This window comes from Coregonus lavaretus (assembly GCF_964263955.1).
Source record: "Coregonus lavaretus genome assembly, contig: HAP1_SCAFFOLD_47, whole genome shotgun sequence".
In the NCBI taxonomy this organism is placed as follows: Eukaryota; Metazoa; Chordata; class Actinopteri; order Salmoniformes; family Salmonidae; genus Coregonus; species Coregonus lavaretus.
This window is the reverse complement of record NW_028161510.1, coordinates 4,162,279-4,234,367: the sequence shown is the minus strand read 5'-3', so window position 1 is coordinate 4,234,367 and position 72,089 is coordinate 4,162,279. Positions and strand designations below refer to the sequence as shown.

General features: G+C 43.6%; 1 protein-coding gene across 1 annotated transcript; it reads left to right on the top strand.

Annotated features, from left to right (window-relative positions):
- The first annotated feature begins 60,894 nt into the window (after positions 1-60,894).
- Positions 60,895-71,581, top strand: LOC311120486 (uncharacterized protein). The gene is made up of 4 exons (XM_084195073.1): positions 60,895-61,490; positions 63,144-63,241; positions 68,419-68,602; positions 70,232-71,581. Exons 1-4 carry the CDS (start codon positions 61,133-61,135, stop codon positions 70,915-70,917), a joined length of 1,326 nt encoding a protein of 441 aa, XP_084051199.1. The 5' UTR covers positions 60,895-61,132; the 3' UTR covers positions 70,918-71,581.
- Positions 71,582-72,089: the final 508 nt, after the last annotated feature.

The following is a 72,089-nucleotide window of genomic DNA, read 5'->3' as shown; positions in this document are numbered from 1 at the left end:
AATCCAATGCAAAACAGTTGCTAATTACCGTAATAACACTTCCTCATGCCAATAAAATGCATTTCCAATCGCGGAAAGCAAACAATTTACAATGCACTACCAACGACTTAACGGTACCAAGCTGTCTTCCCACTAGAGTGCCATACTACGATGCATATGATAACAGAAAATTACTATTCCATAGCTACGAGTTGTTTATTTGAAAAAATATTTTAGTCATTTAGTAGATGCTCTTATCCAGAGCGACTTACAGTTAGTGAGTGCATACATTTTTCATAGTGTCCCCCGTGGGAATCGAACCCACATCACTGGCGTTGCAAGCTCCATGCCCTACCAATTGAGCTACACGGGGCAACACTATAGCTACATCGTTACTCAACCATTGATCAAATGCCAGTTGAATCAGCTGCGCGTTCCTCCTGTGCAACTGAGCTCCTTGGTCTTCATTGTGCCGCTTGCTTGGTGGTGCTCCTTGCTTAGTGGTGTTGCAGACTCTGGGGCCTTTCAGAACAGGTGTATATATACTGAGATCATGTGACACTTAGATTGCACACAGGTGGACTTTATTTAACTAATTATGTGACTTCTGAAGGTAATTGGGTGCACCAGATCTTATTTAGGGATTTCATAGCAAAGGGGGTCTCATCACAGTAGACTTTGCTGTTAGAGGCCCGGAGTATCTCTCCAAAATGCTCTGTGTCTCCAGATCGGGCGATTTCAGTCTGTAGAAACTGGCGTGAGACAGTAAACTCAGCTTCCACAAAATCTCCTGAGATTAAGTCCACCAGTGGTTTCACTTTTTCCACATCCATAAATGTTTCATTCTCTGGGTGCAAGGCACACAGGGCCTCAACGAGTTGGCTGTTTCGTTCATTAAATCTTGCTGACATTTCTCCCAGTACAGCATCCAGAGTGCTGAAAAACAGTCTGTTACACTCCCTCTCATTGTCCTCTTCTAGCTGGCCCATTGTTGTTTCCCCCACATATTCTTTCAGATTACTACTCACTACTCTTTGCCGTTTGCTTGGAGCGGGGGTGTCCAAGTGTGCTTGAATTTCTCCCATAACTCATCAAACTATATCTGCCTTGCAGGAATATTCCAGTCACCCTCTGCCTTTGAACCACGCGCCCGTTTTCTCCCACAGTATAGGCGGGTTGGGTATTTCCCCAGACAAACCTGCGCTGGCTCCTCATCTCCGAGGTCGCCAGGCACTAACGGAGGCGTCGGTGCTTGTAATATACTGTCGGTGCTGCTGCTAGGTTCGGTCTTGGCAGCTGCAGGCCCCTCCTCGGGTTGGTTACCTCCTATGTCACCAGGCTGCAAGACGGTTGCTCAGGTGCCTTTGCTTCTGGGCTCGGCGGCCTTGGCCTCGGTGATTAGCGTCGGCCCAGCGGCTTTGCCTTTGGCCTCTGTGGCAGGCTTCTCCCTGCCGCTTTGATCCGATGCTGCCGTTGTGCCCCGGCGAAGCCACTTTCTAATATCCATCATACTATCAGCTACCTACCTAATTGTTATCATTAGCTAAATTCCATCCAGCTGCGCGGTGATTTTATTTTTTTCTTCGTAGTATCCTAAGAACACAGCCAAGACAACGCAGGAGTGGCATAGGGACAAGTCTCTGAATGTTCTTGAGTGGCCCAGCCAGAGGCCGGTCTTGAACCTGATCTAATATCTCTGGAGAAACCTGACAATAGCTGTGCAGCAACACACCCCATCCAACCTGACAGAGCTTGAGAAACTCCCCAAATACAGGTGTGCCAAGCTTGTAGCGTCATACCCAAGAATACTCTAGGCTGTAATCGCTCTCAAAGGTACTTCAACAAAGTACTGAGTAAAGGGTCTGAATAATTATGTAAATGTGCATTTTTCAGTTTAATGTTTTATTTTTTTTATACATTTGCAAACAGTTCTAAAAACCTGTTTTCACTTTGTCATTATGGGGTATTTGTGTGTAGATATGTATATATTTTTTTTACATCCATTTTAGAATAAGGCTGTAACATAACAATGGGGAAAAAAGTCAAGGGATCTGCATACTGTGAGTGCACTGTATGTCCAATGCATTCTCTCCAATAACATACAGAACAATGGAAGCTTTCAATTAGTCATCATCTCCCCCTGCTCTACTGGCTGCTGGTAGACATGGAATCTCTGCTTGAAACGTTTCCAATTGTCGGTTAGATTGCCTTTTAACTGCATAGGAGTAGGAGGACTAAGCCTATCCATGACAGGAAACACTCGGGGAACAGGTACAGTTTCTATTTCTCTTACTTCGGTAGGTTGCTCGGCAACAGATTCCAATGCATCTTGTTCTCTCTGCTGTCACGTTTTTGCTAGCTAGCGTCTTCGAGTACTCACGTCTATTGACTTGTAGAATGTTTGCGTACATTTTCAGAGTTAGTGCTTTCTTTTCTCTGTCTCGTCATAGCAACTACCAATCTGACACCATGTTATGTTTGTTCCTTGTTTAATGACAACCCGGTTGAACTTTTTTTAATAATCAGATACTACAGCTACCAATATCCTTGTGTAGCCACGGAAGGCATTCTTCAACTCCCCCACCCTCGCATTGCCTGCTGGGTAACGTAGTCTTAATGTTACTAACACACAACACACTCTGGTTTCATTATGGATTCGTTATATTCATGACTGACAAAAATGGTTTTATAGCAAATAGCTCAAGTTGTTGATACCAGACATTTGCTTAATATCTATCGGTTCTTTTGGTACTTGTTGCGTAGGCCTACTGTAGCATATTATAATTAGTCTCTGACATCCCTGACCTAGGGAAACAGCACATGGCCTGGGTAAAGTGGGGGGTTAAGGCCAATCCAGAGATCACTCTGTTTTTTGTTTTTTTTGGTGTGGGCATGTGCTTGGGCGGACTCTGATCTTTTGGAGCAATATGCACCTGTTGGTAACATGATACCCTCACCGTTCCATGTGTGCCTAGACCCCCGAATAGCAATATTCACAATGGGGATAGCAGTGACTCTCCATTTGGGATAAAAGCAAAAAATAATCCTGTTGAAAACATAACCACTGTTAGCTCATTTAAAAGAAATTGCATATTTGAATAATAGCTCCATGTAATAAAAGTTTAGGTTTGTATTACGTTTACATCATTTTGTGACAGTTGGCTGTAGGCTACTCCACTAGCAACTTGCCAGTTGGCTGTAGGCTACTCCACTAGCAGCTTACCAGTTGGCTGTAGGCTACTCTACTAGCAGCTTACCAGTTGGCTGTAGGCTACTCCACTAGCAGCTTACCAGTTGGCTGTAGGCTACTCCACTAGTAGCTTACCAGTTGGCTGTAGGCTACTCTACTAGCAGCTTACCAGTTGGCTGTAGGCTACTCCACTAGCAGCTTACCAGTTGGCTGTAGGCTACTCCACTAGTAGCTTACCAGTTGGCTGTAGGCTACTCTACTAGCAGCTTACCAGTTGGCTGTAGGTTACTCCACTGGCATCTTGCCAGTTGGCTGTAGGCTACTCCACTAGCAGCTTACCAGTTGGCTGTAGGCTACTCCACTAGCAGCTTATCAGTTGGCTGTAGGCTACTCCACTAGCAGCTTGCCAGTTGGCTGTAGGCTACTCCACTAGCAGCTTATCAGTTGGCTGTAGGCTACTCCACTAGCAGCTTACCAGTTGGCTGTAGGCTACTCTACTAGCAGTTTACCAGTTGGCTGTAGGCTACTCTACTAGCAACTTACCAGTTGGCTGTAGGCTACTCCACTAGCAGCTTACCAGTTGGCTGTAGGCTACTCCACTAGCATCTTGCCAGTTGGCTGTAGGCCACTCCACTAGCAGCTTACCAGTTGGCTGTAGGCTAATCCACTAGCAGCTTACCAGTTGGCTGTAGGCTACTCCACTAGCAGCTTGCCAGTTGGCTGTAGGCCACTCCACTAGCAGCTTGCCAGTTGGCTGTAGGCTACTCGACTAGCAGCTTGCCAGTTGGCTGTAGGCTACTCTACTAGCAGCTTACCAGTTGGCTGTAGGCTACTCTACTAGCAGCTTACCAGTTGGCTGTAGGCCACTCCACTAGCAGCTTACCAGTTGGCTGTAGGCCACTCCACTAGCAGCTTACCAGTTGGCTGTAGGCTACTCCACTAGCAGCTTACCAGTTGGCTGTAGGCTACTCCACTAGTAGCTTACCAGTTGGCTGTAGGCTACTCTACTAGCAGCTTACCAGTTGGCTGTAGGCTACTCCACTGGCATCTTGCCAGTTGGCTGTAGGCTACTCCACTAGCAGCTTGCCAGTTGGCTGTAGGCCACTCCACTAGCAGCTTACCAGTTGGCTGTAGGCTACTCCACTAGCAGCTTATCAGTTGGCTGTAGGCTACTCCACTAGCAGCTTGCCAGTTGGCTGTAGGCTACTCCACTTGCAGCTTACCAGTTGGCTGTAGGCTACTCCACTAGCAGCTTGCCAGTTGGCTGTAGGCCACTCCACTAGCAGCTTGCCAGTTGGCTGTAGGCTACTCCACTAGCAGCTTGCCAGTTGGCTGTAGGCTACTCTACTAGCAGCTTACCAGTTGGCTGTAGGCTACTCTACAAGCAGCTTACCAGTTGGCTGTAGGCCACTCCACTAGCAGCTTACCAGTTGGCTGTAGGCCACTCCACTAGCAGCTTACCAGTTGGCTGTAGGCTACTCCACTAGCAGCTTACCAGTTGGCTGTAGGCTACTCCACTAGCAGCTTGCCAGTTGGCTGTAGGCTAATGTAGTGTATTGACATTATGATGGTGTTAAATGTTTTTTAAGTGGAACTGAAAGAATGTTCATTTTGGTATCAAGAGGGAATGTTTTAGCGTAACGCCACATACAACAGACAGGAAGTGTGGTGTAGACACGGGGATTGGACAGTAGAGGGAGACACCCACATCTTGGGAGGTTATATATACTGGGGGAATAACGACGGAGGTCCAGAAAGCATTGAGATTCATTTGGGACTGCTTCTCCGGATCTCCGCGGGTCTGTTAACTTATGCTGTAACCTCGTGGTATGAATAAAAGCCTCTAAAACACGATACAGCTTAAGTGGATTCTTTGATCGACAGCAATACCCACCAGCATCCGACGCGATACCACAAATGGAGGTCCTACCGAGATTCTGATTGCATCGTTCTGGTTCCTTCCTGAGGCGCGAGGTGACTACTGCCCAAGCCGGCTTTAAAGGTGAGATTACTCACAAGATTCGGGGATTAGTGATTCCGCTGATTGGGGAGAGGGCATTGAAGGTGTACAGATAAAAAATACTTGGATCGTTGTTGATGTGGGGTGTTGCGGTCGATTACGGGTCTTTAAAAATATTCTAAAATATATTCCATTGGTAACGGCAGGTAATTGGAAATTTAGAGCATTAAACGGTAGGATTTAAGTATTGAAGGTGTACAATTAGAACAGATATGCACATTCATTAGGGCACTGTACCGATTTAAGACCCAGATGTGGGCCATTTTAGATGATGGGCCGGCAAATCCGTTTGCACAATAGAATGTGCAGTCGGTGAGTTTGAAAGAACTCGGTTTTATGGGATTTATCTGATTGTGATTATGATTCGACTTTCGTCCGACGGGATGTCTGATTGGGTCTAATTTCTCGGTGTAATAGTCATTAAGCCACGGTAGCAAAAATGGTAGGATAAATAGGTTCAAAATAAACAGGGCAGTGCAGGGCATGTATTTGTGTAGTAGGCCGCAGTTAGCTAGAGGCTAAGGCTAAGTCTAAATGCTTGATTGTTTCAGGCCACGTGGTACATCGTGGCTAAGGCTAATGCTAATTGTGTTGCGTGCTACATGCTAATGTATCCTTAGGGGTCCATTGCGATGGGTTAAAGCCTCTTAAACTTGTTTGCATTTGGGTGGAATTCAGAGTTCTACGCAAATGTAAGGTCTGTTATGTGTAATTGTCTGATTGTAAGTGTAAAATAGAGAAACTGAGGTAGAATGCTGGCGTTCTATGGTATGGTAAAGAAGCATGGGGTTAAATTGGATGTGCACATGCGCATCATTTTACGGCGCTAAAACTACCACATGCGGTTATGTGCTAAGACTACAAAACACGGCATTTTGGGTAAGGGTCATAGGTCTCTGGGGTTACCCGGCAGGGGAGAAATAGTCACAGATAAGGGGAAGGAACACAAATATTCTAAATCGTTAAAGTAACTGTTATTCGAACGTGAAACTATTTGTTGAGATGTAGTAAATTTATAAATTAAATATGTTGACGGAGTATAATGAATTAAATTAAATGACGGATTAAAATAAAATAAAAAATGTTTTGAGCGATCTATTTAGTCCTGGGTTCAGTCTTGTAGCAAATATGAATGGGGGAATGTTGAATGTGGATGACTTGGTTAAGTGTATAAACTTTGAATGCTTGTCTGTACTGTTTTCTTCCCTTGTCATATGGGAGGCGATAGGAAGAGGGCAACGGAGAGAGAGAGGAAGGGCTGATGTGTGGGTGACGTGGCAAGGTGTGACGCAGGCAGAGGATCATTCAAAATCAGGCCTGTGCTTTTTTGTCTACAAGTCTCCCCCTACAGGTTATTTGATGCTATGACAATTGCGCAGACGCTTGGCAACGGACTGATCATTTGAATACATTTGCATTTTTGGTGTCTCTGTGCATTACTGGGCTTGATTGAGGGTTCGGTTGGAAAGCAGGTACTGACATTATTCTGTGATATTAAAATACTTGGGTGCATATTAAACAATGGAATGTATTGGTGTGGTAGTGTTGTAGATTGTCAGTCCTTGTTTTTGTGATTGCTGTGAAGTTGACTACTGGTATTCACTTTCCGGAGGGGTTAAGGTAAGTGAGCCACGAATTGATAAATTGGTAAAATAGGTGTAGAAATAAAAAAGATTGGTGTTAATTATTCATAATTTTTAATTGATTTTTAAAGATATTTTTGGTTTTTAATTAAAGATAATTTCTTAATAAAAAAATTTAATTGAATTTTTTTTGGTTTTTATTTTTTATTAAATTGTAATAAAAAAAAAAAAAAAAAAATTTAAATAATTTTTTATTTTTTTATTTTTTGATTACATTTTTAATATTCATATTTTTGTTGATTTGAGAAAAAAAAAAATTCTCTCGGGTTGCTTAGGTTATATTAATAATTAAAGGGGGGTAAGCCATAGGCTATATAGGCTAAAATAAAATAGTTCACAATAAAGGAATATAAAAGAGTAGTTACAATGGGGAGAAAGGATAGCAAGGCTATGAAAGTTATTACACCGGTTAATATAGTGGAACATAGTAATCCTTTAGTTAAGGGTATTGCGAGATTATCCGGCAAATGGAACAAACGTTGGCCTGACATTGAACAACCATGGCCAGTGGAAGGGACTCTTAACCCTGACGTCATCAACATCATGAAAGTGCTTCTGTCAATTTACAAGGCAGATCAGAAGAAGGGAAAACAAAAGGAACGACGTAAAGAGAAGAGACAAAGGGAGCTGGGTGTTCTTAAATTGTTTGAAGATGAAGGACAGAAACTGATGAAAGATACCAACAACAAGGGAAGCAAAGGTATGGAGAAAAGGCTAAAGGAAGAGAAGTCGACAGAGAAACTAATGGCAGAAGTCGGTACACCTTTCTCACATACGGATTCGGCGAAAAGACCCCCACCTTATGAGAAGGAAGTACAGCTTAGGGATGCTTATCCTCAGCTTCCAGTGATCCTCCAGCAAGGGGATTATTACATCAGAGATGAAGATGAACAAATAATAGAGAGAGGACAAGCAGAAACGACCATAAAAATGCATCCAAGCTCCAAAGGTAAAAAGAAAACGAGAAGTCTGAAAACTAAGGGTGGTATGAGGTTAAGTAGAATGGAACTGGATGAGGACGATGATGATCAGAGTGATTTAGAGGGGATCATGGGTGGATATGATCCTGTCATCAAACGGAGGTTGGCCAGAACGGAGAGTAGGGGTAAGGAAGGTTTGAAGAAGAAGGATACAAGATATTACAGTGCTGAGGAAAGTTCGAAGAAGAAGGATACAATATATTCAAGTGCTGAGGAAATCAAAGATGAAGACAGCGATAAAGAGGAGACTGAAGGTGCTGTGTATTCGAAAGGAGTTTATCCTGCAAAGACTGGCACAGAAGAAATAGAAGGAGATATAGACCGATGCTTATCAGAACTGAAGAGTGCAAGGACTGCAGGAGAGGTAAGAGAGTTAGAGGAAGAACTCCAGACGCTAACCATACAGAAGGAGAAACAGCTGAAAAGAGAATACAAAAAAGGTGAGACAAAATATGCATTAAGGTCAAGGAAAGATACCACGAGCAAAATGCTACCAGTTATCATTCGAGGTCAAAACTTTGAATATAAGCCATTGCAAAATACCGATATGTCAAATATACTTGAGAAGTTGCCTATTCTTCAGAATGGGGCTTATCCTTGGATTTCGAAATTGGAAGAAATTACGGTGGGAACACAGTCCGCTATAGGAGACGTTAAGAGACTGTTGGCTAATCTCATTGGGATTCCAGATATGGAAGAAGTCTTTCAGAGAGCTGGTGTCTATACAGATCACATAGCTCATCAAGTGGATCTGTACAGGAAAAAGGAACTCAACCAGAAAGAGCAGGACAAAGAAACTCTCCGAAAACTCAATCAATTACAACTGGGGGAGAATAAAAAGGATAAGAAACAAGCTTTGGTTATGCAGAGTCAGTATGCACCAAACCAACAATCACTGCCACAGCTTCAACCAGAACAGTTCCAACCGCAAGTGTATCAACCACCAAGGGCGGGACCAGTTGATTCATATCCACAGCCAATTTCTGGACAGACCCAGAATTGGAGAGGAATTGGAGAGGAAGAGGACGAGAAGGCACACAAGGAAGAGGAAGGTTTCAGCCACACTTCCAGCAATCTCAAGATGTGTGTTATAATTGTGGACAGGGTGGTCACTATGTCAGGGACTGCAATTGGTCAGGAGGAAACATCAGAGGGAATTTCAGAGGAAGATACAGGGGCCAGTCAAAATCATCTGGAGGACTGGTGAACCCCTACAGGGGTCCGGAGCAAGGATTCTAGAGGTGCCTAGATGATCCGAAAGGGGGGTGTCAGCTGGTAGCATCAGGACCGGAAAAAGATCCAACAATTGAGGTGAAAATAAACAACCGACTATTGGAAGTGATGGCGGATAGCGGAGCTGCGTTCACCTGTATTCGACCTGAAGATGCTACACATCTCCCTATGTCCAATCAACTTGTTAGGACAATCGGATTTGAGGGAGTAAAACAGCTGATTCCTCTTACGGAACCAATTGAGTTATGCTATAAAGATCAGAAAATTACAATACCCATACTGGTATCAGAACATACACCTGTTGCATTATTGGGAAGAGATGCATTGTGTAAGTTGAACTGTACAATAAGATGTACACCAGACGGCTGTCTGATAGAAATGCCAAAGGAAAAGGTTTACCAATTGTCGAAGATGACGGAGATGGATTCGTCTTCCGTATTCTGGATTGGAAATCTCAGTGAAGATTTTATGAAGCAGGCTAAGATATGGGAAAGATTTATTGTTGCAAATATGTCAGATGCGAAGCTTCCGGAATATCCATTCCATTGTACGCTTAAGCATTTCAAGAAGGCTGCTCAACCACACTCAGAGGAATGGTTGAGTCATCAACCGAAGAATGTTCAACTTAGCTCAAGTTGCATTATTTTAGGACCACAAGGAGCAGCTATGAAGATAAACACAGACGATTATCTGAATAGAGAATTTGATATGGAGAAGAGTGTGCCACATGTTACCTTGTTGGTTTCGGAAGGCTATGAGCAAAAGCAAATAGGAGAGATGATGACAGAAGCAGAGAAAATAGATTCAGACCCTATGAAAGAGGAGATGTTGCAACAAGTTCCAGAAGGGTTGTGGTCTCAACATAGTACCGATATTGGACTTGTGAAATCAGCCCAACCGGTGAAGGTTGAACTTCGACCAGGAGCCAGACCTCCATGGAAAAATCAGTATCCATTGAAAGAGGAAGCAATCAAAGGGATTGAACCACAAATTGAAGGACTTTCGACAGCAGGTGTTTTAAGGACAACAAAAAACCCTCGGAGTAATACGCCTTTGTGGCCTGTAAAAAAACCAGATGGAACTTATCGTGTAGCTCATGATTTGAGAGCAGTAAATGAGGTAGTGATTGACTTTCCAGCAGAAGTGCCAGACCCCCATACCTTGTTAGCTCAAGTTCCTCCGGATGCGACACATTTTACAGTACTAGACTTATGTGAAGCATTTTTCAGTGTTCCACTTAGTGTAGGGAGTCAGGATTTATTTGGGTTCACATATAAGGGACAGTTCTATGAGTACAATAGAATGCCACAGGGGTACCGGCATTCGCCGCATATCTTCAATAAAGTACTGAAGGAAGATTTGGTAGGGATAGATCAGATATTGCAGAGCACTGTCATTCAGTACGTGGATGATATAATGGTTTGCTCACAAAATAAGGAAACATGTCATAGGGACTCAATTAAATTACTACAGGTATTGGCAGAAAAGGGGCATAAGGTGTCACAGAAAAAGCTGCAATATTGTCAGGAGAAAGTTGTATATTTAGGTCAAAACATAACTCATGGCCACAGAAACATTTCGGACAAGCAGGTGGAAACTATTCGTAAGGCTCCAAAACCTAGAACAGTCAGAGAAATGATGACATTTCTGGGTATTGCTGGTTATTCCTCAGCTTGGGTAGAGGATTATACTAATTTGATGGCACCGTTGAGGGCTATGGTGAGGGGTACTGAGAGTGGTCAACTCCATAGCAATCTTTCCTGGACACAGGAAGGCCATGTGGCATTTGAAACGATCAAACAGAGGTTGCAGGAGGCACCTGCACTGGCACTACCAGATTACTCGAATAACTTTTTGCTATATGTGTCTACTTCTACTGGAGGTAGATATGCGTGTGCGGTTCTTTGTCAACCGACAGGCACGGGGACGAATCCTCAGCCTATTTCCTACTACTCTACTGCTTATTCAGAGGTAGAACTAGGGTTACCACTGTGCTACAGAGCAATGGTGGGGGTATATTCAATGTATGACAAAGCATCATCGGTCACGATGGGCTACCCAGTAACAATTCTTACCCATCATAGTCTCAGAAATCTTCTGAACTATGGGAAATATACATTGACTATGCCTAGGCTCAGAGACTATCACAGGCTCTTAGAGCAGGAGGATGTCACCCTAGTGAGATGTGATACAGTAAATCCAGCCGAGAGTTTACCAACTTCAGAGGATGGTGAGCCACATGATTGTGTCCAAGAAGCAGAGAGATATTCGAGGCTTCGATCAGATTTACAAGCCTTTCCATTACGTGAGGCAGACCTGGAGTATTGGACGGATGGGTCTTGCTATCGGGTGGGAGATAAATTATGTGCTGCTTATGCAGTAGTTAGAGGCAAAGGGACGGGATTTGTTGTGGAAAAGGCTGAAGTAATACCACAGCCTGCATCTGCACAACTTGCTGAACTTGTGGGGCTAACAGAAGCATGTTTGTTAGCAGAAGGAAAGCGAGTAACCATATACACTGATTCAGCATATGCACATAGTGTATGTCATTTGTTTGGGGCGGTATGGAAGGGTCGAGGGTTTAAGAAAACGGATGGTTCTCCGATACAACATCATGCACAAATAATGAAACTGTTGCATGCTATGATGAAGCCTACAGAGATAGCGATAGCTAAGTGTGCAGCTCACAAGACAGATATGTCAAGAGTGACACAAGGGAACAAAGCTGCTGATGAAGTTGCAAAAGCCGTCGCAGGAGCGGATAAATTGGGAAAAGTTTTTCTGGTCACTCATGTAGTGGACTTGGAAGACAAAATTACGCTTCGGGATGTAATTTTGATGCAAGAAGCCGCTTCTATGATCGACAAACAGCTATGGCTAGACCGAGGAGCGGTCAAAGATGCTACTGGTCTGTGGAGAAACCATGAGGGGTTGATAGTAGCGCCTCTAGACCTCTTAGGTCTGATGATTCAAGAAGCACATGGCTTAGCTCATGTTGCGAGGGGGGAGGTTAACAGAAAGATCACAAAGGAATATGGTTTTTGGGCTCATATTTGTTTGAACAAATTGATTATTTGATAGGAAGGTGCACTATCTGTCTTAAAAATAATGTTCGAAGAGGGATACCTGTTCATCCAGGTTACATTCCTACACCAAGGGGTCCTGTGCGTGAGTTGGTCATTGACTTTGTTGATATGATACAACCAGTTGATGGGAAAAGATACATGTTGGTGGTTGTAGATAGATTTTCACGATGGACGGAAGCTTGTCCAACCAAGCGTAAGGATGCTCAGTCGGTTGCCAAGTTCTTGTGTAAAGAAGTCATAAGCAGGTGGGGATTACCCGATCGAATATCCTCAGACAATGGAAGGGAATTTGTGGATAAATCAGTTAAATTTATGTTGCAAAAATTGGGAATTAAGCAACGTCTTGGAGCAGTTTATCACCCACAAAGTCAAGGGATGTGTGAAAGAATGAACGGTGTCTTGAAAAATCGCATTGTGAAGATTTGTCAACATACAGGTCTAAACTGGATAGCGGCGCTTCCTTTAGCACTAATGGTGTGTCGCTCAAGTGAGTTACGTGATCTACGTATGACACCCCATGAGTTGGTAACAGGAAGAAGGATGCCAACGCCTTGTTTGCGAACAAGCGGAAAGGGTCCAAGCTTGGCACTGTTGGAAGATGAAATGAGAGCGTACGTTACATATATGGCCAATTTTCATAAAAAGTTGTCCACATATGTTTCTGACAGGCAAAGACAAGAAGAGGTGCAGAAGGCGCCTGAGGAGGATAAGAGGAATACAGTACAACCGGGAGATAAAGTATTCATAAAGGTATTCAGAAGGAAGTGGTACAACGAACGTCGTGAAGGACCATTTGAAGTAGTTCGTAGTACTGGAACAGCTGTTCAGGTTAAGGGGTCCCCTACGTGGTATCATTTGTCACATTGTGTTAAAGCACCTACAGAAGAGGTGTCACGCGCAGAGAGAGAGGATGGAGATAGGGAAGAACAGGAAGAGGGAGAGATTGTCAATGTTGGGGTTAACGTTGATAATGGTGACACATCTGATGATACCAGAAATGACTATGCAGGGGATGGAAAGGAAAGGGGATTTGGGGAAATTGATTTCCAATACGTCCCAGAAGCAACAGGGAATATTTCAGTGGGATGTGAAGCAGCAGAGACCACCAAGGGCAACTCTGTTACAGGAGAAGCTAGTGATTCAGTTAGACAAAGTAGGCCTAGACCAGTTAGGAGAAAAGTCAGACCAAAACGTTACGAAAACTAGGGATGAAGTGACAGAGATAACACCAACACTTCAGTCTGTTATAACAACAGTGGGAAGCAAGTTAACTCTTTCAACATTGACAGTTGTTAAAGCCATAAATATATCGCATTCGATTACAAGGGAACCAATAGTGCCAGCACCAATTTTAGAACAAAAGACATCAACTAAATCAACTACTTTAATGGTAACTTTGGAAGGATTTAATGGCACGACGGCAGTAACAAATGTAGGAGGTATGATGCCGACACCGACAACAACTTTTCTAAAAGTAAACAATGTCACAGAAATGACTCAGCAAATAGTGGTAGAGAACAATATAGGTTCATCTGAAATAGTACAGGATAATATAATGGAAGTAAAGGATGAGTTCTTTGGGGTCAACCTAACATCAGAAGATACATCTGATCAATACCGCTCGTTAGGGAAAAGAGACGCTAAATGGAAAGCATTTGGATTTGATTAATCTGTTTTGAAGATTAAAGATCAATGGGCAGGGAGAAATCTTTGGTTCCAGCAGTTAACTCATGCTGTAAGATCAGTGAGGAATCTTGACGGTCCATGTCTGTTGAGAATTCCAGCACCAGAGACATGGGGTTCGATTTTAGAGACAGTCGCTCAACCGTTATCACTTACGTGTCAGGCTTATGCGTTGAGATGGCTGTTGTATCATCAACGAGCATTGACAGAAAAAGAAATGTCGTTGTCACAACATTTGTTTAAGCCTAGGTATAAGTGTTCTTGGTTGAATGAATTTCCCTATGTGAATATGTTGGATGGTAAAGAAAGTCAGGTAACAGCAATTCCTCAAGCATTTGAGGTGAAAGCTATGAGGGCTAAACGTTGTTTTTGTTCTAATAAAACAGATGATGTAGAGGGTATGTTCATGGGAATATCAGATTGTGATGATTATATGATGACTTTGGATAAGCACGAACATAAGGTTAGAGTGGACAAATATAATGTAACTTTTTATGTACCAGGTAGTAGGAAGAGCAGGACTTGGATGGTGAGAGATCAGCTTTTGACTGTCAATGTAACTATTGGGAATTTTAGAGATATTTGGTGGGTTTGTGATGATAAAGTATATTCTTACCCTATGGATGGATAGGATGTTGTTACATGTCAACGTTTAAGCTTCCATATGAGGTTTTTACCATTAAAAGAGGAGTAGCACTAATGTCACGGTTTCGGCCGAGGCTGCTCCTCTTCCTTGTTCGGGCAGGCTTCGGCGGTCGTCGTCTCCGGAGTACTAGCTGCCACCGTTCTATGTTTCATGTTCTTTTGGTTTTGTCTGTTTCATAACACCTGTCCCTTATTTGTGTCTTAATTGTTTCCCTTATTTAGTTCGTGTGTTTGGGTCAGGTGTTATGCGTGATTGTTCATTGTCAGCCTGCCTCTGTGAAGTTTGTATTATTCTCTCGTTGTGTTTTCCCGAGAGCTCGCACTGCGTGCGCTTTTCTTGTTTTGACGCACTGTGTGTTTTTGTGCGTAATTGTGTGCGCCACCCGGTTGGGTTGGCGACTCCTTGTTCTTGTTGCTTTGGGAACCTTACTAAAGACGGTTGAAGTCATCCTGGGTCCTGCGCTTGATTCCTTCCACTCACCTACACACACCACTCTGACAGAATCACGCATCCTACCATGGAATCAGCAGGAGCGACCGCGCCGACGGCCGAGATGGCTGAACGTCTTCGTGGTCAGGAGGACCGCATCAACCAGGTCTGTCATGCCCTGGAGGGGGTGATGAATACTCTGCACCGATGGGAGACCAGCGGGGTTCCCACACCTCCAGGAACCGAACCAGCCCCATCGGCCAGCCCCCCCGTCTCATCTCCGGAACCTAGTGGGATTCGGCTCTCGCTCCCGAGGGCGTACGACGGCTCCACTGCCGGGTGTCAAGGATTCCTGCTGCAGGTGGAGCTCTACCTCGCCACCGTCCACCCGGCGCCCTCGGGACACGAGAGCGTCTCAGCCCTCATCTCCTGTCTCACCGGCAAGGCGTTGGAGTGGGCCAACGCCGAGTGGAGGAGAATGGACGCCGCTACTACGAACTATGCGGAGTTCTCCCGCCGCTTCCGTGCTGTGTTCGACCATCCACCGGAAGGGAAGGCGGCGGGGGAACGTCTGTTCTACCTCCGACAGGGGATGAGGAGCGCCCAGGACTTTGCCTTAGAGTTCCGGACCCTAGCGGCTGATGCAGGGTGGAATGAGCGGGCCCTTATCGACCATTTCCGCTGCAGCCTCCGGGAGGACGTCCAGCGAGAGTTGGCGTGCAGGGACACGTCGTTGACGTTCGACCAGCTGGTCGACATGGCCATCCGGCTGGATACCCTGCTCGCCACCCGTGGGCGTCCCGGAGGGGGGGGTTCGCCCATTCCACTCTCCAGCACCTCCGAGCCGAGCCCTATGGAGCTCGGAGGTGCTGGCGCTAGGGAACGGAGGAGGAGGAGCCCGAGGGGACCCGGCCCTTGCACCAACTGTGGTCGTGGAGGACACACCGCGGCTAGGTGTTGGGGCGGGTCCTCCAGTGAGGGAGATGGCAGGTCACGCATTGGGGGGTCCCCCCAGGTGAGTAGGCGCCCTGCTTACCCAGAGCTTTCTGTCGTGCACCTAACCTTGCCTGTTTGTTTCCCACAGGTTGCACCTCGTTCCCAGCATAAGGCGCTGGTAGATTCAGGCGCAGCTGGGAATTTTGTAGATCGCCAGTTCTGTATAGAGTTAGGGATTCCCCTCCTTCCAGTGGATAAACCTTTCCCCGTCCATGCCCTAGATAGCCGTCCGTTAGGGTCTGGGTTGATTAGGGAAGTCACAGCACCCATTCAGATGACGGCGCAGGAGGGTCATGAGGAGAGAATTCAGCTCTATCTGATTGACTCTCCTGCGTATCCGGTAGTGCTGGGTCTTCCCTGGTTGATGACTCATGACCCTATTATTAGGTGGCGAGAGAAAGCTCTTAAAGGGTGGTCTGCTCAATGTGAGGGGCGGTGTCTGGGTGTTTCCATAGGGGCGACCTCGGTGGAGAGTCCGAATCTAATGCCAGCACTGCAGATTCCCCCCGAGTATGAGGATTTGGCACTGGCGTTCAGTAAGACTCGGGCGGCGCAGCTGCCGCCTCATAGACGGGGGGATTGTGCGATAGATCTCCAGTCAGGAGCAGCTCTCCCGCGGAGCCATGTGTATCCCTTGTCTCAAGAGGAGAGAAAGGCTATGGAGACATACATCTCTGAGTCTCTGAGACAGGGATACATACGGCCCTCCGTTTCACCCGCTTCCTCAAGTTTCTTTTTTGTAAAGAAAAAGGATGGAGGTCTGCGCCCGTGTATTGATTACCGCGGTCTCAATCAGATCACAGTGAAGTACAGCTATCCACTTCCTCTGATTGCGACTATGACGGAGTCACTGCACGGTGCGCAGTTCTTTACAAAATTGGATCTTAGGAGCGCATATAACTTGGTACGCATTCGAGCGGGCGATGAATGGAAGACAGCGTTTAGCACGACTTCCGGACACTACGAGTATCTAGTCATGCCATATGGGTTGATGAATGCTCCCTCAGTCTTCCAATCCTTCGTCGATGAGATTTTCAGGGACATGCAGGGACAGGGAGTAGTTGTGTACATCGACGACATTCTGGTGTATAGTCCTACCCGTGCTGAGCATGTAGCCCTGGTGCGCCGAGTATTGAGGTCAAGGCAGAGAAATGTCTGTTTTTCCAGAAGTCGGTCTCCTTTCTGGGTTACCAGTTGTCTGCGTCAGGGGTGAAGATGGAGGTAGACCGGGCGTCAGCTGTGCGTAATTGGCAGACCCCAACCACTGTGAAGGAGGTGCAACGGTTCTTGGGTTTTGCGAATTATTACCGGAGGTTTATCCGGGGTTTTGGACAGGTGGCAGCTCCCATAACGTCTCTGTTAAAGGGGGGTCCGGTGCGCTTGCGGTGGTCAGCTGAGGCGGACAGGGCATTTGGGAGACTAAAGGACCTGTTTACCTCGGCGCCGGTGTTGGCGCATCCGGATCCTTCTTTACCGTTCCAAGTAGAGGTGGACGCGTCAGAGGCCGGGATAGGGGCCGTTCTTTCCCAGCGTTCTGGCACTCCACCTAAACTCCGTCCCTGTGCGTTCTACTCTAAGAAGCTCAGTCCGGCGGAGCGGAATTATGACGTAGGAGACAGGGAGCTGTTAGCCGTGGTACAGGCCCTAAAGGTGTGGCGGCATTGGCTCGAGGGGGCTCAACACCCTTTCCTCATTCTAACTGACCATCGTAACCTGGAGTACATCCGGGCAGCTAGGAGACTGAATCCTCGCCAGGCTCGTTGGACTATGTTCCTAGCCCGGTTTGTGTTTAAGATCACATACATCCCTGGGTCCCAGAACGGGAAGGCAGATGCTCTGTCTCGGCGGTATGACGCAGAGGAGAGGTCAGTTGAGTCCACGCCCATACTACCGGAGTCTTGTCTGGTTGCTCCGGTGGTGTGGGAGGTTGATGGTGAGATCGAGCGGGCGTTACGCACCGACCCGAGTCCTCCACAGTGTCCTGTGGGTCGGACGTACGTTCCGCTCGAGGTACGCGATCGCCTCATTTGTTGGGCTCATACGTCCCCCTCCTCTGGCCATCCGGGTATCGGCCGGACAGTGCACTGCCTTAGCACGAAGTACTGGTGGCCAACGTTAGCTAGGGATGTGAGGATTTATGTCTCCTCCTGTTCGGTGTGTGCCCAGTGTAAGGCGCCCAGACATTTGCCCAGGGGTAAGTTACAACCCCTGCCTATTCCACAACGACCCTGGTCCCACCTCTCGGTGGATTTTGTTACCGACCTCCCCCCCTCACAGGGGAATACTACCATCCTGGTCGTTGTGGATCGGTTCTCTAAGGCCTGTCGTCTCCTTCCCATGCCGGGTCTACCCACTGCCCTACAGACCGCTGAGGCTCTGTTCACCCATGTCTTCCGGCATTACGGGGTACCCGAGGATATAGTGTCTGACCGAGGCCCCCAGTTCACCTCTAGGGTGTGGAGAGCATTTATGGAACGGTTGGGGGTTTCGGTAAGCCTTACCTCGGGGTACCACCCGGAGAGTAATGGGCAGGTTGAACGTGTCAACCAGGATGTGGGTAGGTTTCTGAGGTCATACTGTCAGGGCCGGCCGGAGGAGTGGGCGAGATATGTGCCCTGGGCCGAGATGGCACAGAACTCTCTTCGCCACTCCTCCACCCAACTAACCCCTTTTCAGTGTGTATTAGGGTACCAGCCGGTTCTGGCACCATGGCATGAGAGCCAGATCGAGGCCCCCGCTGTGGATGAGTGGGTGCGGCGCTCGGAGGAGACGTGGGACGCTGCACACGTCCATCTGCAGCGTGCCATACGTCGACAGAAGACGAGCGCCGACCTACACCGCAGTGAGGGGCCAGTGTACGCACCTGGAGATCGAGTCTGGCTCTCAACCAGAAACCTGCCCCTCCGCCTGCCCTGCCGGAAGCTGGGTCGGCGGTTTGTGGGGCCATTTAAAGTCCTGAGGAGATTGAACGAGGTGAGTTATAGGTTAGAACTACCTGTTGATTACAAAAATATTAACCCCTCGTTCCATGTGTCTCTCCTCAGGCCGGTGGTAGCTGGTCCACTCCAGGACTTTGAGATTGAGGAGACTCCTCCGCCCCCGTTGGACATCGAGGGGGCTCCGGCGTACACCGTGAGGTCCATCCTGGATTCTAGACGCCGGATGGGGGGTCTTCAATATCTCGTGGAGTGGGAGGGGTACGGCCCGGAGGAGCGGTGCTGGGTGCCAAGGAGGGACGTCTTAGACCAGTCCCTACTGACCGATTTCCATCGGGGTCATCCTGCGCGCCCTGCTCCGCGTCGTCCGGGTCGTCCCCGAGCTCCGGGTCGGCGCACGGCTGGAGCCGCGCGTCAAGGGGGGGGTACTGTCACGGTTTCGGCCGAGGCTGCTCCTCTTCCTTGTTCGGGCAGGCTTCGGCGGTCGTCGTCTCCGGAGTACTAGCTGCCACCGTTCTATGTTTCATGTTCTTTTGGTTTTGTCTGTTTCATAACACCTGTCCCTTATTTGTGTCTTAATTGTTTCCCTTATTTAGTTCGTGTGTTTGGGTCAGGTGTTATGCGTGATTGTTCATTGTCAGCCTGCCTCTGTGAAGTTTGTATTATTCTCTCGTTGTGTTTTCCCGAGAGCTCGCACTGCGTGCGCTTTTCTTGTTTTGACGCACTGTGTGTTTTTGTGCGTAATTGTGTGCGCCACCCGGTTGGGTTGGCGACTCCTTGTTCTTGTTGCTTTGGGAACCTTACTAAAGACGGTTGAAGTCATCCTGGGTCCTGCGCTTGATTCCTTCCACTCACCTACACACACCACTCTGACAACTAAACACAGATCAATCTGAAAATATAGTTCAAAATAGGGTTAAAAGAGACAGGGACATGTCATAGGTTTCAAGCCTATCATTGAAGTATAAGTCTAAGGGAGAAGGGGGGACTTTTTCCATGGTATGGTGTAACATTTTTAGCAGATCATATTGATAATATTGCATATACGTTGCAGGGGTTTGCGAATGAAACAATAAGAGGGTTTCACCTTTTGTCAAATACTCAAAGAAGTCACAGACTGACGCTGTTGAAACATGACATGGCTCTTGATTATATTTTGGCAAAACAAGGTGGCTTATGTTTGGCTATGAATCTGACGGGGGATGATTGTTATACTTTGATCGATAATATCACGAGTGTTATAGATGCGTTGAAGAATATAAGGGATGCATTTGGGAGATCTGAGAAAGCTGGATGGTCAGCGAAGTCTTGGTTGCAAGATCAGTTAGGCCCAATAGGAGCAGTGATGGTTCAGATTTTAGTTGCAGCTCTGATAGCGTTGTGTGTCATGTTTTGCTTTTGTACTTTGTTACTGACCTTTGCAAAAGCTATGATATTAAGATGGGTTGGTGTTGTGATGCCTGGAGACAACACCCAGATGCCGTTGTTGATTGTTCCTGATCTGGACGAAGATGGACGAGGGGGTCTAGATGGACTACTGATGGATAAATATCCTTTTTGATTATTTGATCATTTTTCTATGTTTTCAATATTAGTGTGATTCTTAGTATGATTTTATGAATCAAGGGGGGAAGACGTTAATGTGATTCATATATCATTTTTATATTCTTAGTTGATATCATTTATATATCATTTTTATATTCTTAGTGGATATTGATGTTTAATTCGAAAATGTTGTTTTGCAAAAGATACTGTTGGGTTTTTTCTTTTCTTCCAGAAGCATTTGGGGGAATATGGGAAGGGACAATATGACTGGAGGAGATGAAACAAGGAGGGTGTGGCCGATTCCATCAACAAATCCATTGGAAGTCGAGACTACGGGAAGATGAAGTGTAGTGGACTACATTCCAGTGATTGCAATGAAATATAGAAGTGTGTAATACATAATTGTGTCATATTCTTAGGTATTAATTTTTGTAGAATGATGTTTGATGTTATTGAATACATGTGAGGATCTTAGATGTTTTTGTTTATTTCGGTGGTGTTTAGGGACAGGAGTTTAGGCAGGGAGAGGTTCACTGTAGGGTCCAATGGGTTGACCAGCCTTACAAGTGGATGTTTTTGGATAGGATTTTGTTTGCAGGGGCTTACATGTGTATTTAATTGCATCATAGTTTCAAATGCATTTACATGGTTTATGAGGTTATCTGGAGTACCGAAGGTGGTTGCCTGGGGCAGAGGGACCGTGAGAGAATTTTACTGTCTTGATTGATGGATGGATATCTGAAAAGATGGCTGCCGGACAGTTTTTCGCTCTTACACTCCATAAAGATTTGTTCATATTTCATAGAAAGATATTTACACTCTAGAGGAGAATGTTTTTGGTTTAATGTTAAAGATACTCAATAAGATAAATTGTTACTTCTCATAATCCTATTCTGTTTGGTTTCGAGACTTTTAGTTTGTCTCGAAAGGGGGGAATGTAGTGTATTGACATTATGATGGTGTTAAATGTTTTTTAAGTGGAACTGAAAGAATGTTCATTTTGGTATCAAGAGGGAATGTTTTAGCGTAACGCCACATACAACAGACAGGAAGTGTGGTGTAGACACGGGGATTGGACAGTAGAGGGAGACACCCACATCTTGGGAGGTTATATATACTGGGGGAATAACGACAGAGGTCCAGAAAGCATTGAGATTCATTTGGGACTGCTTCTCCGGATCTCCGCGGGTCTGTTAACTTATGCTGTAACCTCGTGGTATGAATAAAAGCCTCTAAAACACGATACAGCTTAAGTGGATTCTTTGATCGACAGCAATACCCACCATTATCCGACGCGATACCACACTACTCCACTAGCAGCTTGCCAGTTGGCTGTAGGCTACTCCACTAGCAGCTTGCCAGTTGGTTGTAGGCTACTCCACTAGTAGCTTGCCAGTTGGCTGTAGGCTACTCTACTAGCAGCTTGCCAGTTGGCTGTAGGCTACTCCACTAGCAGCTTGCTAAAAACTGTAAGCAAGCTAGCCTTTTAGCTTCCCACAGATTTAGATGTGGCTTAGTGTTGTAGATTACGGTCTTGCTGAAAGGTGAATTCCTCTCCCAGTGTCTGGTGTAAAGCAGACTGAAGCAGTCTTTCCTCTAGGAAATCCTGTTTCTTTTCATCCTGTAAAACTCCCCAGTCTTTGAAGATGTGGTCCTCTGTAGCTCAGCTGGTAGAGCACGGCGCTTGTAATGCCAAGGTAGTGGGTTCGATCCCCGGGACCACCCATACACAAAAAATTTATGCACGCATGACTGTAAGTCGCTTTGGATAAAAGCGTCTGCTAAATGGCATATTATTATTATTATATTAAGATGTCAAGCATTTCCTTACCATGATGCAGCCATCACCATGCTTGAAAATAAGGAGGCAGTTACTCAGTGATATTATGTTGGATTTGACCCAAATTTAAGGCTTTGCATTTAGGCCCAAAAAGTGTATTCATTTGCCCTGTTAATTTTTTTGCAGTATTACTTTAATACCTTGTTGCAAACAAGATCTGGAATATTTATATTCTCCTTTCACTCTGTCATTATTGTGGATTATTGTGAATAGTCACATGTACAGGGTTGCAGGTGGTCACTGTGGTCTAAGGCACTGCATCGCACTGCACAGCGTCGTCATGGGTAGGGGAGGGAATGGCCGGCAGGGATGTAGCTCAGTTGGTAGAGCATGGCGTTTGCAATGGCAGGGTTGTGGGTTCGATTCCCATGGGGGGCAAGTATGAAAAACTAGTCACATGTACAGGGTTGCAGGTCATTATTGTGAATAGTCACGTGTACAGGGTTGCAGGTGGTCATTATTGGGGATTATTGTGGATAGTCAAATGTACAGGTGTCACGGTTTCGGCCGAGGCTGCTCCTCCTCCTGGTTCGGGCAGGCTGCGGCGTTCGTCGTCCCCGGAATACTAGCTGCCACCGTTGTATGTTTCGTGTATTGATTGCTTTAGTCTGTCTGGTACACCTGTGTCTGTTTGTGTCCTAATTACGTGTCCTATAAGTTCCCTGTTTTGTGTTAGTTAGATTGTGTGTTGTTGTTCGCCTGTCGTTGTGCTGCGTGTTTTGTTTCTTGTTTACTGTTTTAGTGTTTTACGCATGGTGCGTAAATACTCGCCTCTGATTGTTTCGAGGTAGTTTGTTTACCGTTTCCTTGTTGGATTTTTTGAGTAAACTCTGTTGGACTGAGCCTCGGTGTCCTGCGCCTGACTTCCACACCACATACACCTCACCACATGACAACAGGGTTAAAGGTGGTCATTAATGGGGATTATTGTGAACATCTTTGATGTGTCTGGGTGGCTTAATACACCATACACAAAATCATGTTAACCGCTATTAGTTTACAGTCCATATCACTTATTATGTGATTTCTTAACACCAACTTTACTGACTATTTTAGTTATTGTTTTGTATTTGTTTGTACACATTTGTAGAATTTTGTTTTCACTTTCACATTATTTTGTGTAGATGAATTACGAAAAATTATAATCAAACCTATTTCAATCCCACTTTTTAAAGCAACGAAATGTGAAAAACTTTATAGTGGGTGTAGACTTTCCATAGGAACTGTATAGCCTAATAATATTTAGGAAGTTAATTTCCTTGGGAAGATAACTGGCCGTGCTTCTCCATCCATTCATATATAGACTACTCTATTTAATTGAGACCAAACGCTCACCTGATCTGGCATGCCCAACTAGGAGAGGAGAGGCTGCTGAACTAGGACAGGAGAGGAGAGGTATGGCTGCTGAACTAGGACAGGAGAGGTATGGCTGCTGAACTAGGAGAGGAGAGGTATGGCTGCTGAACTAGGAGAGGAGAGGTATGGCTGCTGAACTAGGAGAGGAGAGGTATGGCTGCTGAACTAGGAGAGGAGAGGTATGGCTGCTGAGCTAGGACAGGAGAGGTATGGCTGCTTAACTAGGAGAGGAGAGGAGCGGTATGGCTGCTGAACTTGGAGAGGAGAGGTATGGCTGCTGAACTAGGAGAGGAGAGGTATGGCTGCTGAACTAGGAGAGGAGAGGTATGGCTGCTGAACTAGGACAGGAGAGGAGAGGTATGGCTGCTGAACTAGGAGAGGAGAGGTATGGCTGCTGAACTAGGAGAGGAGAGGTATGGCTGCTGAACTAGGAGAGGAGATGTATGGCTGCTGAACTAGGACAGGAGAGGAGAGGTATGGCTGCTGAACTAGGACAGGAGAGGAGAGGTATGGCTGATGAACTAGGAGAGGAGAGGTAGGGCTGCTGAACTAGGAGAGGAGAGGAGAGGTATGGCTGCTGAACTTGGAGAGGAGAGGTATGGCTGCTGAACTAGGAGAGGAGAGGTATGGCTGCTGAACTAGGAGAGGAGAGGTATGGCTGCTGAACTAGGAGAGGAGAGGAGAGGTATGGCTGCTGAACTAGGACAGGAGAGGAGAGGTATGGCTGCTGAACTAGGACAGGAGAGGAGAGATATGGCTGCTGAACTAGGAGAGGAGAGGTATGGCTGCTGAACTAGGAGAGGAGAGGTATGGCTGCTGAACTTGAAACAGCAAAAAAGATGAGCGGTCCGTTGCACTTTCTCTTGACCTACGCTTTGCACGTAGGATATAGCCTGTCTTTTAGGAGCGGGAATATTTTCAGTCAGACAAATAAATGGATAATTAATATATATTGAGAAGGAGAAGACAACGCTCGATCCCCATGTTGCGCCTTTTGCTTTATATTGATAATCACATTTTGGGATTTCACCTCGACTCACGTTGGTTGAGCGTCCCCAACTTCTTTCTATTAACAGACACTGTAGTAAACTATAGCCTAATTATATTTAAGTGAATTTGCTTGGAAAGATAACTGCCACATGATTTATTCGCCCATTCATAGGTAGCCATGTAGGCTAGTGTTTGAATAATTTGACAGAGGTGCTTTTAGTACAATAGCTAGGCTAACGCATACACAGCAGAAAGACACCGTTTCCAAATAATCTGCGGAACAAGTATATTTATCACAATGTTTTCTGTCTGACCGCCCTCAACATGAAAAATACGGACCGCGCTGCAATGATCTCTGTCAGAGCCCGCAGCTCTCTACCTCCAAACATCTTTGTTGTACCATTTGAAAGTGGAAATAAATATAATACAGTACCAGTCAAAAGTTTGGACACACCTACTCATTCAAGGGTTTTTCTTTATTTTTACGTTGTAGAATAATAGTGAAGACATCAAAACTATGAAATAACACATATGGAATGATGTAGTAACCAAGAAAGTGTTAAACAGATCAAAATATGTGATGTTTGAGATTCTTCAAATAGCCACCCTTTGCCTTGATGACAGCTTTGCACACTCTTGGCATTCTCTCAACCAGCTTCATGAGGTAGTCACCTGGAATATATTCTGAATTGTTTAACACTTTGTTGGTTACAACATGATTCCATATGTGTTATTTCATAGTTTGGATGTTATTACATTTTAGTACATTTGTCAGCCAAAACATGACACCCACCCTTTTTTTCATGTGTTCTATCGCAAACTGTCATCAGAATGAAGCTTTCCAACTTAACATCAACTATCCAATCAAAGCCACATTGACAATTTAAATTAGCACATCAATTACAAAAAATTACAATTTAATATATTTCAATCCCACTTTGTAACGTAACAAAATGTGAAAAGGGTTCAAGGGAGTGTAGACATTCTAAATGCAATGTATTATATTAGGTTAACATTTCAAAATAGTCTGATGCATATCCTGTAGATCAGATCAAATAGCCTGTAGATCAGATCAAATAGCCTGTAGATCAGATCAAATAGCCTGTAGATCAGATCAAGGAACGCTGTCTATACTTCCATCCCTTTTGTTATTGGCTGATTCCATCGCCAGCAATGCCCAAAAATATTCTTGGAATTCTCACATAGAAACATAATTGGGGTCTAAAATAAAAATAAGCTAAATCAATTTGCCCTTTTTCCCGATAGGGAATGTCCTATTGGTCTGAAGTGTAAGATATTGGTTTCTCCCGTGGGAGCCCCGGGTTCATATCGTGCGTGTTACATACAGTTACAATATTTGAGCGCTGCAAATCTGTGTAGCAAGCAAACAGACAATTATTTTTAACATGCTGTGAAAGTAGTACTCACTTTTAGGAATGGGTAATCGTTTACAAGTTGCAAGCTATATCATAAACCCATCGTTGAAAACCACATTTTTCATCTTCTGTGGTTTGGTAACTTCCTGTTGTTCAACGGACCGGAATGAAGAAGCAGAGTTTGGAAAAAATGTATTTGGTGTCCATTAAGTCTTAAACAGCAAGGGGGCATTGTTTCCACTCCGTTGTGGCCGTCTCCATTTAAATGCAAGACCTCATCATACCATTGTTGTGTTGTTTTACCCTCAGTGTACTAACTTGAACTCCACTACCCTCTTTTTGGTATTTACAGGAAACACCTATTCCACCCCCCTCCTCCCTCTCCCTCCAACCCTCCTCCCCCTCTTGGGGTCCCCAGGTCGTGCCTCTCCTGGTAACTTACTGCTGGGTCTGAAGAGGGTGTCTGTGCTGCTGGTCGACTGCAGGAAAACACCGGGACGGAGTGGGTTTATGCTCTTACATACATTTATTTTGGGACACTCCCTAGATGTCCTTAATTACCATTAAATACAATCACTAACCTTCTTAAAATGTAGAATCATTAGAAGCACTCCTACCCCATTGGTTACATTGATGATTTTAACCCATCCAAAATGCTCAAATCTGATCACAAGAGTTTGGAAAGCTGGGCCTTGAACTAACTTCGATATGAAGAAGAAACCCTAACTGTCTGTCTTTGTTTCACAGGGGACAGCCCTAACCGTCGCTCTCTCAGTAGAAGGGGCATATCATCTGGGGAGGCTAACCAACATCATGATGCTGACGAGGCAGAGAAGAGTCTCTCCAGATCAGAACACCTCAAGAAACACCAGCAGAGACTTACAGGGAAGAAACCTCACCGCTGCTTTGACTGTGGAAAGAGTTTCACCTCTTCAGCAAATCTTAAAACACACCAGAGAATTCATACTGGAGAGGACTCTGACTGTGGGAAGAGTCTTGCTCAATTAGGGACCCTGAAAAAACACCAGCTGAGACACACAGGAGAGAAACTTTTTAGCTGTGAACAATGTGGGAGGAGATTCACTGTGTCAGGAGCCCTGACAGTTCACCAACGAATACACACAGGAGCAAAACCTTTTCACTGCACTGACTGTGGGATGAGTTTTGCCCACTCAAGTAGTCTGAAAACACACCAGCAGAATCACAAAGGAGAGAAGCCTTACCACTGCTCCCTGTGTGGAGCGAGTTTTACCCAGTTAGGGAAGCTGAAAATGCATGAGAGAATACACACAGGAGAGAAGCCTCATCACTGCTCCCTGTGCGGAACGAGTTTTACCCAGTTATGGAACCTGAAAATGCATGAGAGAAAACACACAGGAGAAAAGCCTTACTACTGCTCCCAGTGCGGAAAGAGTTTTACCAGCTTATGGAACCTGAAAATGCATGCGAGAATACACACAGGAGAAAAGCCTTACCACTGCTTCCTGTGTGAGAAGAGTTTTACCCAGTTAGGGAACCTGAAAATGCATGCGAGAATGCACACAGGAGAGAAGCCTCATCACTACTCTTAAAGCGTAGAATAGTGCTCCCACTTTTTGACTGTGAAATTGTGATTTTGTTCATATCACATGAAATCGAATTGTATAAAGCAGACTCAAAAAAGACATCACCTGAATATGAAGCAGGCTATGTCAGTTTGAATGTATCCGAGTAAAGAACATCATGCTGCTTACTTAGCGATCACTACTTTCTCTCAATTAGACACATACAGTACCAGTCAAATGTTTTACTATTTTCTACATTGTAGAATAATAGTGAAGACATCAAAACTATGAAATAACACATATGGAATTATTTAGTGACCCCAAAAAAATTTAAGCACAGTTCCCGCTCAGCCCAGTCAAAACTGTTCGCTGCCCAATGGTGGAACAAGCTCCCTCACGACGCCAGGAGAGCGGAGTCACTCACCACCTACCGGAGACATTTGAAACCCCACCTCTTTAAGGAATACCTGGGATAGGATAAAGTAATCCTTCTACCCCCCCCCCCAAAAAAAAAAAAATAAATATAACATTGTAAAGTGGTTATCCCACTGGCTATAAGGTGAATGCACCAATTTGTAAGTCGCTCTGGATAAGAGCGTCTGCTAAATGACGTAAATGTTTTGCAAATTTGTGATACTGAATGTTATCAGATCTTCAACCAAAACCTAATATTAGATAAAGGGAACATAAGTGAACAAATAACACAACTATTTCATAAACAAAGTTATGCAACACCCAATTCCCCTGTGTGAAAAAGTAATTGCCCCCTTACACTCAATAACTGGTTGTGCCACCTTTAGCTGCAATGACTCCAACCAAATGCTTCCTGTAGTTGTTGATCAGTCTCTCACGTCGCTGTGGAGGAATTTTGGCCCACTCTTCCATGCGGAACTGCTTTATCTCAGTGACATTTGGGTTTTCAAGCATGAACTGCTCGTTTCAAGTCCTGCCACAACATCTCAATTGGGATTAGGTCTGGACTTTGACTAGGCCATTCCAAAACTTCCAATTTGTTGCTTTTTAGCTATTTTCATGTAGACTTGATTGTGTGTTTTGGATCATTGTCTTGCTGCATGACCCAGCTGCACTTCAGCTTCAGCTCACAGACAGATGGTCTGACATTCTCCTGTAGAATTCTCTGATACAGAGCAGAATTCATGGTTCCTTCTATTAAGGCAAGTCGTCCAGGTCCTGAGGCAGCAAAGCATCCCCAAACCATCACACCACCACCACCATGCTTGACCACGGTATGTAGTCTACCTTACTAGTTATAGATGGTCTCTATGGTAACAAGGGCCCTTATACACCACCATGCTTGACCTTTGGTATGATGTTCTCACTGTGGAATGCAGTGTTTGGTTTTCTCCAGGCATAATGGGACCCATCTCGTCCGAAAAGTTGACTCAGGTTTGCCAAAAAGCACCTGGATGATCATCAAGACTCTTGGAAGAACGTTCTATGGACAGATTCAAAAGTATAACTTTTTGGACGACATGGTTCCAGTAATGCCTGGCGAAAACCAAACTCTGCATTCAAACTCCATTCAACACCACCCATCTATCTCTTAACACCATCCATATAGGATTTCTATTTGCCATATATTTTTCAACTGTACTGTGATGTTTTACAAATGTTCTGAACCTTTCTATTCTCATTGTTTCTACAGATTGTAAATTGAAAATAAACATTTTTGCTAAAAGTATTATTATATTATTGATCGATTGACTATGACTTTTCAGATCACCCAGTAATGCTACAGTGGGGGAAAAAAAGTATTTAGTCAGCCACCAATTGTGCAAGTTCTCCCACTTAAAAAGATGAGAGAGGCCTGTAATTTTCATCATAGGTACACGTCAACTATGACAGACAAATTTAGATTTTTTTTCTCCAGAAAATCACATTGTAGGATTTTTTATGAATTTATTTGCAAATTATGGTGGAAAATAAGTATTTGGTCAGCTACAAACAAGCAAGATTTCTGGCTCTCACAGACCTGTAACTTCTTCTTTAAGAGGCTCCTCTCGTTACCTGTATTAATGGCACCTGTTTGAACTTGTTATCAGTATAAAAGACACCTGTCCACAACCTCAAACAGTCACACTCCAAACTCCACTATGGCCAAGACCAAAGAGCTGTCAAAGGACACCAGAAACAAAATTGTAGACCTGCACCAGGCTGGGAAGACTGAATCTGCAATAGGTAAGCAGCTTGGTTTGAAGAAATCAACTGTGGGAGCAATTATTAGGAAATGGAAGACATACAAGACCACTGATAATCTCCCTCGATCTGGGGCTCCACGCAAGATCTCACCCCGTGGGGTCAAAATGATCACAAGAACGGTGAGCAAAAATCCCAGAACCACACGGGGGGACCTAGTGAATGACCTGCAGAGAGCTGGGACCAAAGTAACAAAGCCTACCATCAGTAACACACTACGCCGCCAGGAGTGCCAGACGTGTCCCCCTGCTTAAGCCAGTACATGTCCAGGCCCGTCTGAAGTTTGCTAGAGTGCATTTGGATGATCCAGAAGAGGATTGGGAGAATGCCATATGGTCAGATGAAACCAAAATATAACTTTTTGGTAAAAACTAAACTCGTCGTGTTTGGAGGACAAAGAATGCTGAGTTGCATCCAAAGAACACCATACCTACTGTGAAGCGTGGGGGTGGAAACATCATGCTTTGGGGCTGTTTTTCTGCAGAGGGACCAGGACGACTGATCCGTGTAAAGGAAAGAATGAATGGGGCCATGTATCGTCAGATTTTGAGTGAAAACCTCCTTCCATCAGCAAGGGCATTGAAGATGAAACGTGGCTGGGTCTTTCAGCATGACAATGATCCCAAACACACCGCCCGGGCAACGAAGGAGTGGCTTCGTAAGAAGCCTAGCCAGTCTCCAGATCTCAACCCCATAGAAAATCTTTGGAGGGAGTTGAAAGTCCGTGTTGCCCAGCGACAGCCCCAAAACATCACACCTCTTTAAGGAATACCTGGGATAGGATAAAGCAATCCTTCTACCCCCCCCCCCCCCCCCCCCCCCCACACACACACAGCGGAGTCGCTCACCACCTTCCGGAGACATTTGAAACCCCACCTCTTTAAGGAATACCTGGGATAGGATAAAGTAATCCTTCTACCCCCCCCCAAAAAAAATTGTAAAGTGGTTATCCCACTGGCTATAGGGTGAATGCATCAATTTGTGAGTCACTCTGGACTAGAGCGTCTGCTAAATGACGTAAATGTGCCCTTGAGCAAGGCACTTAACCCTAATTGCTCCTGTAAGTCGCTCTGGATAAGAGCGTCTGCTAAATGACTAAAATGTAAATGTAATGTAAATGAGATCTGCATGGAGGAATGGGCCAAAATACCAGCAACAGTGTGTGAAAACCTTGTGAAGACTTACAGAAAACGTTTGACCTGTGTCATTGCCAACAAAGGGTATATAACAAAGTATTGAGAAACTTTTGTTATTGACCAAATACTTTTTTTCCACCATAATTTGCAAATAAATTCATTAAAAATCCTACAATGTGATTTTCTGGATTATTTTTTCTCATTTTGTCTGTCATAGTTGACGTGTACCTATGATGAAAATTACAGGCCTCTCTCATCTTTTTAAGTGGGAGAACTTGCACAATTGGTGGCTGACTAAATACTTTTTTCCCCCACTGTATCTGCAAGGTTAGCTCCGGGTAAATATTGCAATCCTTTAGCCATTCCTGAATCCGGTGTCGTTTTGCGTATCACTTCATAAACACTCTGCCATGGGATCGGTACGTCAAAAATCTCTTCCCAACTATTTTGCAATCTATATGTGATGGCTGTCAATCCTTTGGTCCTTAAATGAAACTGGAATACTTTTTTTTTTTTTTTATCACAGTTTTCTTTAACCAATTATGTTCTTTAATGAAAGGCCGACAGACAAGTTCCTTACTTTCTCCCCCTTCCACTTTCCTCTTCCATTTTTTTTGCGTTAAGGCTGCAATTATTTGGTTGTAATTTTGGGTAGAGCAGACATTTCCATATGTTTTTTGTTAGCAACTCCACCAGTCCTACCGATGATATCATTTACGAAGATTATACCTTTTTAAAACATTTTGTCAAAAAAAATTGGTTTATTATCCATACTTGGTTCATTATAACAGGTAACAGTGGAACTATTCATGTGAAAAAAGAACAAACAGAGGATTCCTTTTATTAATAATGTACAGTTGAAGTCGGAAGTTTACATACACCTCAGCCAAATATATTTAAACTCAGTTTTTCACAATTCCTGACATTTAATCCTAGTAAAAATTCCCTGTTTTAGGTCAGTTAGGATCACCACTTTTATTTTAAGAATGTGAAATGTCAGAATAATAGTAGAGAGAATGATTTATTTCAGCTTTTATTTATTTAATCACATTCCCAGTGGGTCAGAAGTTTACATACACTCAATTTAGTATTTGGTAGCATTGCCTTTAAATTGTTTTAACTTGGGTCAAACGTTTCGGGTAGCCTTCCACAAGCTTCCTACAATAAGTTGGGTGAATTTTGGCCCATTCCTCTTGACAGAGTTGGTGTAACTGAGTCAGGTTAGTAGGCCTCCTTGCTCGCACACACTTTTTCAGCTCTGCCCACACATTTTCTATAGGATTGAGGTCAGGGCTTTGTGATGGCCACTCCAATACCTTGACTTTGTTGTCCTTAAGCAAAATCTTGAGATGTTGCTTCATATATCCAAACAATTTTCCGTCCTCATGATGCCATCTATTTTGTGAAGTGCACCAGTCCCTCCTGCAGCAAAGCACCCCCACAGCATGATGCTGCCACCCCCGTGCTTCACGGTTGGGATGGTGTTCTTCGGCTTGCAAGGACCCCCTTTTTCCTCCAAACATAACGATGGTCATTATGGCAAAATAGTTTTTTTTTGTTTCATCAGACCAGAGGACATTTCTCCAAAAAGTAAGATCTTTGTCCCCATATGCAGTTGCAAACCGTAGTCTGGCTTTTTTATGGCTGTTTTGGAGCAGTGGATTCTTCCTTGCTGAGCGGCCTTTCAGGTTATGTCGATATAGGACTTGTTTTACTGTGGGTATAGATACTTTTGTACCTGTTTCCTCCAGCATCTTCACAAGGTCCTTTGCTGTTGTTCTGGGATTGATTTGCACTTTTCGCACCAAAGTACGTTCATCTCTAGGAGACAGAACGCGTCTCCTTCCTGAGCGGTATGACGGCTGCCTGGTCCCATGGTGTTTATACTTGCATACTATTGTTTGTACAGATGAATGTGGTACCTTCAGGCGTTTGGAAATTGCTCCCAAGGATGAACCAGACATGTGGAGGTCTACAAAAAAAAATTCTGAGGTCTTTGCTGATTTCTTTTGATTTTCCCATGATGTCAAGTAAAGAGGCACTGAGTTTGAAGGTAAGCCTTGAAATACATCCACAGGTACACCTCCAATTGACTCATTAACATTTACATTTTAATCACTTAGCAGATGCTTTTATCCAGAGCGACTTACAGTTAGTGAGTGCATACATTTTTCATACTGGCCCCCCGTGGGAAACGAACCCACAACCCTGGCATTGCAAGCGCCATGCTCTACCAACTGAGCTACAGGGGACTATGCTAATGACTCAAATTATGTCAATTAGCCTATCAGAAGCTTCTAAAGCCATGACATCAATTTCTGGAATTTTCCAAGCCGTTTAAAAGCACAGTCAACTTAGTGTATGTAAACTTCTGACCCACTGGAATTGTGATACAGTGAATTATAAGTGAAATAATATGTCTGTAAACAATTGTTGGAAAAATTACTTGTGTCATGCATGTCAAAGTAGATGTCCTAACCAACTTGCCAAAATTATAGTTTGTTAACAAGAAATTTGTGGAGTGGTTGAAAAACGAGTTTGAATGACGCCAACCTAAGTATATGTAAACTTCCGACTTCAACTGTGTCATACCAGGGTTTATTCATAACATGGTTTACTATCAGATCCTCAAAAAATTATACAGCTGCACCATCGAAAGCATCCTGACTGGTTGCATCACGGCCTGGTATGGCAACTGCTTGGCCTCCGACCGCAAGGCACGACAGAGGGTAGTGCGTACGGCCCAGTACATCACTTGGGCCAAGCGTCCTGCCATCCAGGACCTCTATGCCAGGTGGTGTCAGAGGAAGGCCCTCAAATTTGTCAAAGACTCCAGCCACCCAAGTCATAGGCTGTTCTCTCTGCTACCGCATGGCAAGCAGTACCGGAGCGCCAAGTCTAGGTCCAAAAGACTTCTCAACAGCTTCTACCCCCAAGCCATAAGACTCCTGAACAGCTAATCATGGCTACCCGGACTATTTGCACTGCCCCCCCACCCCATCTTTTTACGCTGCTGCTACTCTGTTAATTATTTATGCATAGTCACTTTAACTCTACCACATGTACATATTACTTCAACTACCTCAACTAGCCGGTGCCCCCGCACATTGACTCTGCACCGGTACCCCCCTGTATATATAGCCTCCTTACTGTTATTTTATTTTACTTCTGCTCTTTTTTTTTCTCAACACTTTTTTGTTGTTTTATTTAACTTTTTTATTAAAAATAAATGCACTGTTGGTTAAGGGATGTAAGTAAGTATTTCACTGTAATGTCTGCACCTGTTGTATTTGGCGCATGTGGCCAATCAAATTTGATTTGATTATGACAGGATTTATTTATAATATACATATGGCCTATTCATAACAGGGTTGATTCATAACAGGGTTGATTCATAATGTACAAATCCCTATTCAGCTTCTACATCTGCGTAGAGGAAATTATCATCTGTAAGAAGTAAGAGAACTGGTTATTTACCAATTATTTGTTTACATTGTTTGCCAGAATATAGTTTTTGTTCAACTGTGTTACCCACTCCAGTCAGCAGATGGCGATGTGTGTCTTTCAGGTGATGATTCTTGCGTGACGTATATTCTAGTGGACGGGACGGGATGCTTTTTCAACAACAACAATTCAGCCGCCTTGGTAGCTTGCTAGCCAACATAAAACCAAAATATTGAAGCTCTTTAGACCATTTTTGTGTATATTAACATCAGTGTTTTAAACACACTGTCTGTGTATTTACCAGTTACTCCATTTGATTTCATATTTACATTATTAGCTATCTGGCTAAGTAACACTAGGCTAATGCTAACTAGCTAGATAACATCCCCGACCATGAGCTCACTAAGCTACTCTCCTCCTGCTAAAGAAGATGAGGTCTGCTGGACAGAGAAAGACGTTACAGTGAAAGAAGAGGAGAATGTCACAGTTAAAACAGAAGTAGAGGGTGAAGCTGTTACAGTGAAAGAAGAGGAAGAAGTTACAGTGAAAGAAGAGGAAGAAGCTTTCAGAGTGAAAGAGGAGGATGCAGTTTTTGGAGTGAAGGAGGAGAGGGAGATTACTGTCACATTGGAGGAAGAAGAGGAGACTGGAGAGCTGATTAACAACAGTAAGTAGTATTTTAAAAACAGTGGCACAAACTCTGTAGTTGTTGAACTATTGAACTAATGTGTCGTCTTAAATACTGCGGTCAAGTGAGCCGTCATTCGCAAAACGTGGTCAAGCCACCCTTCTGTTTCCGCCTGAATTTTCTTACCGAATAGATACCACTTAACTGTACCGCGTGTTTTCTGGGAGGGAAACTGAGTCGGATGCTCTCTAATGCTCCGACAGAAACGATAGCTACAAATCATTCCAAGCAAACAGTTTGAGACAAACTTATTCAATCTTTCATAATCAAAATGATACCAAATCGTTAATTTTATTTTCGCACCTTATAAAAATGACTTTGATATCACGGGTAGAGTGAGGCTGCAGAGGTTGCAGTAGCCTAACGTTGGTGCTGTTTAGGAAATGTTAAATTGTCAAAGCAAGATGTGTTTACGGTCATGATACACACACAGGAAGATCTAAATGCGCTTGATATGTTTTTAATAAATCATGAATCCAGTGTGATGACCGTTGCTTACCATACGATCTCCATATTAAAATATGGGTTAATATAATTACTTATTCTATATTACAGTTAACTTTGAAGTAAAATTGGATTGTAAACATTTTGTCATGTCTGCCACTAGTACGTCACTAATCCATTTTCATTAACATTAGACTGTAAACTCTCCTTCCAGACTCACATTAAGCATCTCCAATCCAATGTTAAATCTAGAATCGGTTTCCTATTTCGCAACAAAGCCTCCTTCACTCATGCTGCCAAACATGCCCTGGTAAAACTGACTATCCTACCGATCCTTGACTTTGGCGATGTCATTTACAAAATAGCCTCCAACACTCTACTCAGCAAATTGGATGTAGTCTATCACAGTGCCATCCGTTTTGTCTCCAAAGCCCCATACACTACCCACCACTGTGACCTGTACGCTCTTGTTGGCTGGTCCTCACTACATATTCGTCGCCAAACCCACTGGCTCCAGGCCATCTATAAATCACTGCTAGGCAAATCCCCGCCTTATCTTAGCTCATTGGTCACCATAGCAACACCCACCCGTAGTCTGCGCTCCAGCAGGTATATCTCACTGGTCATCCCCAAAGCCAACACCTCCTTTGGCCGCAATTCCTTCCAGTTCTCTGCTGCCAATGACTGGAACAAATTGCAAAAATCTCTGAAGCTGGAGACTCTTATCTCCCTCACTAACTTTAAGCATCAGTTGTCAGAGCACCTTACCGATCACTGCACCTGTACACAGCCCATCTGAAATTAGCCCACCCAACTACCTCATCCCCATATTGTTATTTATTTTGCTCATTTGCACCCCAGTATCTCTATTTGCACATCATCTCTTGCACATCTATCATTCCAGTGTTAATACTAATTGTAATTATTTTGCACTATGGCCTATTTATTGCCTTATCTCCATAACTTATTACATTTGCACACACTGTATATATATTTTCTGTTGTATTTTTGACTTTATGTTTTGTTTTACCCCATATGTAACTCTGGGTTATTGTTTTTATCGCACTGCTTTGCTTTATCTTGGCCAGGTCGCAGTTGTAAATGAGAACTTGTTCTCAACTGGCTTACCTGGTTAAATAAACGTTAGATAAAATAAAAAAATAAAAATGAATTGTATGTTGGCCGAATCCCAACGTTTCAGTTGAACGGAAGTGAAGGCGGAGCCTGGCTCTTTTCTCTTGTGACTTTACGCTCCTTGCAGAGTAGAACACCAGACAACATGATTGAACAAAGGAGGAATGTTAAAATGATGTCAGACGGTAACTTTTGAAAATGAGCTAAACAGAAGCCTCCTGCTGTATTATTATTTGTATGTTGGCGGAAGTCCCATTTTTCAGTCGAACGGAAGTGAAGGTGGAGTCACATGTTCTCTATTCTCCATTTTGTCTTCTGACTTTAGGCAGAGAGTCAAAATGTTGAAATATAACGTCTCGGTCCTCTACCTCCCTGATCTAAAAGGTCCGTAGACTAGAGATAAACATCTAGTTAACTTCGCCTGAACTCTGCAATCGACCATAAACACACGTTTCTACAATGAATCAGGTGAGTTTAGATTAATTTAATAATTTTTATAACGGGTCTTTGTGGCCTACTTTCTGCTTTTACACTGCGCGTATTTAATGGTCCTTGACTTTTGGAAAATCATTTGTGTAGTTTAGCTGGTTACTCGTAGCCAGGCCCGGCGGCAGGATGAACTCAGCAAGGGGGCATCAGAAATGACTAAGGGGGCACAACTATTTTCGCTTGCTGATAACACAGGATCGATAATAATCGATAGTACATTTACCCACAATGTATTTGCAGCCACGCACGGCTGTCTTGCAGCAAGAATACAGGCTACTGCACCGCTTTACAAACATGGACAATTCATAAATAGCAAGTTATGACAACGCTACACAGCTACATGCACAATACCCAACAATACAAAACAGTTGCTAATTACCGTAATAACACTTCCTCATGCAATACAATGCATTTCCAATCGTGGAAAGCAAACAATAATGCACTACCAATGACTTATCGGTACAATGCAGCTAGTTGGAGCTTACCAGTTGGCTGTAGGCAGGCTACTCCACTAGCATCTTGCCAGTTGGCTGTAGGCTACTCTACTAGCACCTTGCCAGTTGGCTGTAGGCTACTCCACTAGCAGCTTGCCAGTTGGCTGTAGGCTACTCCACTAGCAGCTTGCCAGTTGGCTGTAGGCTACTCCACTAGCAGCTTGCCAGTTGGCTGTAGGCTACTCCACTAGCAGCTTGCCAGTTGGCTGTAGGCTACTCCACTAGCAGCTTGCCAGTTGGCTGTAGGCTACTCCACTAGCAGCTTACCAGTTGGCTGTAGGCAGGCTACTCCACTAGCATCTTGCCAGTTGGCTGTAGGCTACTCTACTAGCACCTTGCCAGTTGGCTGTAGGCTACTCCACTAGCAGCTTGCCAGTTGGCTGTAGGCTACTCCACTAGCAGCTTGCCAGTTGGCTGTAGGCTACTCCACTAGCAGCTTGCCAGTTGGCTGTAGGCTACTCCACTAGCAGCTTGCCAGTTGGCTGTAGGCTACTCCACTAGCAGCTTACCAGTTGGCTGTAGGCTACTCCACTAGCAGCTTGCCAGTTGGCTGTAGGCTACTCCACTAGCAGCTTACCAGTTGGCTGTAGGCTACACCACTAGCAGCTTACCAGTTGGCTGTAGGCTACTCTACTAGCAGCTTGGCAGTTGGCTGTAGGCTACTCCACTAGCAGCTTGCTAAAAACTAAGCAAGCTATCCTTTTCCTTCAAACAAGATCTGAAATATTTATATTCTCCTTTCACTCTGTCATTTAGGTCATTATTATGGATTACTGTGAATAGTCACATGTACAGGGTTGCAGGTGGTCACTGTGGTCTAAGGCACTGCATCGCACTGCACTGCACAGCGTCGTCCAGGGTAGGGGAGGGAATGGCCAGCAGGGATGTAGCTCAGTTGGTAGAGCATGGTGTTTGCAACGGCAGGGTTGTGGGTTCGATTCCCATGGGGGGCCAGTATGAAAAACTAGTTACATGTACAGGGTTGCAGGTCATTATTGTGGATTATTGCGAATAGTCAAATGTACAGGGTTGCAGGTAGTCATTATTGGGGATTATTGTGAATAGTCACATGTACAGGGTTGCAGGTGGTCATTATTGTGGATTATTGTGAACATCTTTGACGTGTCTGGGTGGCTTAATACACCATACACAACATCATTATTAACAGAGGAAAGGTTAGTCATTCATATCACACAATTACTATTTTAGTTATTGTTTTGTATTTGTTTGTACAAATTTGTAGAATTTTGTTTTTACTTTCACATTATTTTGTGTAGATGATTTACGAAAAATTATAATCAAATCTATTTCAATCCCACTTTTTAAAGCAACAAAATGTGAAAAAAGTTATAGTGGGTGTAGACTTTCCATAGGAACTGTATAGCCTAATAATATTTAGGAAGTTCATTTCCTTGGGAAGATAACTGCTCTGCTTTTCCGTCCATTCATATATAGACTACTCTATTTAATTGAGACCAAACGCTCACCTGATCTGGCACGCCCAACTAGGAGAGGAGAGGTATGGCTGCTGAACTAGGAGAGGAGAGGTATGGCTGCTGAACTAGGAGAGGAGAGGTATGGCTGCTGAACTAGGAGAGGAGAGGTATGGCTGCTGAACTAGGAGAGGAGAGGTATGGCTGCTGAACTAGGAGAGGAGAGGTATGGCTGCTGAACTAGGAGAGGAGAGGTATGGCTGCTGAACTAGGAGAGGAGAGGCTGCTGAAATAGGAGAGGAGAGGTATGGCTGCTGAACTAGGAGAGGAGAGGTATGGCTGCTGAACTAGGACAGGACAGGAGAGGTATGGCTGCTGAACTAGGAGAGGAGAGGTATGGCTGCTGAACTAGGACAGGAGAGGTATGGCTGCTGAACTAGGAGAGGAGAGGTATGGCTGCTGAACTAGGAGAGGAGAGGTATGGCTGCTGAACTAGGAGAGGAGAGGTATGGCTGCTGAACTTGAAGCAGCAAGAAAGATGAGCGGTCCGTTGCACTTTCTCTTGACCTACGTTTTGCATGTAGGATATAGCCTGTCTTTTAGGAGCGGGAATATTTTCAGTCAGAGACAAATGGATAATTAATATATATTGAGAAGGAGAAGACTCAACGCTCGATCCCCATGTTGCGCCTTTTGCTTTATATTGATAATCACATTTTGGGATTTCACCTCGACTCACGTTGGTTGAGCGTCCCCAACTTCTTTCTATTAACAGACACTGTAGTAAACTATAGCCTAATTATATTTAAGTGAATTTCCTTGGAAAGATAACTGCCACGTGATTTATTCGCCCATTCATAGGTAGCCTGGTAGGCTAGTGTGTGAATAATATGACAGAGGTGCTTTTAGTACAATAGCTAGGCTAACGCATACACAGCAGAAAGACACCGTTTCCAAATAATCTGCTGGACAAGTATATTTATCACAACGTTTTCTGTCTGACCGCCCTCAACATGAAAAATACGGGCCGCGCTGCAATGATCTCTGTCGGAGCCCGCAGCCCTCTACCTCCAAACATCTTTGTTGTACCATTTGAAAGTGGAAATAAATATATACAGTACCAGTCATATATACAGTGCTCATTCAAGGGTTTTTATTTATTTTTAATATTTTTTACATTGTAGAATAATAGTTAAGACATCTAAACTATGAAATAACATATATTTTATATTTGAGGTTCTTCAAATAGCCACCCTTTGCCTTGATGACAGCTTTGCACACTCTTGGCATTCTCTCAACCATCTTCATGAGGTAGTCACCTGGAATATATTTTGATTAGTTTAACACTTTGTTGGTTACAACATGATTCCATGTGTTATTTCATAGTTTTGATGTCTTCATTATTATTCTACAATGTAGAAAATAGTGAAAATAAAAACCTTGAATGTGAAGGTGTCCAAACTTTTGACTGGTACTGGATGTTATTACATTTTAGTACATTTGTCAGCCAAAACATGACACCCACCCTTTTTTTCATGTGTTCAATCGCAAACTGTCATAAACATAAAGCTTTCCAACGTAGCATCAACTATCCAATCAAAGCCACATCGACAATTTGAAATTAGCACATCAATTACAAAAAAATACAATTTAATAAATGTAAATCACACTTTGTAACGTAACAAAATGTGAAAAAGGTTCAAGGGAGTGCAGACATTCTAAAGGCAATGTATTATATTAGGTTAACATTTCAAAATAGTCTGATGCATATCCTGAAGATCAGATCAAATAGCCTGTAGATCAGATCAAGGAACGCTTTCTATACTTCCATCCCTTTGGTTATTGGCTGATTCCATCGCCAGCAATGGCCAAAAATATTATTGGAATTCTCACATAGAAACGTAATTGGTGTCTAAAATAAAAATAAGCTAAATCAATTTGCCCTTTTTCCCGATAGGGAATGTCCTATTGGTCTGAAGTGTAATATATTGGTTTCTCCCGTGGGAGCCCCGGGTTCATATCGTGCGTGTTACATACAGTTACAATATTTGAGCGCTGCAAATCTGCGTAGCAAGCAAACAGACAATGTGTATTATTTTTAACATGCTGTGAAAGTGGTACTCACTTTTAGGAATGGGTAATCGTTTACAAGTTGCAAGCTATATCATAAACCCATCGTTGAAAACCACATTTTTCATCTTCTGTGGTTTGGTAACTTCCTGTTGTTCAACGGACCGGAATGAAGAAGCAGAGTTTGGGAAAAAATATATTTGGTGTCCATTAAGTCTTAAACAGCAAGGGGGCATTGTTTCCACTCCGTTGTGGCCGTCCCCATTTAAATGCAAGACCTCATCATACCATTGTTGTGTTGTTTTACCCTCAGTGTACTAACTTGAACTCCACTACCCTCTTTTTGGGATTTACAGGAACACCTATCCCACCCCCCTCCTCCCTCTCCCTCCAACCCTCCTCCTCCCTCCCCCTCTTGGGGTCCCCAGGTCGTGCCTCTCCTGGTAACTTACTGCTGGGTCTGAAGAGGGTGTCTGTGCTGCTGGTCGACTGCAGGAAAACACCGGGACAGAGTGGGTTTATGCTCTTAGATACATTTATTAAAATGTAGACTCATTAGAAGCACTCCTACCCCATTGGTTACATTGATGATTTTAACGCATCCAAAATGCTCAAATCTGATCACAAGAGTTGGAAAGCTGGGCCTTGAACTAACTTCGATATGAAGAAGGAACCCTAACTGTCTGTCTTTGTTTCACAGGGGACAGCCCTAACCGTCGCTCTTTCAGTAGAAGGGGCTTATCATCTGGGGAGGCTAACCAACATCATGATGCTGATGAGGCAGAGAAGAGTCTCTCCAGATCAGAACACCTCAAGAAACACCAGCAGAGACTTACAGGGAAGAAACCTCACTGCTGCTTTGACTGTGGAAAGAGTTTTACCTCTTCAACAAATCTTAATACACACAAGAGAATACACAAAGGAGAGAAACCTTATAGCTGTGATCAGTGTGGGAAGAGTTTCACTCAGTCAGGACACCTGGCTTTACACAAGAGAATACACACAGGAGAGAAACCTTCTAGCTGTGATCAATGTGGGAAGAGATTCACTCATTCAGGAAGCCTGGAGTTACACAAGAGAATACACACAGGAGAGAAACCTTACCACTGCTCAGACTGTGGAATGAGCTTAACCACTTCAAACGGACTTCTAGTACACAGGAGAATACACACAGGAGAGAAGCCTTATCACTGCTCACACTGTGGAATGAGTTGTACTACTTCAGGGGATTTAAAAGATCACCAGCGAACACACACTGGAGAGAAGCCTTATAGCTGTGATCAGTGTGGGAAGAGATTCACTCAGTCAGGAAGCCTGGCTGTACACAAGAGAATACACACAGGAGAGAAGCCTTTTGGTTGTGATCAGTGTGGGAAGAGATTCACTCGGTCAGGACACCTGGCTGGACACAAGAGAACACACACAGGAGAGAAGCCTTACCACTGCTCAGACTGTGGAATGAGCTTAGCCACTTCACAAGGACTTCTACTACACATGAGAAAACACACAGGAGAGAAGCCTTTTGGTTGTGATCAGTGTGGGAAGAGATTCACTCAGTCAGGACACCTGGCTGTACACAAGAGAATACACCACACTGTTGGGTAACCTTTCCACTTTTGGTAGCTCAATCCAGTTAATGGTAGACTAGTGTACACACACCGGAGAGAAGCCCTACAGGGTGAGTTTTTCCACTTCAAGCGTTCTTAATGTGACCTTCTTTAGTGTAATTTGATGAACTGTCAACAAGGGGTCCACCCTCTGAAAACGAACTATCCATTATTTCCAGATTTCTATTAATTGCAATGTGAGTGAAATAGTCTGTGTTTGAATGGTGTGGGCGTACGTACCCCAACAACAGAATGGTGTGGGTGTTTCCCAACAACAGGATTGGTCAGCTCAGAGAAAGCAGGGCGGTAGCTCCTCCCCCTCTCTCTGCAAGTCTATCGTTAGGGTTAAGGCAATGGTCCGTTTAACATGTTGACTAGTTGGGATGTGGTCAGAAAAGTCCCTTAAGTCGCTGCCGTCCCACAGTCTGTTGACAGATGCTATGATACCAGGAGTTTACAGAAATGTTGGCAGGTAGATTTCTTTGGTTTGCTTAGCGAGCAAGCTAGAGGGATCTGAAGACTGATAACTATGTCTGAGGACAATTCACCATCCTCATGATCAACCCTGTCTACCAGCCAACTCACCATGATCAACCCTGTCTACCATCCAACTCACCATGATCAACCCTGTCTACCAGCCAACTCACCATGATCAACCCTGTCTACCATCCAACTCACCATGATCAACCCTGTCTACCAGCCAACTCACCATGATCAACCCTGTCTACCATCCAACTCACCATGATCAACCCTGTCTACCATCCAACTCACCATGATCAACCCTGTCTAGTGGTCCTCTGTAGCTCAGCTGGTAGAGCACGGCGCTTGTAACGCCAAGGTAGTGGGTTCGATCCCCGGGACCACCCATACACAAAAAATGTATGCATGCATGACTGTAAGTCGCTTTGGATAAAAGCGTCTGCTAAATGGCATATTATTATTATTATTACCATCCAACTCACCATGATCAACCCTGTCTACCATCCAACTCACCATGATCAACCCTGTCTACCATCCAACTCACCTTATTTTGAAATGACATGATATTGTTTGGCAGAATGAACACAGTATAGTGAATATTTTCCCAAACTGCGTTACCCACTCCAGTCAGCAGATGACAATGTGAGTCTTTCAAGAGCTGTTTCCTCCAGTGGACAGGACGCTTTTTCAACAACAACACGGACTCATCAGCCGCCTCAGTAGCTTGCTAGCAAACAAACAAACAAACCACAAAGTTTGCTGCTTCAGTGTTTTTAGATATTTTTCTCAGATGTTACTATAGTATACTGAAGTATAATTACAAGCATTCCATAAGTGTCAAAGGCTTTTATTGACAATTACATTAAGTTTATGCAATGAGTTAATATTTGCAGCGTTGACCCTTCTATTTCAAGACCTCTGCAATGGCATGCTGTCAATTAACTTCTGGGCCACATCCTGACTGATGGCAGCCCATTCTTGCCCAATGCTTGTAGTTTGTCAGAATTGGTGGGTTTTTGTTTGTCCACCCGCCTCTTGAGGATTGACCACAAGTTCTCAATGGGATTAAGGTCTGGGGAGTTTCCTGGCCCATGGACCCAACATTTCGATGTTTTGTTCCCCGAGCCACTTAGTTATCACTTTTGCCTTATGGCAAGGTGCTCCATCATGCTGGAAAAGGCATTGTTCGTCACCAAACTGTTATTGGATGGTTGGGAGAAGTTGCTCTCTGAGGATGTGTTGGTACCATTCTTTATTCATGGCTGTGTTCTTAGGCAAATTTGTGAGTGAGCCCACTCCCTTGGCTGAGAAGCAACCCCACACATGAATGGTCTCAGGATGCTTTACTGTTGGCATGACACAGGACTGATGGTAGCGCTCACCTTGTCTTCCTTGCAGGTAACCATGGTTAACAGAGGAAGAACAATGATTTCAAGCACCACCCTCCTTTTTAAAACTTCCAGTCTGTTATTCTAACTCAATCAGCATGACAGGGTGATCTCCAGCCTTGTCCTCGTCAACACTCTCACCTGTGTTAACAAGAGAATCACTGACATGATGTCAGCTGGTCCTTTTGTGGCAGGGCTGAAATGCAGTGGAAATGTTTTTGGGGGATTAAGTTCATTTTCATGGCAAAATGCAATTAATTGCAATTCATCTGATCACTCTTCATAACTGTCTGGAGTATAAGCAAATTGCCATCATAAAAACTGAGGCAGCAGACTTTGTGAAAATTAATATTTGGGTCATTCTCAACTTTTGACCAAGACTGTATATTAACAGCAGGATTTTAAACACAGTCTGTGTGCTTACTAGTTATTACATGTCATATACAGTGGGGGGAAAAAGTATTTAGTCAGCCACCAATTGTGCAAGTTCTCCCACTTAAAAAGATGAGAGAGGCCTGTAATTTTCATCATAGGTACACGTCAACTATGACAGACAAATGGAGAATTGTTTTCTCCAGAAAATCACATTGTAGGATTTTTTATGAATTTATTTGCTAATTATGGTGGAAAATAAGTATTTGGTCACCTACAAACAAGCAATATTTCTGGCTCACACAGACCTGCAAGTTCTTCTTTAAGAGGCTCCTCTGTCCTCCACTCATTACCTGTATTAATGGCACCTGTTTGAACTTATCAGTATAAAAGACACCTGTCCACAACCTCAAACAGTCACACTCCAAACTCCACTATGGCCAAGACCAAAGAGCTGTCAAAGGACACCAGAAACAAAATTGTAGACCTGCACCAGGCTGGGAAGACTGAATCTGCAATAGGTAAGCAGCTTGGTTTGAATAAATCAACTGTGGGAGCAATTATTAGGAAATGGAAGACATACAAGACCACTGATAATCTCCCTCGATCTGGGGCTCCACGCAAGATCTCACCCCGTGGGGTCAAAATGATCACAAGAACGGTGAGCAAAAATCCCAGAACCACACGGGGGGACCTAGTGAATGACCTGCAGAGAGCTGGGACCAAAGTAACAAAGCCTACCATCAGTAACACACTACGCCTCCAGGGACTCAAATCCTGCAGTGCCAGATGTGTCCCCCTGCTTAAGCCAGTACATGTCCAGGCCCATCTGAAGTTTGCTAGAGTGCATTCGGATGATCCAGAAGAGGATTGGGAGAATGTCATATGGTCAGATGAAACCAAAATATAACTTTTTGGCTTTGGGGCTGTTTTTCTGCAAAGGGACCAGGACGACTGATCTGTGGAAAGGAAAGAATGAATGGGGCCATGTATCGTGAGATTTTGAGTGAAAACCTCCTTCCATCAGCAAGGGAATTAAAGATGAAACGTGGCTGGGTCTTTCAGCATGACAATGATCCCAAACACACCGCCCGGGCAACGAAGGAGTGGCTTCGTAAGAAGCATTTCAAGGTCCTGGAGTGGCCTAGCCAGTCTCCAGATCTCAACCCCATAGAAAATCTTTGGAGCGAGTTGAAAGTCCGTGTTGCCCAGCGACAGCCCCAAAACATCACTGCTCTAGAGGAGATCTGCATGGAGGAATGGGCCAAAATACCAGCAACAGTGTGTGAAAACCTTGTGAAGACTTACATAAATCGTTTGACCTGTGTCATTGCCAACAAAGGGTATATAACAAAGTATTGAGAAACTTTTGTTACTTACCAAATACTTATTTTCCACCATCATTTGCAAATAAATTCATAAAAAATCCTACAATGTGAAATTTTGGATTTTTTTCTCATTTTGTCTGTCATAGTTGACGTGTTCCTATGATGAAAATTACAGGCCTCTCATCTTTTTAAGTGGTGGCTGACTAAATACTTTTTTTCCCCACTGTACATTTGAAGTCGGAAGTTTACATACACTTAGGCTGGAGTCATTAAAACTCGTTTTTCAACCACTCCACAAATGTCTTGTTAACAAACTATAGTTTTGGCAAGTCGGTTAGGACATCTACTTTCTGCATGACAACAATTCTTTACAAACATAATATTTCATTTATAATTCACTATATCACAATTCCAGTGGGTCAGAAGTTACATACACTTAGTTGACTGTGCCTTTAAACAGCTTGGAAAATTCCAGAAAATGATGTCATGGCTTTAGATGCTTCTGATAGGCTAATTGACATCATTTGAGTCAATTGGAGGTGTACCTGTGGATGTATTTCCAGGCCTACCTTCAAACTCGGTGCCTCTTTGCTTGGAAAAAGGGGGTATGGGGTGGGTGGGGGGGGGGGTCGCTTGCAAGCCGATGAACACCATCCCAACTGTGAAGCAAGGGGGTTGGCAGCATCATGCTGTGGGTGTGATTTGCTGAAGGAGGGACTGGTGCACTTCACAAAATAGATGGCATCATGCGGAAAGAAAATTATCTGAATATATTAAAGCAACATCTCAAGACATCAGTCAGGAAGTTAAAGCTTGGTCGCAAATAGGTCTTCCAAATGGACAATGACCACAAGCATACTTCCAAAGTTGTGGCAAAATGGCTTAAGGACAACAATGTCAAGGAATTTGAGTGGCCATCACAAAGCCCTGACCTCAATCCTATAGAACATTTGTGGGCAGAACTGAAAAAGCATTTTGTGTATATTATAATAATAATAATATGCCATTTAGCAGATGCTTTTATCCAAAGCGACTTAGTCATGTGCGCATACATTTTTACGTATGGGTGGTCCCGGGGATCGAACCTACTACCCTGGCGTTACAAGCACCATGCTCTACCAATTGAGCTACAGAGGACCACTATTAACAGCAGGGTTATAAATCAAATCAAATCAAATTTTATTGGTCACATGCGCCGAATACAACAGGTGCAGACATTACAGTGAAATGCTTACTTACAGCCCTTAACCAACAGTGCATTTATTTTAAACAAAAAAGTAAGAATAAAACAACAACAAAAAAGTGTTGAGAAAAAAAGAGCAGAAGTAAAATAAAGTGACAGTAGGGAGGCTATATATACAATAAAATAAAGTGACAGTAGGGAGGCTATATATACAGGGGGGTACCGTTGCATAGTCAATGTGCGGGGGCACCGGCTAGTTGAGGTAGTTGAGGTAATATGTGGGTAGAGTTAAAGTGACTATGCATAAATACTTAACAGAGTAGCAGCAGCGTAAAAAGGATGGGGTGGGGGGGGCAGTGCAAATAGTCCGGGTAGCCATGATTAGCTGTTCAGGAGTCTTATGGCTTGGGGGTAGAAGCTGTTGAGAAGTCTTTTGGACCTAGACTTGGCACTCCGGTACCGCTTGCCGTGCGGTAGCAGAGAGAACAGTCTATGACTAGGGTGACTGGAGTCTTTGACAATTTTGAGGGCCTTCCTCTGACACCGCCTGGTATAGAGGTCCTGGATGGCAGGGAGCTTTGCCCCAGTGATGTACTGGGCCGTACGCACTACCCTCTGTAGTGCCTTGCGGTCAGAGGCCAAGCAGTTGCCATACCAGGCGGTGATGCAACCAGTCAGGATGCTCTCGATGGTGCAGCTGTAGAATTTTTTGAGGATCTGAGGACCCATGCCAAATCTTTTTAGTCTCCTGAGGGGGAATAGGCTTTGTCGTGCCCTCTTCACGACTGTCTTGGTGTGTTTGGACCATGATAGTTCGTTGGTGATGTGGACACCAAGGAACTTGAAGCTCTCAACCTGTTCCACTACAGCCCCGTCGATGAGAATGGGGGCGCACTTACTAGTGAGAACAGTCTGTGTGCTTACTAGTCATATATATATGTTGTTATTCAGCTAGCTTGTTAAGATAGCCTAGCACTACGCTAATGCTAATTAACTAGCTAGCCAACTAACGTCCACAACCATGAGCTCAATAAGCTACTCGCCCCGTACAAAAGAAGATGTGTGATGGTTGGAGAAAGAAGCTCTGGGGCAGAACATTGTCGTGAAAGAGGAAGAGGAGGATATCACAGTGAAAGGGGAGGAGGGGGAGATGACTGTCACAGTGAAAGGGGAGGAGGGGGAGATGACTGTCACAGTGAAAGGGGAGGAGGGGGAGATGACTGTCACAGTGAAAGGGGGGGAGGGGGAGATGACTGTCACAGTGAAAGGGGAGGAGGGGGAGATGACTGTCACAGTGAAAGGGGAGGAGGGGGAGATGACTGTCACAGTGAAAGGAGAGGAGGGGGAGATGACTGTCACAGTGAAAGGGGAGGAGGGGGGGAGATGACTGTCACAGTGAAAGGGGAGGAGGGGGAGATGACTGTCACAGTGAAAGGGGAGGAGGGGGGGATGACTGTCACAGTGAAAGAGGAGAAGGAGGAGGAGATGACTGTCAAAGTGATATGATTGAAATCTCTATGGTGTTATTGAATTTAAACAACGAGGCACTCAACCCCGTGGATTATTGTAAACAACTAATAGCTGTTCTCTAACATGACGTGAAGAGGAGTGAATAACACACAATTAATAGCTGTTCTCTAACATGATGAATAACACACAACTAAGTTAATAACACAACTAAGAGCTGTTCTCTAACATGACGTGAAGAGGAGTAAATAACACAACTAAGAGCTGTTCGTATTGGAGATCTTTAGTTAACAGCGAAATAGCCGATAAATACTGTATATACAGTTCCTTCAGAAAGTATTTATACCCCTTCCACTTTTTCACATTTTGTTGTTACAACCCTGAATTTAAAATGGATTAAATTGAGATTAATTTTGTCACTGGAATACTCACAATACCCCAAAATGTCAAAGTGGAATCATGTTTTTCGAACAAATTAATTAAAAATAAAAAGCTGAATTGTCTTGAGTTAATAAGAATTCAACCTATTTGTTATGACAAGCCTAAGAAAGTTCAGGAGTAAAAATCTTCTCAACAAGTCACATAATAAGTTGCATGGACTCACTCTGTGTGCAATAATAGTGTTTAACATGATTTTTGAATGACTACCTCATCTCCGTACCCCAGACATACTGTACAATTATCTGTACGGTCCCTCAGTCGAGCAGTGAATTTCAAACACAGATTCAACCACAAAGACCAGGGAAGTTTTCCAATGCCTCGGAAAGAAGGGCACCTATGGGTAGACGACATTGAATATTCCTTCATTCATTACACTTTGGATGGTGTATCAATATACCCAGCTTCTACAAAGATAGAGACATCCTTCTTAACTCAGTTGCCAGTGAGGAAGGAAACCGCTCAGGGATTTCACCATGAGGCGAATGCAGACTTTTAAACAGTTACAGAGTTTAATGGCTGTGATAGGAGAAAACTGAGAATGGATCAACAACATTGTAGTTACTCCACAATACTAACCTAAATGACAGAGTGAAAAGAAGGAAGCCTGTACATAATAAAAATATTCCAAAACATGCATCCTGTTTGCAACAAGGAACTAAAGTAATAATGCAAAAAAAATGTGGCAAAGCAATTAACTTTTTGCAATAAAATGCAAATTAATTACTTAAAAATCATACAATGTGATTTTCTGGATTTTTGTTTTAAATTCCGTCTCTCACAGTTGAAGTGTACCTATGATAAAAATTACAGACCTCTACATGCTTTGTAAGTAGGAAAACCTGCAAAATCGGCAGTGTATCAAATACTTGTTCTCCCCACTGTATATAATAATGTATGCACTCACTAACTGTAAGTCGCTCTGGATAAGAGAGTCTGCTAAATGACTAAAATGTAAATGTCCTCCCTCATCATAAATGGCACTTACGGCCACTGTTGTCTAGCAATGATCAACAACCAATTTGACGGAGCGTGAAGAAGTTGTAAAATAATAATGGGGAAATGTTGCACAATCCAGGTTTAGAAAGCTCTTAGAGACTTACCCAGAAAGACTCAGCTGGAACCGCTGCTAAAAGGTGCTTCTATAAAGTATTGACTCAGGTGTGAATACTTACACTACCGGTCAAAGGTTTTAGAACACCTACTCATTCAAGGGTTTTTCTTTATTTGGACTATTTTCTACATTGTAGACTAATAGTGAAGACATCCAAACTATGAAATAACACATATGGAATCATGTAGTAACCAAAAAAGTGTTAAACAATTCAAAACATGTTTTATATTTGAGATTCTTCAAATAGCCACCCTTTGCCTTGATGACAGCTTTGCACACTCTTGCCATTCTCTCTACCAGCTTCACCTGGAATACTTTTCTAACAGTCTTGAAGGAGTTCCCACATATGCTGAGCACTTGTTGGCTGCTTTTCCTTCACTCTGCGGTCCGACTCATCCGAAACCATCTCAATTTAGTTTAGGTCAGGGGATTGTGGAGGCCAGGTCATCTGATGCAGCACTACATCACTCTCCTTCTTGGTAACATAGCCCTTACATAGCCTGGAGGTGTGTTGGGTCATTGTCCTGTTGAAAAACAAATGATAGTCCAACTAAGCCCAATCAAGACGGAATGGCGTATCGCTGCAGAATGCTGTGGTAGCCATGCTGGTTAAGTGTGCCTTGAATTCTAAATAAATCACAGACAGTGTCACCAGCAAAGCACCATAACACCTCCTCCTCCATGCTTTACGGTGTGAAATACACATGCGATCATCCGTTCACTCACACCGCGTCTCACAAAGACACTGCGGCTGGAACCAAAAATCTCCAATTTGGACTCCAGACCAAAGGACAAATTTCCACCGGTCTAATGTCCATTGCTTGTGTTTCCTGGCCCAAGCAAGTGTCTTCTTCTTATTGGTGTCCTTTAGTAGTTTTTTCTTTGCAGCAGTTCGACCATGAAGGACTGATTCACACAGTCCCCTCTGAACAGTTGATGTTGAGGTGTGTATGTGATTTAACTCTGAAGCATTTATTTGGGCTGCAATTTCTGAGGCTGGTAACTCTAATGAACTTATCCTCTGCAGCAGAGATAACTGGGTCTTCCATTCCTGTGGCGGTCCTCATGAGAGCCAGTTTCATCATAGAGCTTGATGGTTTTTGCGACTGCACTTTAAGAAACGTTCGAAGTTCTTGAAATGAGTGACTGATCTTCATGTCTTAAAGTAATGATGGACTGTCGTTTCTCTTTGCTTATGTGAGCTGTTCTTGCCATAATATGGACTTGGTCTTTTACCAAATATGGCTATCTTCTGTATACCCCCCCTTACCTTGTCACAACAAAACTGATTGAATCAAATGCATTAAGAAGGAAAGAAATTCCACAAATTAACTTTTAAGAAGGCACACCTGTTTATTGAAATGCATTCCAGGTGACTACCTCATGAAGCTGGTTGAGAGAATGTCAAGAGTGTGCAAAGCTGTCATCAAGGCAAAGGGTGGCTATTTGAAGAATCTCAAATATTGTTTGGACCCAAGTAAGAGTAGCTGCTGCCTTGGGAGCAGCTAATGGGGATCCCTAATGAATACAAATACTTTTTTGGTTACTACATGATTCCATATGTGTTATTTCATAGTTTTGATGTCTTCACTATTATTCTACAATGTAGAGCATAGTAAAAATTAAGAAAAACCCTTGAATGAGTAGGTGTTCTAAAACGTGGACTATATCTATCTACAGTGGAACTTGGGGTACCATCATGTATTGTAGTGGACTATATCTATCTACAGTGGAACTTGGGGTACCATCATGTATAGTAGTGGACTATATCTATCTACAGTGGAACTTGGGGTATCATCATGTATTGTAGTGGACTATATCTATCTACAGTGGAACTTGGGGTACCATCATGTATTGTAGTGGACTATATATCTACAGTGGAACTTGGGGTACCATCATGTATTGTAGTGGACTATATATCTACAGTGGAACTTGGGGTAACATCATGTATTGTAGTGGACTATATATCTGCAGTGGAACTTGGGGTACCATCATGTATTGTAGTGGACTATCTACTGTGGAACTTGGGGTACCATCATGTATTGTAGTGGACCATCTATCTACAGTGGAACTTGGGGTACCATCATGTATTGTAGTGGACTATATATCTACAGTGGAACTTGGGGTACCATCATGTTTTGTAGTGGACTATATATCTACAGTGGAACTTGGTGTACCATCATGTATTGTAGTGGACTATATATCTACAGTGGAACTTGGGGTACCATCATGTATTGTAGTGGACTATATATCTACAGTGGAACTTGGGGTACCATCATGTATTGTAGTGGACCATCTATCTACAGTGGAACTTGGGGTACCATCATGTATTGTAGTGGACAATATATCTACAGTGGAACTTGGGGTACCATCATGTTTTGTAGTGGACTATATATCTACAGTGGAACTTGGTGTACCATCATGTATTGTAGTGGACTATATATCTACAGTGGAACTTGGGGTACCATCATGTATTGTAGTGGACTATATATCTACAGTGGAACTTGGGGTACCATCGTGTATTGTAGTGGACTATATATCTACAGTGGAACTTGGGGTACCATCATGTATTGTAGTGGACCATCTATCTACAGTGGAACTTGGGGTACCATCATGTATTGTAGTGGACCATCTATCTACAATAGCAGAACTTGGGGTTTCTGCTATTGAAATCTGAAATCAGAACAGAAATAACTTCTACAAATCAAGAGATACGGCTGTTTTACTAACCCCATCAGCTACATTCATTAAGCTGCACTGTCAAATTAACTGTCATAGAACTTCAGGAATTTCAAACTAACTTCCCACTGTCATAGAACTTCAGGAATTTCAAATTATAGCACAAGAACTCAAGTAGTGGACTATATATCTACAGTGGAACTTGGGGTACCATCGTATTGTAGTGGACTATATCTACAGTGGGGAGAACAAGTATTTGATACACTGCTGATTTTGCAGGTTTTCCTACTTACAAAGCATGTAGAGGTCTGTCATTTTTATCATATGTACACTTCAACTGTGAGAGACGGAATCTAAAACAAAAATCCAGAAAATCACATTGTATGATTTTTAAGTAATTAATTTGCATTTTATTGCTTGACATAAGTATTTGATCACCTACCAACCAGTAAGAATTCCGGCTCTCACATACCTGTTAGTTTTTCTTTAAGAAGCCCTCCTGTTCTCCACTCATTACCTGTATTAACTGCACCTGTTTGAACTCGTTACCTGTATAAAAGACACCTGTTCACACACTCAATCAAACAGACTCCAACCTCTCCACAATGGCCAAGACCAGAGAGCTGTGTAAGGACATCAGGGTTAAATTGTAGACCTGCACAAGGCTGGGATGGGCTACAGGACAATAGGCAAGCAGCTTGGTGCGAAGGCAACAACTGTTGGCGCAATTATTAGAAAATGGAAGAAGTTCAAGATGACGGTCAATCACCCTCGGTCTGGGGCTCCATGCAAGATCTCACCTCGTGGGGCATCAATGATCATGAAGAAGGTGAGGGATCAGCCCATAACTACACGGCAGGACCTGGTCAATGACCTGAAGAGAGCTGGAACCACAGTCTCAAAGAAAACCATTAGTAACACATTACGCCGTCATGGATTAAAATCCTGCAGCGCACGCAAGGTCCCCCTGCTCAAGCCAGCGCATATCCAGGCCCATCTGAAGTTTGCCAATGACCATCTGGATGATCCAGAGGAGGAATGGGAGAAGGTCATGTGGTCTGATGAGACAAAAATAGAGCTTTTTGGTCTAAACTCCACTCACCGTGTTTGGAGGAAGAAGAAGGATGAGTACAACCTCAAGAACACCATCCCAACCGTGAAGCATGGAGGTGGAAACATTATTCTTTGGGAATGCTTTTCTGGAAAGGGGACAGGACGACTGCACCGTATTGAGGGGAGGATGGATGGGGCCATGTATCGCGAGATCTTGGCCAACAACCTCCTTCCCTCAGTAAGAGCATTGAAGACGGGTCCTGGCTGGGTCTTCCAGCATGACAACGACCTGAAACACACAGCCAGGGCAACTAAGGAGTGGCTCTGTAAGAAGCATCTCAAGGTCCTGGAGTGGGCTAGCCAGTCTCCAGACCTGAACCCAATAGAAAATCTTCGGAGGGAGCTGAAAGTCTGTATTGCCCAGCGACAGCCCTGAAACCTGAAGGATCTGGAGAAGGTCTGTATGGAGGAGTGGGTCAAAATCCCTGCTGCAGTGTGTGCAAACCTGATCAAGACCTACAGGAAACGTATGATCTCTGTAATTGCAAACAAAGGTTTCTGTACCAAATATTAAGTTCTGCTTTTCTGATGTATCAAATACTTATGTCATGCAATAAAATGCAAATTAATTACTTAAAAATCATACAATGTGTTTTTCTGGATTTTTGTTTTAGATTCCGTCTCTCACAGTTGAAGTGTACCTATGATAAAAAATTACAGACCTCTACATGCTTTGTAAGTAGGAAAACCTGCAAAATCGGCAGTGTATCAAATACTTGTTCTCCCCACTGTATCTACAGTGGAACTTGGGGTACCATCATGTATTGTAGTGGACTATATATCTACAGTGGAACTTGGGGTACCATCATGTATTGTAGTGGACTATATATCTACAGTGGAACTTGGGGTACCATCATGTATTGTAGTGGACCATCTATATACAGTGGAACTTGGGGTACCATCATGTATTGTAGTGGACCATCTATCTACAGTGGACTTGGGGTACCATCATGTATTGTAGTGGACCATCTATCTACAGTGGAACTTGGGGTACCATCATGTATTTTAGTGGACTATATCTTTCTACAGTGGAACTTGGGGTACCATCATGTATTGTAGTGGACTATATATCTACAGTGGAACTTGGGGTACCATCATGTATTGTAGTGGACTATCTACAGTGGAACTTGGGGTACCATCATGTATTGTATTGGACTATATATCTACAGTGGAACTTGGGGTACCATCATGTATTGTAGTGGACTATATATCTACAGTGGAACTTGGGGTACCATCATGTATTGTAGTGGACTATATCTATCTACAGTGGAACTTGGGGTACAATCATGTATTGTAGTGGACTATATATCTACAATGGAACTTGGGGTACCATCATGTATTGTAGTGGACTATATATCTACAGTGGAACTTGGGGTACCATCATGTATTTTAGTGGACTATATATCTACAGTGGAACTTGGTGTACCATCATATATTGTAGTGGACTATATATCTACAGTGGAACTTGGGGTACCATCATGCATTGTAGTGGACTATATATCTACAGTGGAACTTGGGGTACCATCATGTATTGTAGTGGACTATATATCTACAGTGGAACTTGGTGTACCATCATGTATTGTAGTGGACTATATATCTACAGTGGAACTTGGGGTACCATCATGCATTGTAGTGGACTATATATCTACAGTGGAACTTGGGGTACCATCATGTATTGTAGTGGACTATATATATGTATTCACTAACTGTAGGTCGCTCTGGATAGGTGCGTCTGCTGGGTGACTAGAATGTAAATGTATTATAATTGATTCAGTAATGATAGGAGGGATGTAGTGAGAGCTATAGAGGGTGTAGTGCACCCTAAGACAGGAATAGAGGGGTTCAGGAAGGATTTGGAGAGTCTAGCAGCAAGCTTTAAGCTAAACACAGGGGAAATTGAGAGGGCAGTCAGAACCCTAGTTGGGGAAGATTGGGCAGCTGTTCGGGGGCAGTGGGTTTCAGGGGATGCCAATGGAGCAGTCCTACCATGGGCAAATTATGGGCAATATGTTGGGAAAATAACTGAGTTGTGTAATAATTTAAGGGGACCTTACCATCGACATGCTGACTTCTCCAAAGTACATGAATGTAAACAGGAAGACAGTGAGACCATCAGCCAAGTGAAATACCTGAGCCTCCCCAGGGACAGGGAAATGATACTCCGTACCATCAGCAGCTAAAAAATAGCATTCCTTAGTGGAATGAGACCAGAAATAAGCTGGAATATTAAGAGGACTTTAGTGGGATGGGGAACTACTTCGATAGCTGAGGTCAAGAGATATGCAATCCATCATGAGCGGAATAGTAGACAGGATAGAGTAAGAAAAAGAACATACAGGAGCTGAGTATTTAATGGCCACTAGGGGAGATGGCTGGTAGAGGTAGAACTCCAGAATAGAAGGGGAAAGAGATTTTCTTAGGGGATGGATCAAATAATTGATAATGGATAATTTGAAATGAGATCACATGTAGCAGATTTAGAGTAATCAATTAAATAATCATTGTATACTCGAGGAATTGTGAGGGATTTTATGGATTAGTTATAAAAAATTAGATGAAGAATTATGGCTTTTTGGTAAGGATATGACATTGGTCGTGATTTAAAGATGATGGGTTTTTTTTGGTGGGCTATTAGAGATAACTAGGTTCATCACGAACATAGAGGTTTTTATTCTTTGTTGCTAGGCAGAACACTTGGTGACCTAAATATGGACTTGTCATGTCCAACAATCAGTCTTCAGGTCAAGCCCGGGAGAGCCGGGGTAGAACAGAGGTTGAACTCAACATAAGTGTTTTTACAAGATAAGAGATTGTTTGATTGGATTACTAATTGATTCTGAACTGAATGAAAGTCGAATTTAGCCGCCATAAAGACAAAGGAAGTGGGAGGAGCAATAAAGAAGCAAAAGACAATCTCAAAAATGAAAGGCATGGCAATTGGTTGATAAATAACCTAAGGGAATGTTTAGGAAGGTGGTAGAAAATTGACACATAAGCAGAACTATGTGTCAAGAGGGGGGAAGAGGCTAATTGTAGGATTAAATAATATACGAAGGAGAGGACAAAATACTTTTAAAAAAAACTACATTTTTTTAGATACAGTCTAAAAAGAGAATGCAGTCAGAAATTGTTAGATTAATCTGAACATGTGTGTAGATAGTTTATTAACCACACCCGTATGTCAGAGGTTTTGTGCCCCACAGGTGAACTAAAGGAGAAGGTGACCCACTATCTAACCAGGTGACTGGTGAGCATCCAGTCACTAGAAGGAAAACTGGAAGCAGGCCTGTTGGGAAGGGCCCTATCAGGTTATGTTGGTCACCGCCTTGGCCATTAGAATAGCAGAGAGAGGAACCTGGGTCCATGTTACCCACTGCAAGAAGGTAAGACCACATACAAGCACCACTTAGCACACGCAGAGTTGGCGAGCAGAACTGGGCCACAGGGTCCGGGGGTCACCTCTGTCAACGAAGATCTCCTACCCCGACCTATCATCACTGTAGTGTGTTCTTAGGGTGTGAGTATGGGGTGGTACCAAGCAGAAGGACTAAAGGCAGGAGAGGGTTGGCGGTTTTTGGGAATATGGGTGACCCTGAGCTGCATCATAGTCTCGGCAATAGTCGGTGTATGTCAAGATCCACCACCACCTCGCACCAATTACGCTATGGCCTTACCATTATTAAGAAATAAAAGGGAAGCGACCCGACATACTGACCGTCAAGGGCGAGTGATCTACAAAATAGGAGTCAGAGAAGGGTGGGGAGTAAGATTCAAAATTAGGATTAAGGATCTTATCAGAGCGGATAAGCAAGCAACATGGGATTATAAGATCCCGTTGTATTTATGTTCAGCTCCCTCGGCGGATTGTTCCTGGGCTCAGGTATTTAGACATACTGGGGGACGGAGATATGAGACGGGGGGGGGGGGGGGGGCTGGATGTCCAGATGGAGGATAAGAAGGTATAACGATATCCCCACAGAGATGGTAGTAACGATAGTAAAGGTCACTAAAGAGGACATGAAAATAACTTACTGGGCTTGCGCGGACGTATACGGACGGGATACTTGTCTAAGATTACATTTGATGGAGTCAAAAGATATAGAGGGAGCAGATACTGTCATTAATCCATTAATGGCAATAGACCGAGTAAATCAGTCAAGGGATGACGGAGTCAATTCGACTAACCCGTCCACTATGAAAGATTTTCTCCTCCAGGAATGGAACAATGGGGAAGTGGAGGGGGTCCCTGATGAGAATCTCTGGTTAAAGTGGATGAAATACACCGCTAGGGCCTTGGGGGAGACCAATTGTTATGCATGCTCCATTGGGCGACCGACAATGTTGACCGCCCCAATGCCAAAGGCAATGTTTCCCTGTGTATTAGACCTGGGGTCCAATCAAAAAGAGCAAAATTGCACAGGGATTGGGCTGGCAAAATTGACATACTGGGCCAGTCCACTTAGATTCACTTTAACTCCTGGCGAATACCAGTGTTACATACATAGAAATGGCACCTGTAACTTGGGTGATTTTGATGGCTGTAAGGAGATAATTAATGTGACTTATTTAGATAAGGAAGGGAGGGAAAAAATTAGGAGCCTAACCATCCCTCTGACTGATGTGTGGTGGGCATGCACTAACAAAGGGAGCATTCGGCAGACATTACCAGAGGGATGGGTGGGTACTTGTGCACCAGTATTGTTGGTCCAACCTGTAAGAATTAGTCATCAAAGACCAGTGACAGGAAGAATAAACAGGAGAAAAATAAATATAGGTCAGGAAGGAAATAGCCCAATTTGGATAGATGGTATCGGCATCCCCAGGGGTGTTCCAGACGAATACAAAGCTATGAATCAAATATGGGAGGGTTTTACCACAACATTTTTCTGGTAGGTGACAATAAACCAAAATGTGGATTGGATTAATTATATATATTACAACCAACAACGATTTATTAACCAGACTAGAGATGCAGTAAAGGGGATCTCCGAACAATTATCCGCCACCTCACTCATGACTTGGGAAAATCGGTTGGCTCTGGATATGTTGCTGGCAGAAAGGGGTGGAGTCTGTAAAATGGTGGGGGGCCATTGTTGCACATTTATCCCTAACAACACCGCACCGGAGGGGACGGTCACCAGAGCTCTTGCAGGATTAACTGCGCTAAGTGAAGAATGGGCTGAAAACTCAGGAGTTAGTACATCTTGGACAGAATGGTTTGATACCATGTTTGGTAAATGGAAAACCATAGCAATAACCATCTTAGGAGCGGTCAGTGTTTGTATGGGTATTCTTGTATTATGTGGTTGTTGTCTTGTTCCCTGTGTCCGAGGATTGGTGAGTCAGGCGTTGGTGAAATGCAGTATCTAAACAATGATGAGAGATGGACTGACTCCGGACTCTGACCAGGGGAATGTGAAAAACGATCCTCCAGGCTTGGTGGATGACGAGGATTTGGACCCTGAAAGACTGCAATTGGATGAAATGTTTATTAGTTCTGATGTGATCTCTGAGATTAATCATGCTTGTAAAATACATTTATCCTGAATGTGGGAATATTTAGTCAAAGGGGTGGATTGTTAGATTAATTTGGATTTTAAGAATAATGACTAAAGGATTTCACCCCAAATACAGTATAAATGTTAGAATTATCATGTAGTGTCAACCCACTAACAGAGGGGGCGGTACTAAACATTCAAGGGTGAAGGGGAAGGCGGAAACTGTTTAAGAAAGTCACCTAAAGGTGGGAGGAGCATAGTGCCTTTGTTTGTCAAGAGGTATAAAAACAGTATGTATGTGTTTTTGGCGCCAGAGCTCTCTCCATGAATAAATATACAGATAAATAATTGTGCGTTGTGGACCTTGAATCATTGATGATTAAAACCAGAGTCTTACAACCTCTGGTAATGATTCAAGCTTAGGTTAGAGATAGGTTAGATTAGAGATAGAAATTCACATGACAAACCCTTATCAGGACACGTAGTAACCCTAACCCTTATCAGGACACGTAGTGACCCTAACCCTAACCCTTATCAGGACACGTAGTGACCCTAACCCTAACCCTTATCAGGACACGTAGTGACCCTAACCCTAATCAGGACACGTAGTGACCCTAACCCTAACCCTTATCAGGAGACGTAGTGACCCTAACCCTAACCCTTATCAGGACACGTAGTGACCCTAACCCTTATCAGGACACGTAGTGACCCTAAACCTTATCAGGACACGTAGTGACCCTAACCCTTATCAGGACACGTAGTGACCCTAACCCTTATCAGGACACGTAGTGACCCTAACCCTAAACCTTATCAGGACACGTATTGACCCTAACCCTTATCAGGACACGTAGTTGCCTTAACCCTAACCCTTATCAGGACATGTAGTGACCCTAACCCTTATCAGGACACGTAGTGACCCTAAACCTTTTCAGGATTGTTTCAATGAATGTGAATTTGCATTAATCAAATCATTGTTCCCTATATGTAGGCTTCGTATATGTATTATCACGATTATACTGTATATTGTAATGTTATAAAATGTTATTCTTGAAATAAAAGAAAAACAGTAATTGAAAGTGATTTCACTTTTTTGGGTCTGAAATTAAAATAAACATTACCCACTCCAGTCAGCAGATGGCGATGTGGATCTTTCATTTGGTGCTGCCAGTGTGACGTATAATGTAGTGGACGGGACGCTTCTTCAACAGCAACACGGCTGATTCTATGGATTTAACCACCTCGGTAGCTTGCTAGACTAAATAAAACCCAAATATTGAAGCTCTTTACACCGTTTTTCGGTTTATATTAGTCACTGTTTGTTTTATTAACACACTTCTGTTGTCTAGCTATTTATCCCATTACATTTCATATTTACTTTGTTGTTATTGGTCAGCTAGCTGGCTGGTTAAGTTAGCACTAGCCTAGCTAGCTAACACCCCCGACCATGAGCTCACTAAGCTACTCTCCTCCTGCTAAAGAAGAGGAGGTCTGCTGGACGGAGAAAGAAGCTCTAGTGAAGGAGGAGGAGGAGGAAGAGGAGGATGTTACAATACAAAAACAAGTAGAGGGTGAAGCTTGTACCGTGAAAGAAGAAGAGAAAGACGTTACAGTGAAAGAAGAGGAAGACGCGTTCGGAGTGAAAGAGGAGGAGGATGTTACAGTGAAAGAAGAGGAAGACGCGTTCAGAGTGAAAGAGGAGGATGATGAGGATGCAGTTTTTAGAGTCAAGGAGGAGGAGAAAACTGTCACATTGAAAGAGGAGGAAGAACAAGAAGAGGATGAGAGAGATCTTATTAACACCAGTAAGTACTGAGTGATTCCTCATGAAAAAAGACCAAAAAAAAGACCATGATTTGCACGAAATCCTACCCATTGAATGGTATTTTTGAGCAGTGGCGATTTTAGCATGTCAATCTTGGTGGGCAAACTTTTAAAATGTTTTTTAGATGCATACCAGCAAAAACCACTACACAACACTAAACAATACATTAATTGCAGGGGCCTAAAGTACTTCAGTAGAAATACTTTAAAGTACTACTTAAGTAGTTTTGGGGGGTATTTGTAATTTACTTTACTATTTATATGTTTGACTACATTTACTTCACTAGATTCCTAAAGAAAATAATGTTCTTTTTACTCCCTACATTTTCTTTGATACCCAAAAGTACTCGTTACATTTAGAATGCTTAGCAGGACAGGAAAATGGTCAAATTCATGCACTTATCAAGAGAACACGTGGTCATCCCTACTGCCTCTGATCTGGCTGACTCACTAAACACAAATACATCGTTTGTAAATTATGTCTGAGTGTTGGAGTGTGCCCCTGGCTATCTGTACATTTTAAAAACAAGAAAATGGTGCCTTCTGCTTTGCTTAATATAAGGAATTTTAATTTGAAAATATTTATACTTATACTTTTGATACTTAAGTATATTTTGAACCAAATACTTTGACTTTCACTCAAGTAGTATTTTACTCAGTAACTTTCCATTTTACTTGAGTAACTTTCTATTAAGGTATCTATACTTTTACTCAAGTATGACAATTGGGTACTTTTTCCACCACTGATTAATTGCACTATAACGGTGACAAACGGTGGTGACAAACTGTTAGGGCCTCCATAAAGCTGTCCCAAACTGTTAGGGCCTCCATAAAGCTGTCCCAACAGCAGAGTCCCAACACCTTACCACCGCTACACCTGGCTATCAGCGGAGCCTTGTCTGGCAGCGAAACACTTCATTCAGCCTCATTTACTGCCTTTAAAAAGAAACATAGCCGATATGGCTGACTTGCTTAAACAAATGTGGTTTCTACTGACAATTGAGACAATGTACAAACTATGGCATAAAGGGGACGACGAGCGGATAAGAGGCAATCCGTAATTTCGATTAAGACATTAATGAGCGAGCTAGGACGGACGTAGTCAATATAACTATTTGTTCAGCACTTTTGAAATGTACAGCGACAGAATTCAGAACATGGGCCGTTCTTACAGTGTTCTCCCTGTACACCAAGTCAGAACAATATTCAATGACAATTCTCTAAAACAGGCTATAGGCTAAATGTGCACAACCAAGTCAGAACAGTAGGCTAAGTTATGAGGGGGAAATAGACCAAATAATTAAGGTGAGGCACTCATTGTTGAATCTTGTAATATTGATTATTGATCTTATTTCCAGTGGTTTTCTCTCTGTTGTAAAGCTGATAATGAAATAATAACCATAATAATATTGGTGACCTAAAGTTCTCTGGAACACTGCCTAAGGTTTCAGCAACTGGAATAACTTATTGTAAGACTAAAATCATAGACATTACTACTATGTGAAAAATGAAGACAACATATGACTATTGTTGCTCACTTGACTGTCTTATTAATTGTAGAAGACAATTGTCAAAGTTTGTGAAAGCATTTAAACATTCACTACGTTGACTGTCTGACTTTGTCGTTCACACAGGAGAGAGACATGACTATCTTGGATCCTCTGGGGAGCCTCAACAACATCATGATGCTGACGAGGCAGAGAAGCGTCTCTCCACATCAGAACACCAGATGGTACTTACCTAACATGACAACTGTCTGGTCTAGTTGCTACAGCTTGGTCTGGTCTAGTTGCTACAGCTTGGTCTGGTCTAGTTGCTACAGCTTGGTCTGGTCTAGTTGCTACAGCTTGGTCTGGTCTAGTTGCTACAGCTTGGTCTGATCTAGTTGATACAGCTTGGTCTGGTCTAGTTGATACAGCTTGGTCTGGTCTAGTTGCTACAGCTTGGTCTAGTTGCTACAGCTTGGTCTGGTCTAGTTGCTACAGCTTGGTCTAGTTGCTACAGCTTGGTCTGGTCTAGTTGCTACAGCTTGGTCTGGTCTAGTTGCTACAGCTTGGTCTGGTCTAGTTGCTACAGCTTGGTCTAGTTGCTACAGCTTGGTCTAGTTGCTACAGCTTGGTCTGGTCTAGTTGATACAGCTTGGTCTGGTCTAGTTGCTACAGCTTGGTCTGGTCTAGTTGATACAGCTTGGTCTGGTCTAGTTGCTACAGCTTGGTCTGGTCTAGTTGCTACAGCTTGGTCTGGTCTAGTTGCTACAGCTTGGACTGGTCTAGTTGCTACGGCTTGGTCTGGTCTAGTTGATACAGCTTGGTCTTGTCTAGTTGATACAGCTTGGTCTTGTCTAGTTGCTACAGCTTGGTCTAGTTGCTACAGCTTGGTCTGGTCTAGTTGCTACAGCTTGGTCTGGTCTAGTTGCTACAGCTTGGTCTGGTCTAGTTGATACAGCTTGGTATGGTCTAGTTGATACAGCTTGGTCTGGTCTAGTTGCTACTGCTTGGTCTGGTCTAGTTGCTACAGCTTGGACTGGTCTAGTGATTACAGCTTGGTCTGGTCTAGTTGCTACAGCTTGGTCTGGTCTAGTTACTACAGCTTGGTCTGGCCTAGTTGCTACAGCTTGGTCTGGTCTAGTTGCTACAGCTTGGTCTGGTCTAGTTGCTACAGCTTGGTCTGGTCTAGTTGCTACAGCTTGGTCTGGTCTAGTTGCTACAGCTTGGTCTGGGCTAGTTGCTACAGCTTGGTCTGGTCTAGTTGCTACAGCTTGGTATGGTCTAGTTGCTACAGCTTGGTCTAGTTGCTACAGCTTGGTCTGGTCTAGTTGCTACAGCTTGGTCTGGTCTAGTTGCTACAGCTTGGTATGGTCTAGTTGCTACAGCTTGGTCTGGTCTAGTTGATACAGCTTGGTCTGGTCTAGTTGATACAGCTTGGTCTGGTCTAGTTGCTACAGCTTGGTCTGGTCTAGTTGCGACAGCTTGGTCTGGTCTAGTTGCTACAGCTTGGTTTGGTCTAGTTGCTACAGCTTAGACTGGTTTAGTTGATACATCTTGCTCTGGTCTAGTTGATACAGCTTGGTCTGGTCTAGTTGCTACAGCTTGGTCTGGTCTAGTTGCTACAGCTTGGTATGGTCTAGTTGCTACAGCTTGGTTTGGTCTAGTTGCTACAGCTTGGTCTGGTCTAATTGCTACTGCTTGGTCTGGTCTAGTTGATACATCTTGGTCTGGTCTAGTTACTACAGCTTGGTATGGTATAGTTGCTACAGCTTGGTCTAGTTGCTACAGCTTGGTCTGGTCTAGTTGCTACAGCTTGGTCTGGTCTAGTTGCTACAGCTTAGACTGGTTTAGTTGATACATCTTGCTCTGGTCTAGTTGATACAGCTTGGTCTGGTCTAGTTGCTACAGCTTGGTCTGGTCTAGTTGCTACAGCTTGGTCTGGTCTAGTTGCTACAGCTTGTACTGGTCTAGTTGCTACTGCTTGGTCTGGTCTAGTTGCTACAGCTTGGTCTGGTCTAGTTCCTACTGCTTGGTCTGGTCTAGTTGCTACAGCTTGGTCTGGTCTAGTTGATACATCTTGGTCTGGTCTAGTTTCTACTGCTTGGTCTGGTCTAGTTTCTACTGCTTGGTCTGGCCTAGTTGCTACAGCTTGGTCTGGTCTAGTTGATACAGCTACTTCTGGTCTAGTTGCTACAGCTTGGTCTGGTCTAGTTGCGAAAGCTTGGTCTAGTTGCTACAGCTTGGTATAGTTGCTACAGCTTTGTCTTGTCTAGTTGCTACAGCTTGGTCTGGTCTAGTTGATACAGCTTGGTCTGGTCTAGTTGATACAGCTTGGTCTGGTCTAGTTGCTACAGCTTGGTCTGGTCTAGTTGCTACAGCTTGGTCTAGTTGCTACAGCTTGGTCTGGTCTAGTTGCTACAGCTTGGTCTGGTCTAGTTGCTACAGCTTGGTCTGGTCTAGTTGCTACAGCTTGGTCTAGTTGCTACAGCTTGGTCTAGTTGCTACAGCTTGGTCTGGTCTAGTTGATACAGCTTGGTCTGGTCTAGTTGCTACAGCTTGGTCTGGTCTAGTTGATACAGCTTGGTCTGGTCTAGTTGCTACAGCTTGGTCTGGTCTAGTTGCTACAGCTTGGTCTGGTCTAGTTGCTACAGCTTGGACTGGTCTAGTTGCTACGGCTTGGTCTGGTCTAGTTGATACAGCTTGGTCTTGTCTAGTTGATACAGCTTGGTCTTGTCTAGTTGCTACAGCTTGGTCTAGTTGCTACAGCTTGGTCTGGTCTAGTTGCTACAGCTTGGTCTGGTCTAGTTGCTACAGCTTGGTCTGGTCTAGTTGATACAGCTTGGTATGGTCTAGTTGATACAGCTTGGTCTGGTCTAGTTGCTACTGCTTGGTCTGGTCTAGTTGCTACAGCTTGGACTGGTCTAGTGATTACAGCTTGGTCTGGTCTAGTTGCTACAGCTTGGTCTGGTCTAGTTACTACAGCTTGGTCTGGCCTAGTTGCTACAGCTTGGTCTGGTCTAGTTGCTACAGCTTGGTCTGGTCTAGTTGCTACAGCTTGGTCTGGTCTAGTTGCTACAGCTTGGTCTGGTCTAGTTGCTACAGCTTGGTCTGGGCTAGTTGCTACAGCTTGGTCTGGTCTAGTTGCTACAGCTTGGTATGGTCTAGTTGCTACAGCTTGGTCTAGTTGCTACAGCTTGGTCTGGTCTAGTTGCTACAGCTTGGTCTGGTCTAGTTGCTACAGCTTGGTATGGTCTAGTTGCTACAGCTTGGTCTGGTCTAGTTGATACAGCTTGGTCTGGTCTAGTTGCTACAGCTTGGTCTGGTCTAGTTGCGACAGCTTGGTCTGGTCTAGTTGCTACAGCTTGGTTTGGTCTAGTTGCTACAGCTTAGACTGGTTTAGTTGATACATCTTGCTCTGGTCTAGTTGATACAGCTTGGTCTGGTCTAGTTGCTACAGCTTGGTCTGGTCTAGTTGCTACAGCTTGGTATGGTCTAGTTGCTACAGCTTGGTTTGGTCTAGTTGCTACAGCTTGGTCTGGTCTAATTGCTACTGCTTGGTCTGGTCTAGTTGATACATCTTGGTCTGGTCTAGTTACTACAGCTTGGTATGGTATAGTTGCTACAGCTTGGTCTAGTTGCTACAGCTTGGTCTGGTCTAGTTGCTACAGCTTGGTCTGGTCTAGTTGCTACAGCTTAGACTGGTTTAGTTGATACATCTTGCTCTGGTCTAGTTGATACAGCTTGGTCTGGTCTAGTTGCTACAGCTTGGTCTGGTCTAGTTGCTACAGCTTGGTCTGGTCTAGTTGCTACAGCTTGTACTGGTCTAGTTGCTACTGCTTGGTCTGGTCTAGTTGCTACAGCTTGGTCTGGTCTAGTTCCTACTGCTTGGTCTGGTCTAGTTGCTACAGCTTGGTCTGGTCTAGTTGATACATCTTGGTCTGGTCTAGTTTCTACTGCTTGGTCTGGTCTAGTTTCTACTGCTTGGTCTGGCCTAGTTGCTACAGCTTGGTCTGGTCTAGTTGATACAGCTACTTCTGGTCTAGTTGCTACAGCTTGGTCTGGTCTAGTTGCGAAAGCTTGGTCTAGTTGCTACAGCTTGGTATAGTTGCTACAGCTTTGTCTTGTCTAGTTGCTACAGCTTGGTCTGGTCTAGTTGATACAGCTTGGTCTGGTCTAGTTGATACAGCTTGGTCTGGTCTAGTTGCTACAGCTTGGTCTGGTCTAGTTGCTACAGCTTGGTCTGGTCTAGTTGCTACAGCTTGGTCTGGTCTAGTTGCTACAGCTTGGTCTGGTCTAGTTGCTACAGCTTGGTCTGGTCTAGTTGCTACAGCTTGGTTTGGTCTAGTTGCTACAGCTTGGTATGGTCTAGTTGCTACAGCTTGGACTGGTCTAGTTGCTACATCTTGGTCTAGTTGCTACAGCTTGGTCGGGTCTAGTTGCTACAGCTTTGTCTGGTCTAGATGCTACAGCTTGTTATGGTCTAGTTGCTACAGCTTGGTATGGTCTAGTTGCTACAGCTTGGCCTGGTCTAGTTGCTACAGCTTGGACTGGTCTAGTTGCTACAGCTTGGTCTGGTCTAGTTGCTACAGCTTGGTATGGTCTAGTTTCTACAGCTTGGAATGGTCTAGTTGCTACAGCTTGGTCTGGTCTAGATGCTACAGCTTGTTATGGTCTAGATGCTACAGCTTGGTCTGGTCTAGTTGCTACAGCTTGGTCTGGTCTAGTTGCGACAGCTTGGTCTGGTCTAGTTGCTACAGCTTGGCCTAGTTGCTACATTATGGTCTGGTCTAGTTGCTACAGCTTGGTCTGGTCTAGTTGCTACAGCTTTGCCTAGTTGCTACAGCTTGGTCTGGCCTAGTTGCTACAGCTTGGTCTGGCCTAGTTGCTACAGCTTGGTCTGGTCTAGTTGCTACAGCTTGGTCTGGTCTAGTTGCTACATTTTGGTCTGGTCTAGTTGCTACAGCTTGGTCTAGTTGCTACAGCTTGGTCGGGTCTAGTTGATACAGCTTGGTCTGGTCTAGTTGATACAGCTACTTCTGGTCTAGTTGCTACAGCTTGGTCTGGTCTAGTTGCTACAGCTTGGTATGGTCTAGTTGCTACAGCTTGGTCTGGTCTAGTTGCTACAGCTTGGTCTGGTCTAGTTGCTACAGCTTGGTCTGGTCTAGTTGCTACAGCTTGGTCTGGTCTAGTTGCTACAGCTTGGTCTGGTCTAGTTGCTACAGCTTGGTCTGGTCTAGTTGCTACAGCTTGGTCTAGTTGCTACAGCTTGGTCTGGTCTAGTTGCTACAGCTTGGTCTGGTCTAGCATACAGCTTGCTCTATCAGGGTCTAGCTAGGCCAGGTTTCTTTGAAGTGCTTCATGAAATCATTGAATGACAGAATCCATAGTGAATTTGTCTGTGTCCCCTCTTTATTATTACCAGGACAACGCTAGCCTGCCCCCCTCCACCCTCCCAGAGTCCCCCGGTCGTACCTCTCCCAGTAGCACCTTACTGCTTGGTCTGAAGAGGGTGTCTGTGAGGCTGGTGGACTGCAGGAAAACACTGAGGCTGAGTGGACCTACAAGAGGAGGAGAAGAGGAGGAAGAGGGAGATTTGACACATCAAAGTCAGTTCTGAACAAATACAATAGATCTGTTCCCAGGACAACCTGCAGATAGACTGGTATATTTCCACCACAGTAGATAGTTCTGTTAGTTGACATGAATATAGACTGGTATATTTCCTCCCAGGTAGACCAAGTTCTGTTAGTTGTCATGATGATAGACTGGTATATTTCCTCCCAGGTAGACAGAGTTCTGTTAGTTGACATGAAGATAGACTGGTATATTTCTACCACAGTAGACAGTTCTGTTAGTTGTCATGATGATAGACTGGTATATTTCCTCCCAGGTAGACAGAGTTCTGTTAGTTGACATGAAGATAGACTGGTATATTTCCACCACAGTAGACAGTTCTGTTAGTTGACATGAAGATAGACTGGTATATTTCCACCACAGTAGACAGTTCTGTTAGTTGACATGAAGATAGACTGGTATATTTCCACCACAGTAGACAGTTCTGTTAGTTGACATGAAGATAGACTGGTATATTTCCACCACAGTAGACAGTTATGTTAGTTGACATGGAGATAGACTGGTATATTTCCACCACAGTAGACAGTTCTGTTAGTTGACATGAAGATAGACTGGTATATTTCCACCACAGTAGACAGTTCTGTTAGTTGACATGAAGATAGACTGGTATATTTCCACCACAGTAGACAGTTATGTTAGTTGACATGGAGATAGACTGGTATATTTCCACCACAGTAGACAGTTTTGTTAGTTGACATGAAGATAGACTGGTATATTTCCACCACAGTAGACAGTTCTGTTAGTTGACATGAAGATAGACTGGTATATTTCCACCACAGTATACAGAGTTCTGTTAGTTGACATGAATATAGACTGGTATATTTCCACCACAGTAGACAGTTCTGTTAGTTGACATGAAGATAGACTGGTATATTTCCACCACAGTATACAGAGTTCTGTTAGTTGACATGAAGATATACTGTTATTTCCTCCAAGGTAGACAGATAAGTACATCTAACTCAGTCTACCATTCTCCATACACGTACAGTGGGGAGAACAAGTATTTGATACACTGCCGATTTTGCAGGTTTTCCTACTTACAAAGCATGTATAGGTCTGTAATTTTTATCATAGGTACACTTCAACTGTGAGAGCTGGACAAAAATCCAGAAAATCACATTGTATGATTTTTAAGTAATTCATTTGCATTTGATTCCATTTTTGAAAAAAACTAATGTAACAAAATGTGGAAAAAGTCAATAGGTCTGAATACTTTCTGAATGCACTGTATAGTATTAATTTAAAAGTCAAAAAAAAAAATGTACCAATCCTGGATTGCCCCTTTTAATTATTAGATGTTTTTATTAATCCATATTTACAGTGATTTTCTCTCTGTTGTAAAGCTGATAATGAAATAATAACCATAATAATATTGGTGACCTAAAGTTCTCTGGAACACTGCCTAAGGTTTCAGCAACTGGAATAACTTATTGTAAGACTAAAATCATAGACATTACTACTATGTAATGTGAAAAATAAGACAAAATATGACTATTGTTGCTCACTTGACTGTCTTATTAATTGTAGAAGACAATTGTCAAAGTTTGTAAAACCATTTAAACATTCACTACATTGACTGTCTGACTTTGTCGTTCACACAGGAGAGAGACGTGACTACCTTGGATCCTCTGGGGAGCCGCAACAACGTCATGACGCTGACGAGGCAGAGAAGAGTCTCTCCGGATCAGAGCACCTCAAGAAACGCCAGCGGAGACCCATAGGGAAGAAACCTCACTGCTGCTCCGACCGTGGGAAGAGTTTTTCAACATCGCAGTCACTACAATATCACCAAGGAATTCACACTGGAGAAAGAACCAATGGCTGTGATGCATGTGGAATGAGCTTTACTACCTCAAGTGAACTGATTTTACACCAGAGAACACATTCCACGCATTCCAGAGAACACATTCCACGCATTCCAGAGAACACGGTCCACGCATTCCAGAGAACACATTCCACGCATTCCAGAGAACCATTCCACTGCTCTGACTGTGGGAAGAGCTTTGCTTCACCAAGCAACCTAAAACAACACCAGAAAGAATGCACAGGAGAGAAGCCTTATAACTGTGATGTATGTGGGAATTATTGCTTTACATCAGCATCTCTGGCTGTGCACCAGCGAACCCAGACTGGAGAAAGACCTTTCCTCTGCTCTGACTGTGGGAAGTGTTTTGTTAGGTCACAACATTTAAAATCACACCAGAGAACACACACAAGAGTTCACTCAAATCGGTACTCTGGCTTCACACCAGAGAACTCACACAGGAGAGAAACCTTACAGTTGTGATCAGTGTGATAAGAGATTCACCCAGTCAGGAAGCCTGACTGTACACAAGCTGACACACACTCAAGAGAGGCCTCACCACTGCTCTGACTGCGGGAAGAGTTTCACTTTTATTGGGACTTTAATACGTCACAAGCGAATCCACACAGGAGAGAAACCTTACGGCTGTGCTGTATGTGGGAAGAGTTTTACTACATCAGGCAACCTGATATCACACCAGAGAACACACACAGGAAAGAAACCTTATAGCTGTGATCAGTGTGACAAGAGATACTCTGATTCAAGATACCTGATTAAACATCAGAAAATACATGCAGGAGATCCACAGAGAGTGGAACGATCTCCAACACCAGACCTGGGTAGTAGAACACTGAGTGTTGAATTATCTCCAACACCAGACCTGGGTAGTAGAACACAGAGTGTGGAATGATCTCCAACACCAGACCTGGGTAGTAGAACACAGAGTGTGGAATGATCTCCAACACCAGACCTGGGTAGTAGAACACAGTGTGGACTGATCTCTATGTGATAACTTTTGATGTGGCTGGGTGGATGGTTCAACTTGTTTCACCCTTCAGCTCTAATGTCACATGATCAAATTCGTCATTTGTATGTATAAAATGAGCATCCAGACAATAAATATGTCTTTCCATTTAGTTGGAGATCCTAGAAGCTGTCACATTTAGTTGGAGATCCTAGAAGCTGTCACATTTAGTTGGAGATCCTAGAAGCTGTCACATTTAGTTGGAGATCCTAGAAGCTGTCACATTTAGTTGGAGATCCTAGAAGCTGTCACATTTAGTTGGAGATCCTAGAAGCTGTCACATTTAGTTGGAGATCCTAGAAGCTGTCACATTTAGTTGGAGATCCTAGAAGCTGTCACATTTAGTTGGAGATCCTAGAAGCTGTTACATTCAGTTGGAGATCCTAGAAGCTTTTACATTTATATGGAGATCCTAGAAGCTGTCACCTTTCACCACGGACAGTTACCGCGAATCGCAAAGAAAACAGGAGCTGCCTCCACTATTCCAGCACCATTTCAATTTCAACATTTCAACATCATCAAAATCACCTCTGCTTAGTCTACTACAGTGACAACTAAAAGATACCAAAAACAATTTAGTCCAATCAACATAAGCTAAATATGATGTGTCTGTCCATGGTTCTGATTTCTC

Bases quoted from the DNA above. Each gene is read 5' to 3' on its own strand.
- LOC311120486 (XM_084195073.1), top strand. From the start codon at position 61,133: ATGAGCTCACTAAGCTACTCTCCTCCTGCTAAAGAAGAGGAGGTCTGC. The intron at 61,491-63,143 runs GTAAGTACTGAG...TCGTTCACACAG, and splicing joins GAGAGATCTTATTAACACCA to GAGAGAGACATGACTATCTT. The intron at 68,603-70,231 runs GTCAGTTCTGAA...TCGTTCACACAG, and splicing joins GGGAGATTTGACACATCAAA to GAGAGAGACGTGACTACCTT.